This window comes from Equus caballus, chromosome 6 (genome assembly GCF_041296265.1).
Source record: "Equus caballus isolate H_3958 breed thoroughbred chromosome 6, TB-T2T, whole genome shotgun sequence".
In the NCBI taxonomy this organism is placed as follows: domain Eukaryota; kingdom Metazoa; phylum Chordata; class Mammalia; order Perissodactyla; family Equidae; genus Equus; species Equus caballus.
In genome coordinates, this window is record NC_091689.1 from 49,357,122 (window position 1) to 49,424,112 (window position 66,991).

General features: G+C 35.0%; 1 protein-coding gene across 2 annotated transcripts; it reads right to left on the bottom strand.

Moving 5' to 3' along the window:
• Window positions 1-18,849: 18,849 nt before the first annotated feature.
• LOC100061827 (ovostatin homolog 2) lies at window positions 18,850-60,073 on the bottom strand. Of its 2 annotated transcripts, none has more exons than XR_011439677.1 (36): window positions 59,843-60,073; window positions 59,334-59,517; window positions 58,651-58,807; window positions 57,295-57,347; window positions 56,828-56,848; window positions 54,893-55,061; window positions 54,302-54,386; window positions 50,180-50,297; window positions 47,387-47,498; window positions 45,962-46,071; window positions 45,480-45,638; window positions 44,577-44,804; window positions 43,545-43,599; window positions 42,952-43,097; window positions 42,433-42,582; window positions 40,013-40,183; window positions 39,052-39,196; window positions 35,678-35,783; window positions 35,015-35,243; window positions 34,507-34,636; window positions 32,846-32,964; window positions 31,823-31,874; window positions 30,942-31,025; window positions 30,043-30,219; window positions 29,213-29,294; window positions 28,425-28,581; window positions 26,296-26,370; window positions 25,293-25,458; window positions 24,282-24,493; window positions 23,099-23,308; window positions 22,537-22,661; window positions 21,351-21,441; window positions 20,926-21,143; window positions 20,210-20,312; window positions 19,425-19,500; window positions 18,850-19,010 (listed from the first exon to the last, which is right to left on the bottom strand). XR_011439677.1 is itself a non-coding variant. In XM_014740733.3 (36 exons), the coding sequence occupies exons 1-35, from the start codon at window positions 59,905-59,907 to the stop codon at window positions 19,451-19,453; spliced, it is 4,365 nt and encodes a 1,454-aa protein (XP_014596219.2). In that variant the 5' UTR covers window positions 59,908-60,073; the 3' UTR covers window positions 18,850-19,010; window positions 19,425-19,450. The 2 variants fall into 2 exon arrangements, 1 of the variants encoding a protein (XP_014596219.2); XM_014740733.3 differs by having other exon boundaries at window positions 20,926-20,994.
• Between the last annotated feature and the right edge of the window lie 6,918 nt (window positions 60,074-66,991).

Genomic DNA, 66,991 nt, shown 5'->3' on the forward strand with positions numbered 1-66,991 from the left:
GCAGTTAAGTATGCGCATTCCACTTCAGCAGCCCGGGGTTCACCAGTTCAGATCATCCCAGGTGCAGAACTATGCACTGCTGACCAAGCCATGCTGTGGCAGGCATCCCACATATAAAGTAGAGGAAGATGGGTATGGATGTTAGCTCAGGGCCTGTCTTCCTCAGCAAAAAGAGGAGGATTGGTGGCATATGTTAGCTCAGGGCTAATTTTCTTCTTCTTCTTCAAAAAACCTCACTTATTATGTAGTATTAAGAGCCTACTTTCTGCCAGGTTCCATTCTTCCAGATGTCAAGGATACAGTAATATATTTTGTTTATTGATACTTTTCTAATATTGCTTTGATTGTGGTTATTTATATTCTTCTCTGACCACTTCATTATAATGAAATCATGTTGGGGCAGAAAGAGTATCTTCTCTATCTTTGGGTTTCGCCTTACCTAGCACAGTGCTTTATGTGTAATAGGAGTTCAGTAAATTAGAGACTTACTTGTAATTGGGAAATACATTTAATTTCGTTGACCAAGGAGAGAGAAAAAGAGGAAGAAGAAAGCCAAGAGTTTTATCTTTATGTGAGGAGCACAATGAGTCATAAGTCTACTAAGAACACAGAATCAGTATGTAGACCAGCCTGCCTCATTTGGTTGGATTACTTTTAATACACGAGAAACAATATTGTGCATAAATACCTACGTATTTCCAATTACAACTTACTATTTCCTCAACAGGCTTCAAATGATCATCTAGAGACGCATCTCGAAACATCACTAAGAAGGAAATAAAGGTGATTTAAGGAAAATATTTGTTTTGCATCATAAGACCTTTTAGCTAAATTAACTTAATCAGAAAGCATTAGATTATTGCAATCTGTGACGTACAAATGATTTCTCCTTTATTCCAACACCATTTACTCATTGTCTTTGTTCAAGACATAATCTTCTTTTGTTTGGTCTCTTGCCATGGGCTCTAACTGGATCTCTGCCATTGGTGTTGCCCTAATCTAGCTAATCTTTCCATGGTTATCAGAGTTCCTTCCAGAAACTAAATCTGGTCTTACCTCTTCTCTGACGAAACCTCCAATTGCATAAATGTCAGTGTCTTAATATCTTAATGTGTAGCAGGTCACGCATTACTTTTTGTTAATGTCCTGACCTGGCCTTCCTCCACAGGTTCCTATCCAGTCATTCCCTACCATGCCTCCTAACCTGAAGTCACATGGCATGTCTTTCCTGCAGCTATTTGCTCATTAGCATTATCCTTCCTTTTTTTTTTTGTGAGAAAGATTAGCCTTGTGCTAACTTCTGCTGCCAATCTCCCTGTTTTGCTGAGGAAGAGTGGCCCTGAGCTAACATCCATGCCCATCTTCCTCTACTTCTTGTATGTGGGATGCCTACCACAGCATGGCTTGATAAGCGGTGCATAGGTCCACACCCGGGATCTCAACCGGCAAACCCCAGGCTGCTGACGAGGAATGTGCAGACTTAACGGCTGAGCCACAGAGCTGGCCCCCTCCTCCCTTTTTATTCTTTTGCTGAGGAAGATTCACCCTGAGCTAATATCTGTGCCACTCTTCCTCTATTTTGTATGTGGGTCACTGCCTCAGCATGGCTGCCAATGAGTGTTGTAGGTCAATGCCTGGGAACCAAATCAGGGCCACTAAAGTGGAGTGCTGAATTTAAGCACTAGTCCACAGGGCTGGACTCATATTACTTTTACTTTTTTTGTTGCTATTTATATGATATATTCAGCCCTTTTCCTCTCAAAGCAGAGTGGCTGCTTTCTCTTTTACCTCATCATTGGAAGCTTGGGGCAGCCCTTCTTCAATTCTCCCAAACAAAACTGCAATCTGCTTTGCTGAAGACTTTGTGTATTAGTTATCTTATTGTTTATTTCTCCAAGTGCATTCCTATATATCCCTATTGACGTGTATATTTCTTTTTTACTACTTGAAGAGTTAGTTATTTTCTTTTTTATTTTTCTGCTGTACTTTTTCCATCTCGCTTTGTCCATGCACCTATAGAAGTTACTACATTGCATTACAAATATTTTTATTTTTGTTTGTTTTTTGGGGAGGAAATTGGCCCTGAGCTAACAGCTGTTGCCAATCTTCCTCTTTTTGCTTGGGGAAGATTGTTGATGAGATAACATCTGTGTCAGTCTTCCTCTATTTTGTATGTGGGATGCTGCCACAGAAGGGCTTGATGAGTGGTGTGTAGGTCTATACCCAGGATCCGAACCCACAAACCCTGGGTAGCCGAAGCTGAAGTGCAAACTTAATTGCTACACCACCAGGCTGGCCCCTACATTATAAATATTTTTATATTGGGCTTCCTGATCAGTTCCCTCTTATGAATTTTGTATTGCTTATTAACCTTTGTATTGCTACAGTATATCAGATTACCCAACAAATAAGAACTGTTCAATAAGTTTGTTGATTACATCGATTTTTTCCAACCATATTACAATATGAAGATTCTACCAGGCATTTACTATTTCATTCGCTGTTGATTTTAAGGACAGATTTCCATAGAATTATGAATAAATATTTCTTATAATGCTAAATAGTTTACACAATATTTTAATTTCATTATAAATAGCTTAATGCAAAATAATACATGCTAATTAAAGAAAATTAAGAAAAAAGACTCCTTAGGTGGAAACAAGTTAATTATAAACCAGTTACAGAAACGGTGCATGGCTGGCGTGCATACGTCTGTGTGCATGTTTTCCATGTAGACTCTCCTTAACAATATTGCATTTTTCTTTCTTTTAAAACTTTATACAGGGCAAAATAGGTGTTTTAGAACTATGTCAACACCCTGGGAAATATTTGAAACAGCTATATAATACTAGATCACATACAGATAACTTTTATTACTATTTTTTTATGAGGGTACCCTTATTGTAAGAGAGATGTTCTTGAAAATCTCAATTTAAAACTGATTTGATTAATGATTTATCCTGCTAAAGATGACATATGTTTTTGTATCTTACCTAAAATATAGTCCTTATGTGGCCACAGCATGAATAATTTATAGTACACTCAGTTTGCCAGTTTTAAAACTATGAAAACTGAAAAATTCGCCAAAGAAACTGTCCTGGATTTTTGTTTACTGTTTCAACCTCTTTACTAGAGACCTGTCTATTCAGATCCCTATTCTTGATTCAGCTTTAGAAAGTTCTATGATTCTAAGAATTTATCCCTTTCTTTTAGGTTATTCAATTTGTTGATATATGGCTTTTCATGGTATTCTTTTATAATCCTTTGTATTTCTGTGGTATCTGTTACAATTTCTTCTCTTTCATTTCTGATTTTATTTTTTGAGGCTTCTCTCATTTTTTCTTAGTGAGTCTAGCTAAAGACTTGTCAATTTGTTTGTCTTTTCAAAGAATCAGCTCTTAGTCTCATTGATCTTTTCTACCGCCTTTTTAGTCTCTATTCCATTTATTTCCACTCTGTTTTTTATTATTTCCTTCTTTCTACTGACTTTGGGCTTTATTTGGTTCTTCTTTCCCTCATTCCTTTAAGTGTAGTGTTAGACTGTTTATTTGTTATTTTTCCTGTTTCTTGAGGTTGGCCTGTATTGGTATAAATTTCCCTCTTAGTACCGCTCTTGTTACATCCAATATATTTTGGTATGTTATAGTTTCAATTTCATTTATCTCCAGGTATTTTTTAATTTCTCCTTTGATTTCTTTGTTGGTCCAATAGTTGTTAAGAAGCAAATTGTTTAGTCTCCACATATTTATCATTTTTCTAGCTTTCTTCTTGTAATTGTTTTCTAGTTTCATACACTGTGATCAGAAAAAATACTTCAATTATTTCAATCTTCTTAAATTAGATTATTTCAATCTTCTTAAATTTATTAAGGCTTGTTTTGTTTCCCAACATATGGTCTATCTTTGTGAATGTTCTATGTGTACTTGAGAAGAACGTGTATTCTCTGCTTTTGTATGGAATGTTCTAAATATATCTAAGTCTATCTGGTCTAACGTTACATTTAAAACCAATATTTCCTTGTTGACTTTCTGTCTGAATGACCTATCCATTGATGTAAGTGGAGTATTAAAGTACCCTACTATTATTGTGTTATTGTCAATTTCTCCCTTTATGTCTGTTAATAATTGCTTTATAAACTTTGATGCTCCTATGTTAGGTGCATATATATTAATAAATGTTATGTCTTTTTGGTGGATTGTCCCCTTTATCATGACACTATGTCTGTCTTTGTCTCTTGTCATCTTTTTCGGTTTGAAGTCTATTTTGTCTGATAGAAGTATGACTACACCTGCTTCCTTTTGGTTGCCATTTGCTTGGAGTATCACCTTCCACCCCTTCACTTTGAGCTGTTTGTCTTTAGAACTGTGGTGATTCTTGCTTTTAATCCATCCAGCCACTCAGAGTCTTTTTTTTCTTTTAGAGGAAGATTGGCCCTAAGCTAACATCTGTGCCCATCTTCCTCTGTTTTATATGTGGGACACCTGCCACAACATGGCTTGATAAACAGTGTGTAGGTTCATGCCTGGGATCTGAACTCACAAACCCTAGGCCACTGAAGCAGAGTGCGTGACCATAAACTCTACATGACCGGGCAAGCCCCCGCTCAATGTCTTTTGATTGGTGAGTTTAATTCTCTTACATTTAGGGTGATTACTGATATATGAGGGCTTAATACTGCCACTTTATTTTTTGTTTTCTGGTTGCTCTCTATTTCCGTTGTTTCATTTTCTTTGTGTATCTGTCCGCTATTTCAGTTTGGTGTTTCTCTGTGATTTGGTTTTCAGTTTCCTCCTTTTTCACGTTTTGTGCCTCTGCTCTGTATTTTGTTTTGTGGTTACCATGACATGAGGTTTGGTAGAAGGTCTAATAGATAAGATAGTCCTTTTTCTGCTGATAGCATCTTATCTTCATTTGCCTAGGCAGGTTCCATCCTTTTCCTCTCCCCCTCCTATATTTTTGTTGTCACAAATTATCCCTTTATGCACTGTGAGTTCATTACAAATTGAAGTGGTTATAGTTGTTTTAATGCTTCCTTTCCTTTTAACATTTATGCTATAATTGTGTTTACTAACCTATTGTGATCCAGACTTACAACTTTCTGATTCTGTCTGTCTATTTATCACCTTTCTTAAATCTTTGTATACCTTTGCCTCTTCATTTCAGGTAGGAGAGCTCCTTTCAACATTTCTTATAGGTGGGTCTAGTAGCCATGGACTCCCTCAGCTTTTGTTTGTCTAAGAAAGCCTTTATTTCTCCTTTATATCTGAAAGATAACTTTGCTGGATAGAATATTGTTGGCTGACAGTTTTTATCTTTTAATATTTTGAATATATCATTACACTCTCTCCTGGCCCATGAGGTTTCTGCTGACAAATATGCTGATAGCCTAATGGAGGTTTTTTTGTAGGTCATTGTGTTTTTTCCCCCCTGGATGTTTTCAATATTCTTTCTCTGTCATTGATTTTTAACAGTTTTATTATCATATGTCTTGGAGAAGGTATTTTTGTGTTGCAATAGTTGGGTGTTCTACTAGCTTCACGGGTTTTTATATTCAGTCTCTTCCCCAGGTTTGGGAAGTTCTTAGCTATTATTTCTTTAAAAAAGCTCTCTACTCCTTTCTCTCTATCTTCTCCTCTGGCATACCCATTATCCTTTTGTTGTCCTTTCTATTGGAGTTAGATAATTCTTGTAGAATTTCTACATTGTTTTTAAGTCTTAGTTTTCTCTCCTCTTATACCTGCATTGTGTCTAGGTTTCTATCTTTGAGCTTACTAATTCTCTCTTCCATGTGATCTACTTTATTTCCAATACATTCTAACACATTCTTCATCTCTTTTATTGAGTTCTTCAGCTCCAGAATTTCTACTCAGTCCTTCTTTTAGAACTTCAATTTCTTTGATAAAGTATTCCTTCCATTCACTGATTTTATTCCTGATCTCATTGAACTATCTTTCTGAGTTTTCTTGTAATTTGTTGAGCTTCTTCATGACTGTTATTCTGAATTCTTTATCAGTTAGATCACAATCTTCCACAAATTCATGCTTGGTTTCTGGAGAACTGTTATTTTCTTTTTATGATGCTATGTTACTGTGGTTTTTAGTGGTGCTTGCTGAGTTATTCCTCTGCTGGTGCCTTAGTCATAGCAAACACATTTCTTATTTAGGTATATCTTTGTTTTGATTCAAACTTTTCAACTGGTTTGAGATTAGAAAGATTTCTTTTGTTTTTTAGTAGACGTCACTGTATTGCTAGTTTTTCGTTTCTATTACCTGAGCTGTCTCTGTCTATATTTGAGGATCTGCATGTTCCACCCTCCACTACCTCTATTCAGAGTTTTGCTTGTACCCTCATCATTGCTGCCTGCACCTCTGGGGGTCACTGATGTCTTGCTGTTGCTGAAACTGTTGGCTTCACCACCAGGGACACAGGAATGGCTGATGCCTCCACCATGTATGGGATCATCTGGGTTGGAAGCTCCATCACTGTGGCTGTGGAAGAGGAGGATGGGAAAGGAGTTGGATTCACAAGGCACTGCCTCAGCTGTTGCTTGTTACCTTGTGGTAACAGATGCTGCTGCAGATGGGAAGTTTGAGTCTTATGTGCACCTCCACCACTGCAGCCAGGCTCTGAGACACAGCTAGGGGCCTGGGATCATGGGCCTCCACCTTTGTTCCTGCTCTGTTTGCCATGGCCACAGGTGCTCTTGCAGCTGGCTGTCAGGAGTCACATGCATGATCCTCCTGCTGCCCAGAGAGTGCCCTGGATCTGGGGATGGGGGTCTGGCTCAGCCACTGCAGCCAGAGATCCAGGATCATGGGCCCTGCCTCTGCTGTTTTCCCTCTTTTAGCTTCCTCTCTGTGCTCCAATCCATCTACCTTTGTATGTATCAATGTATGGATCTCTCCATCATTCTGATGTGTTGGACAATGTAGCCTTTGTTGGATTATGGATGCTTTTTTCATTGTAGATTGAAGAGAGACAAAGCAATCCTCTTGTACCACCATGATGATGATGTCTTCTGCTTTTATCATTCTGAAAGTATAATGCTTAGTATCCTAATTAGATACCTTTTTTTTGAATTTTAGTCCCCTCCAGTACATGTGTATTTCATTTCATTAAATGTGAGATTTTAATATCACCAGCTCATTTGTGAAAAAATTTGCATCAGCAGTTCCTAAACTTAAAATATGATACCTGTGAGTGAATCATTCAAGCTCAAGTTAAACCTCATTTCAGTAGGTTCAATTATTGCAACTGAATTTCTATCTTACTACACTATTATTTCCTGATTGTGAGCTAAATCTCTGTTGAAAACTCAGTACCAATTTCTGGTTAGTAATAGTTTCATATAGTTATTACAATGGAAGCAATTTAAAAATAATGATAGAGAGTGACCTAGGGAAGCTCAGGTTGAAACACATTTGAAGTATTATCATGTATTTTTTATTGGTAATTATTGATGTTGCATTTTCTATACAGCATATTTTTACATGCCAAAGATATTCTGACAATATTCCAAATGAAGAGAAAATAATTAACCCCAGACTACAAATGTTTAATATAATGAAGGTAATAAAAATAAAAATAATAAGTAACAACATATTCCTATAAAAATTACCTTTTATTACTCCAAGCAGTTCACAAATGTATCAAGGTACATAGTAAACTGATAACTTTTATTAATTTATTTAGCGAGAGAAGTTACCATCTTAAAGATATACTTAGGTTGCTACCTTGAAATGGAGATAGAAAGTCACTTGTGTAAACATAAGGCAAGCTGGCACCCTCTGCTTCTTGGAAAGCATGCAACAGAATGTTCTTTAGTCATTTTTTTCTTACTTCCTGTCCTTCCCTCATTACTTTTCCAAGGTTGCACCTCTTTTTATTCCTTGATAAACAGAATTCAGGGAAGTAGTGAAGCAGTTTTCTTTAGAAACTTAAGAGGACTTCTGGGAGATAAAGAAATTGTCTAATGTTCACAGTAGACAATGTTTACAAGTTAGGAAATGTTTACAAGTTAGGAAAACTTGTAAAGATGAATCTGGGTGGAGTTAGGTAAGCCTTATCATGACCTTGTGGTTTACAAAATAGAGATATCCTGGCAGGACATTTAAGCATTACTTTGTTTTGCATTGCATTTTCTTCTTTTCCTCTCCAAGAATATTGACAAATATTTTGTGTTATTTTATCTCTACAGTTTTAGCTAAATAAAAAAACTCTTGGAAGACAATCTTGTGATTGCTGTGGAATCATCGCATATCACACAGAAGTCCTCTGCTGGGCTCTGCCTCTAACATTGCCCCTTTACTGAAAACAGCAGGAAATCCATCTTACACTGTCAGTAGACCAACTCTTTTTTTCCCCTAAAGTGTATATTAATTATATCATGTTCTCTTTAAAAACTCTTTAATGGTCTATAATTACCTACAGAATAAATCCCAAACTCTTTAGCAAGTTTCTTAAGAAGATTCTTGCCTACCCTTCCAACTTTAGCACCCACCACTTCCCTACAGGCACTCTGCTTTTTTCCATGGAAACACTAGCAATTTCTTACATGAGCCACACAACTGTATCTCTCCATGTTTATACATGTGCTAAATTCTCTGTCTAGAATGTCTCTCCCCATGACTTCCTTTCTGCCAGGTATATATTCTCCTCCTTATTCTTCATGATTCACTTCAAACTTTCATGAATCCCCAGATGAAATTAGTTGGTCCTGCTTTTAAACTCCCAGAACTCAGGTACATAACTCTATTACAGAATGTCATGTTACACTATAAATGTTTGTTTTTACATTATGTCTATATTTGGCTATAGGCCTCTTAAAGGTACTGCCTGTGTGTTTTATTCATGGTTAACTTTCCAATGGCTGGAATAGGTCCTTAATGAATGCTAATATTATTTTAAATATTTAATAAATGCAAGTACCTTTTGAATCACTTATAGCTTTAGTCAGTTTAGATTTCCATAGAATCTTGCCATTGTCTGCAACTAACCATATTCTCAGGGAGCAAAGTAGAAGAGTTTAATTCTTCCAGAAAGAAATAAGACTTCCTCCTAGTCTCTGAACCCACCCGATGATGTGTTTAAACTAAGCACTCTTGATCCCTAAACTTTTAAAGAAAAAAACATTTATCTGTCCAAGGATCAGACAGTTATTTTGACGCAGAAAGATGCATTTCCTACCAATAGTGTCTTTTGCTTGATTCCCACTATTGCACATTCCAGAGAATCAAAAGGATTAAAGCCAATCATTGTTTGGTATTGAGGATATGGTCAACTTAATGAAGTTCTAGGTTGCATTTTCTTCTTTTTTTATTTTCACCTACCCCTTTTAAAAAGACAGCCTTGTAAGATGTTCTTCTCTACCTTGAAGGTTTTGTCCAAATTGACTCTACTCACTCGACTAAGACAATAGACCTTATGCCTTTAACTTAATACTTCTTTACATCACAGAGGGGAAACAATTTCAGGTGGAGGAATCATTTATGTTATCCCTTATAAAAAGCAACAATAAAATCTGCTTCTCTTCCTGTTTGTCTATTACTGACTCCTTGGCATTTCTTTGCTTTTTGTCATAGCACTCACTCAAAGGTATGACTCTAACATAGTCACTTAATAGTTGAAGAACTTTCAAATATTCAGGCATATGCTTGCATTTAGAATATCTTTATTAATTAAAATGCAGAACATAAATCCTACCAGCAGTGGGGCATATCTGGAAGTCAACTGCTTTCTAAGACTTTGTTCATACGTTATAATTTGGAAGTACAAATCTAATATCAACAACAAGAAATTTAATGAGAAATTTTAAAAATGCAAATTAATTACTATGAATGTTTAAATTTGTTGGGTTGGAGGGAAAACTTGCATAACACTTCTCCCTTTATAAGGTGAATTGAGTTTATGTTTACAAACACGTTTGCAATCTGATCTGTCTGATTTGGTGGAGACAATCATAATTATTAAATATTTGAATACCTATCCCTCTGATAAACATATGTCACCTTTGAGCTCATGAAATTGACTCACTCATATGAGAATCATCTAGATTGCCAATTAGCAACTAAAATTTGTAATATCTACCCTTATAATTTTCTATTTAGGGCTCATGATTATAATAATGGTTTGTTTTCTCTTACAGAAGGATTTTCTTAATATTATTTACACTTGCCTCTGTAATTGAGTTACACCTAACTGAGAATATGATTGTTTATTTCTTTGAGATGGCCCCCAGGGCATTCAAAGTGAACTTTGCATAGTAGACATTGTGTGTGTGTGCATGTGTATCTAACACATCTTCTAAATTAGGTAAAATTTATCTAACTGTTTAAATGTGAAATAGTAATAACAACAGAAATATATATGTACACAAGAACACAGACATACACAAGCTTTTTAGGATAAATTCAATGAGTAAGAATAATATTTCCATAGAGAACGCAGAACAGTTGTTTTTGACTCTCATTCTATTGCATTGAAAATCTCCTTCTATGGTGGGAAATGATTTCACCATCTATTAGAAAGAAGGGATGTCATTGGTAAAATCAAGGGTGTGGAGAAAATGGAAAAAATGATGGGCTGTGTTTCCATCAGGTAAAATTGGTGTAATGTTTCCAGCATATGGGAAATTCCCCTTTTTCTATTGACATACTTCCCTATGAAACAGAGATGCATTTCATCAAGAACAATGGAAGCGTAATGTCGAGATAAGACCTCCTTACAGTTACGACTAAAAACAGGTCCAAACAAAATCTAAATCAATGCTCTTAATTTCAAAATCATTGGTCTAGTCAAGAATGAATTTTTGGATGCCTTTTATGGAAAAATTTTTCAAAAGAGCAACAATCTCCATTATGAAATAAAAAAAAATGAGTCCAGTAATTCTCAAGACAAAACACATATAAGACTTAAGTCCAAGTCTGTGTATCCTGTGCATATATTTCAATAACATTATTAATAGATGCTGTGTACTTTTATTTCCAATGAATAGTCATATATATAATATACAAAGACGTTTTATATCCACATACCGTTGTCTACAGTGAAAAATGATTGAAGAGTATATAGACAATATATACTCTTAAAAAGTAAGTAGGTAATACATGCTTGTGAAAAGTAGAAAGAAAAAAGAAAAAGAATAAACTATGTTTCCAGTCTTAGTGAAAAGATATTCTCAGTTTCAAAGTCAATTTTGAGTATAACTTCTGTTCCGTACTATGTCCTTCTCACCTTTCCTGCTTCATTTTCTTTAAAATATGTTTCCTTGGTTGGTATTTATAATTTTTTTTAAAATTTTTATTGAGATTATGATAGTTTACACCCTTGTGAAATTTCAGTTGTACATTATTATTTGTCAGTCATATTGTAGGTGCACCACTTCACCCTTTGTGCCCACCCCCCATCTTCCTTTCCTTTGGTAACCACTAATCTGTTCTCTTTGTCCACGTGTTTAACTTTCACATATGACTGGAGTCATACAGAGATTGTCTTTCTCTATCTGGCTTGTTTCACTTAACATAATTCCCTCAAGGTCCATCCATGTTGTTGTGAATGGGACTATTTTATCATTTTTCATGGCTGAGTAGTATTCCATCATTTATATGCACCATATCTTCTTTATCCAGTCATCAGTTGATGGGCACTTAGGTTGCTTCCACATCTTGTCTATTGTGAATAATGCTGCAACGAACATAGGGATTCATGGGTCTTCTTGAATTGCTGATTTCAAGTTCTTTGGATAGATACCTAGCAGTGGGATGGCTGGGTCATATAGTATTTCTATTTTTAATTTTTTGAGAACTCACAATACCGTTTTCCACAGTGTTTGCACCAGTTTGCATTCCCACCAGTAGCGTATGAGGGTTCCTTTTTCTCCACAACTTCTCCAACATTTGTTATTTTTCATTTTGGTTATTTTAGCCATTCCAACAGGTGTAAGTGGTATCTTAGTGTAGTTTTGATTTGGATTTCTCTGATGATCAGTGATGATGAGCATCTTGTCATATGCCTGTAGGCCATCCTTATATCTTCTTTGGAGAAATGTCTGTTCATGTCCCCTGCCCATTTTTTGATTGGGTTGTTTGACTTTTTGTTGTTGAGTTGTGTGAGTTCTTTATATATTATAGAGATTAACCTTTTGTTGGATATATGATTTGCAAATATTTTTCCCAATTGGTGGGTTGTTTTTTCCTTTCAATCCTGTTTTCCCTTGCCTTGTAGAAGCTTTTTAGTCTGATGAAGTCCCATTTGTTTATTCTTTCTATTGTTTCCCTTGTCTGAGAAGATGTGGTGTCCGAAAGGATCCTTTTAAGACTAATGTCAAAGAGTGTACTGCCTATATTTTCTTCTAGAAGTCTTATGTTTTCAGGTCTTACCTTTAAGTCTTTGATCCATTTTGAGTTTATTTTTGTGAATGGTGTAAAAGAATGGTTGATGTTCATTCTTTTACATGTGGCTGTCCAGTTTCCCCAACACCATTTGTTGAAGAGACTTTCCTGTCTCCATTGTATCTTCTCAGCTCCTTTGTCGAAGATTAGCTGTCCATAGATGTGTGGTTTTATTTCTGGGCTTTCAGTTCTGTTCCATTGATCTGCGCACCTGTTTTTGTACCAGTACCATGCTGTTTTGATTATTATGGCTTTGTAGTATGTTTTGAAGTCAGGGATTGTGATACCTCCAGCTTTATTCTTTTTTCCTCAGGATTGCTTTAGCAATTTGGGGTCCTTTGCTGCCCCATATGAATTCTTGGATTCTTTGTTCTATTTCTGGGAAGCATGTCACTGGGATTCTGATTGGGATAGCGTTGAATCTGTAGATTGCTTTAGGTTGTATGCACATTGTAGCTATGTTTATTCTTCCAGGTATTTATAATTAACATTAAGGAAACATAAAACTTCTGGAAAGAACCCTAACCATTTTGCAACCTTTGACTGTCATTACTTTGTATAACATTCAGTGTTAAGCAATGTTTCTTCTTAGATAGAAGCTAAAAGGCTTAGGGGAATCTACCAGGAACTTACAGTGAGTCAGGAAAAAAATTAGAACTTGTTCTTCCCTCTGCAGAACCTGTTCTTCTGGAGCATTCTACCTACCACCTCAGCAGGCGGATGTTTCATGCAGGAGATGGTAAGCCATGCTCATCTGTCTTCTCCCTTCAGACCTCTCTTTGTGTGAAGACCCACAGGAATCTGTACCTGTGGTGGGACTGTGTCACGGGTAGCAAGCTCGCAGTGTTCTCTCCTGAATTACCATTACTGAGAACAATAAGGTGTCTGTTTTGATTTTGGCATCAAAGTTGTCACAGCAAGTTATAAATATTTCCACAATCTCTTGCCAGCAGAGGCAGATTTAGTCTTTCAGGCAGAGTACAGTTAGGAATGAATGCACCCTGCTGGGAAACATTTGTGTTAAATGCAACCCCTTTGCATAAAATAAAGTTATACTTTTGTTGTAGCCCAAAGGAAACTACATTTACTCACTCTGTTTTTTAAATATTAGTATACTAAGAATTTTGTTTCTGAGTAGAATTTTTCTTCCTTTGCAAGGCAGTTATAGGAAAGCGCAAAGGTGCTGGATCCTCATAGCCAGTGTCTATATCCTGGTTCTCTGGTTTACCAGACGAGGGACCTTGGATGAGTTACTTAAATTCCCCATTCTTCTCTTTCTTTGTCTGTAAATGGGAATGATAATAACAATACTTTATAAGCTTGTTGTGAATATTAAATAAATTAATATATTTAAAGTGATTAGCACAATGCCTAACATATAGAAAATATTGGATAAGTCCCTATGGGACTAAATACACACACACGCATGCACACGCACACACTAAAGTTCTAGTCATGAAGAACGTTACTGTGAACAGTGGATGATGCGTGTCAGCCAGGCCCTTGTACTGGCCTCTCTCCCAAATGATTTCCATGGGATTAGTAAATTAGAAAGAACTTAAAAAAGGAGATATCACAAGCTCTATATAAAGATAAGATAGGGAAAAGGAAGCCAAGAATTGGGGAAAAAAAAGAATGACAAGAAAGTCTTTACCAGCTGCAAGTAACAGAATGCCTAACTGATAGAGACTTTAAAATGTCAAACATTTGTTATCTCATTTGGCACAAAATCTGAGGAAGGTGGTACCGGCATTGATTCAGAAGCTCACCAATACCATCAAAGAGTTTCTTCCATTCTTTCTGCTCTATTGCTTGGTGTATCAGCATTATTTGCCTTTTGGCCACAGTTTGGCCTCTGAAGTACCAAAGATTATTTCTTCGCAACAATATCTCAATCTGGGAGAAAGTAGTTAGCAGGAAAAGAATTTCTTCTCCTGAATTTCTCTCTCTTTCTCTTTTTACCAAGGAGCAAAATCACTCCAGATTCTATACCAGGAGACACCTATGGATAGGTCCTCATTCAGATTTGCTTTGTATTTCTCATTGCTAGACCTAAGTAGTGATCTGTGATGTGTCCTTTAGATACTCCCCTCTGTGGCAGAAGCACTCATAACCTACTGCTAGGAATGTTGGTGGCTGCTGGTTCTCACAAGAATTCAGCTCTGAGAATTCCCCTCAGATCAGAGAGACTTTTCACTCAAGTCCTTCCCTTCTCCTTAGGGGCAGCTCCATATCCAATAATGGGTGCTGTGGTGGTATAAAGAACTGGCTCCCTGCCTTAAAGTAGGAGAACTCTAGAAGATCATCCTAGGACCAAAGTTCCTATGGGCTGAAACTTTTATTGGGACTCATCGCAGTTCAATTCCTCTGTCTGTACAATCCTGATTCCTTTATCCTCCATTGGTGTTGATCTTTAAAGTCCTCCCAAATAAACCCTCTACACAGAAATCTCCATCTCAGAGTCTATGTTCCAGGGAACCTGACCTGTGGGAACCAATCACTATCAGAGGGGACTATGATAATGTGACCGGCTTAAAAAAATTATGATTCATCCAAAAGCACCCTGAGGCCAGAGAAAAAGACCAGTTCTCTAAATATAAGAAGAAATGAGAAGGCTCTTGGGTGAGCAGCCACAAACACAGAAAGGTGCATTTTTCAACATATTTTATTTTGAATATTGCATTGTATAAGAGGCTTGGGGAAGAAGAGAAGTGTAGTAAGTTGTGAGCAAGATAAAATGCTGAAATATTATTCTTTAGCATGGCAAAGAAAAAGTGAGAGCTCTCAAAGATCAGTGACCAGCAAGAATGGTTATTATACCAACACGTGTAGAGTTCTGTAACAGAAGAATTCAGAGATGGACTAAAGGGGCTTCTCAAACTTTGATATGTGGTGTCCTTTGAGGGTCTTGCTAACTGTGGATTCTGATTCAGTATGTTTGGGTAAGGGCTGACATTCTGCATTTCCAATAGGCTTCCAGCAATGCTGATGCTGTCACTCTTCTGACCACACTCAGAGTAGCAAGGTTCTGGAGCAGCAGTTTCAACTGTAGTTCCACATTAGAAATGCCCTGGGAGCTTTCAATAACCCTGGGTGCCCAAGCCACATCCTTAGAACAAGGGTTTTCAAGTGTGGTCCTGGGTCCAGGAGTACCAGCATCACCTGGGAATTTGTTAGAAATACGAATTCTTATGCTCCACCCAGATCTATTGAGTCAGAGCCCTGGGAGTACCCTTTAGTAATCTCATCAACTGGGTGGCCCTGATGCATGTTAAGTCGGAGAACCACTTCCTTAGAGGTTCTGATTAAACTGATGCAGGTATGAGATCAGCATCCATAATTTTACTAACACCTCAGGCACCTAGGAAGTTTGAGAAGCACCCCCACCCACCCCACCGCTGCCAAAAGATGACTCTTCTATAACAGTTGTCCTAAAAGTTCAAGAATGAATGCAATTTACTTTGGTATGTTATGTCCCTTTGTGGGGGACTTTTTCTAACTTTTTCCAAGTTAGTAAATGATCTATTTGCAGTTTTTATTTTACTTGAATATTCAGTAGCACTTGACACATTTTTTCTGTAGCTGCTTCCACTGCTTGGAATAGTGTTCCCTCAGATGCCTGTGTAGCTAACTCCCTCACCTCCTTCAAGCCTTTGCTCAAATCTCACTGCCTCAATGAGGTTGGCCTTAAATCTCCTATTTAGTATTTCAGTTTTTCCCCTCTTCCCATCTCCCTGGGAATTCTAAACCCTTCTACCCATGTCTGCAGTTCTATTTTCCATAACACTCATCACCTTCTAATTTTCCATATTTTGCTTGCCTACTATGTTGATTTTATGTCTGTATATATTGTTTGATTATAGTACATGTAGTGTTTATCTCCCCCATTAGAATGTAAACTCCACAAAGGTAGCAATCTTTATTATTTTCATTCATTGATAAAGCCCAACTATCCAGAAGAGTTTTGGGCACAAATAGGCACTCAAGACTGGTTGTTGGAAGTAAGGCAGTATGGCAGTAGTGGATAAAAACAACTGGATCTGTGAGTCATTCAGGAGGTAAGTCAACAATGGTCAATTATAAACAGTAATTAATAGAATGTGAGAGATGAAAGACGAATGGAGTTAAGTTGATACTTAGATGATTGTTTGGTGATGATATTATCACACAGTGAGAGAGGGATCTCAGTAGAAAAAGTTGGTTTGGGGGTAGACTATGGATCCTATTGAGGTACCTGTGGGACGTTTGGTTAAAGAAGTAGAGTGGGCAGTTGGATATGTGGATCTGAAGTGTAGATATAGAGGCATATATTTGGGAATCATAAAAAAAAAGATAGTAATTTTAGTCACAGGACTTTTAGTATGTCTAGTGAGAAGAGGGTTGCTAGAATCATGAAGTATTATTTAATGTTCAGAAAGAGACGGTGGAGACAAAAAGAAGATTAGCAAGTATCCAGAAAGTGAGAAGGAAAATGTGTACATTATGGGAGGAACAGCAAATCCTTAAGTGATGATGGAAGAAAAAAAAAAAACAAAAATAGAAAGAGGCTGAGACTAAAGAAAAGAGAAAGAACAAAATTGATGGAATGAAGAGGAGGCCAAAGAGGATGAGATTTCTAGAAGATACTAAAAAGGATGTTCATGTATTTTAGGTACATATAATTATTTCAAAATGCAAAAAAAATGTGTGAATACTATACAAGAACATGATAGGTGGAATAAATTATCCCCATTGTCCAAGTGCTTCTGTGTGGAGGGAATAGGGGCAGGTGTCATATGATGTTTTATCACACAAGCCTCATCGAATCAGAGCTGTGCATCCTTCATGACATATTTCATGATAGTCCAGTTTACTAAAGACCTCTTCTTAAACACACATATACAGACACACACACACATACACAATCACATCAAAGATCAGTATTTCCCATTCAACACACCTAAAGTGAAATGTCCCTTATGCCCCATTTTCTATTAAAATTTGGACGAGGAAAATAACTACAGCATTCTGTCCAAAATAAACTGGAAGAGATTTCAATGAATAGGGCAAGCCACAAAGCTGCATTGTTCATCTACAGTCTTTCATTCTTTAGAATATATTTTGATCTCAGTTCTCTGTTACCTCCCATGCTCATTGTGACACCAAGAAATTTTGCAAATGTAAACATTAAATCACAGGCTTTGTGCTTTGGAGTACAGCAAGTAGCTGACTTCATCACGCCCTCCTTGCTGGCTTATAATTTGAGGAACAATTTTATTATGTAAGCAGGCTATTGAATACATGTCAAATAAAATGAGGACTGAGAACTGATTATTTACTTAGAAAAAAAAAAAAAACGATGTTTCCCACAATGAGACATTATTTACCACAAAGCAAATTCCCTTCATTTTTCTTGAAACTTTAGCACAAAATGTACTAGAAGAGTCATATTTTCCATGAGAGGAATCCATGAATATCTATAGAGCCAGGGTGGTTTTAAAAAATATGAGAACTGATATCTTGTCTGCATATGACGTGCCATGTTTGGGTAAAATAGGAGAACTTAGAAAGTATAAAGTAATTCTTAATAAAGTGAAATAGACTTTTGTAGCACCAGACATGGACTGAAACCGGCAGTTTATCTATGATAAAACAATGAATAAACATTCATTAAGGGCCCAGTTGTAATTTAGGCACTATTAGCAGTACACATTGGGTAGGGAGATTACAAGAATACATAAGTCTAACCATCTTCTATTAAAACACTCTATTTTTAATTTGTTGAATACTGGTAAAGTTTAAGACATTGTTTCCAAATTTTTAACTCCACAGTTGGAGAATTTATCAATAGCTTTTTATTGTCTGTAGCAGTATCTCAGCAGTCAGAAGCCTGTATTAAAGTCAGCAGAAAAATTGTTTTCATTTCCATCCCTATTTTCTCCAGTTTCTTCCTGTCTTCATCTTTTGAATATTAATTCATTGCCATAATAGTATTGTTAAGTTAAGCAAAGGATAGACATTGAGTATTGCTTTTCAGTAGTAACTGATAAGCTCAGAACAAGAAAACAATTTTTAAAAACATAAAATATCCTTGGTTACCTTCTCTATCATGTACGTGAACTCAATAAATCCATCAGTTCATTTGTGACTTTCTAATTACTTTTCCCCCTTATTCTTTGATGACCTTTCACTGAGAAGAGTCTGTGTGTTTTGCGTTTTGTGTGTTTCTTTTATTTCCTTGAGCTCATATCAAAGTCCTCTTCAACTTTGTCTCTTTCTCTTGCTCCCACCGACTCTGCCTTTCTCTTTTTCTTTCTCTGGATGTTGGAGGATTTCATATTGTGTTCACCATACTATCTAAAAACTTGAATTCAGAATTGAAAGCAACAAAGCAAATGATTAGAGTTCCAATTAAAGAAATCCCTGAGTTTCCTAGGATGAAAATTATGAATGATATACTGAAAGAAAAGAAAGTCATAGATCCAGATGCAAAAATCACAATTTTTAATGGGATAATAAAGAAATAAAATCTGATAAGAAGTCACAGTAGATTGAAGACTATTCAGGATGTGAAGTGATTCATGGTTTTCTTCCAGGTTTGATACAGAAGAATGAGTTTGTTCAAAGTAAACAGCATTCCACCTGGGATTAAAAATATAGTTTAAACAATAAATAAATGTGTGTAAGTACATATAAATAAATGTATACATATAGATAATAAATGTATACATATAAACATACATTTACACACATAAACAAATAACATGCATGAATGTGTATAAATATATGTACACAGATATTTAATGACCTAACAACTTACGAAACAAAGATGAGTTTTTTAAAATGAGACATTTATAAAAGCTACATATAAGCTGTAAATTCTTCATCTTAATGACTCTCAGAATAGACATTTAGTGTACATAGCTAGTCAAACCTTGTGAAGTACCAGAGACTTCTCTTTGCTTCATCTATTGTTTTATCTTCTTTAGGTTTTCATTTTCTTACCAGCTGTGTTTTCAATGGTTTCAATGTTTTCAATGTGTGTAATTTCCTTACCTTTTCCTGTGCTTTGTTTTGTCTCACTAGGAAACGGAAACACTGTTGATATTGTAAGAAACGAAGGCATATTCATCTAGAAAATAAAATAAAAATTCATCCTTATTAAAAATCTCCAACTTTCTATTGCAAGATTAAGTCAGACAATATAGATGCAGAGGTCAAATCTTTCTAATATTTTTGCAAGAGAGTCAATCACTTCTCCATTTTCTAAATCCAGAAACAACCTATTAAAGTTTAAGGCCCTTGATGACATACATTCAATTAGTAAATGACAGAATCAGAATTCAAATACTTCTTGACAAACTTTGTATGACATTCAACAAGAAAATAATAGCACTAACCTTCAAGGGAAATTTTTTATGGTCTTTAAGTCTTAGTAATTGTTTTGGAACCTAATCTATCAAGATTTTCCTATAACATTTCAGAATATTGCCCAATCCCCATCTCAAATCAAAGTCCATAGAGGTAGCATGAAATGGTAAGTCTTGGCATTAACAACAACAACAAAATAATCTGAAGCTTAGCATGGTTTGTATTTCAAGTTAAAAGGAAGCTCTTTCACATTATAGACAAAGGATTCTAATTGTTGGAAAACTCTGATAACTGGAAAATGGCCCAGTCAGAAGATATATCATAGAGTAAAAAAATCAATATATAAAATAAAACAAGTCATTGTTCAGTCTTTGAAGACTGAAGATAATTTTGGAAAATTTAGTAGCTCAGGGAGTCTTAGATATAATAGCATGTTCAGCAGCTTTAGAGCATGGTTGTTGCTTGCCTACCTTTTTCATAATAATCGTAGACTAAAGCTAGGGCTGGCTGAATGTTCGACACAAGATTGCTTTGTTCAACAGAGAAGGTGAAACTGTTTGCTGTACCAAAAACCTATAAAGACACAAATCATAAATATATCATAGCAGGTCTGAAAAAAGAAAATCACTGTGCTAATTATCTCCAGAAGTTCACGCTTCACCCAGTTAAATAGAATCAGTGTATCACTATCTTACATAACGACAAAATAGTGAGTTAGGTAACATTAAATTGTATAAAATTTTAAGTCTCATTGTTTATATTAAGGTGCAAGGAATCTAATCGAAAGCATTAGAGTAATGTAGGCATTTATGTGAATGGTAATCATATACACATAGAAAGGATGACTCTCAAACTCGTGCCAGCCTTCGTTGGAGTTCAAGTCAAACTATAAAAGAATTATACATCTCTTCTGTGACCAGACTATGTTAGATGCTGTGAGAAAAAAAAAAACAACAGAGAAATGATGCTTCTAAACTTGAGAATCATCTAGTAAGGTAGCTAAGGCACATATGTAATAACGTCAGATGTAACGGGGAAAATAGATTATCAGTGGGACAGAAGAACACTGATCATCTTTAACGCCCCATATTTTTTTTACAAACCCTGTTAAATTTGAAATAGAAGCATCCAATTATCCTCAGAAGAGAGAAAGAAAGTCATGGAAGAAAATAATTTCTCAACTTACATTTTCCAAGTAGAACAGAACATGGTCATTCTTGACTTCTGTCTTCATCACTTGGCCATTGTTTTCAAGCTTGGAATAAATTGGCAGGAAGGATGGGGGACAGATATTAAAGAATTCCAGTATTGAATGCTTCATGCATTTTATTGAACCAATGGTCAGTAATCTCTTTCATAGAATGTTCCCTTGTACCATTATGTTTTCATAAACACAAGTAGAAACTAAACAAAGAAATAGATTATGAACTATGGGAAATAATGACTAATAATTGCTATAAATTAAGAACACCATCCCTCCAGTGTTACAACAAATAAAGATGTGAACTGTGAATAAATTAAAGGATTCTATGGCTTGATTTTGCTAACAAATTATTTCCTCTATATCCTATTGCGCTTTCTGTGCTGAAAGATTAGGCTTCTCTTATTTACCTCCTCAATGGATGCCATGACTGGAGTAAATCCTGAGAGCATTTTTACATCAACAAGGACCATATTTGAGTTATTGCGAATTCCAGTATATCTGAAATTTAAAAACAAAACACTAGTTTAGACATCAGTTTAGAAAAATGACTTATCTTATGGCAAGTGTGGAGGGTGTATAGCTGGCTATGAGTCCAGAGGAAAGGAAAAAGCTGAAGAGGAAACACCTGAAGAAAGTTAATTCTAAGACATCTAAGAATAGGGATAACTAGAGTGATAATGTATGAGATAATACAAAGCAACATAAGTTGGAGTAAAGAATAAATTATCTGGACCTAGAATCTCCCTAAACCTTGATTTTAAGATTACCTGTGCCCTCAAAGTCAGAACTTATAAATGAAGCTTATAAATTTATATTACATATACATATGTCAGCCTCAGATGTGCACAACTCTTAAAGGAGATCTTTGTTTAGAACGCAAGATGTTGGCAGAATCATAGAGTAGATATGTCCCCAAGAGATCTTCTAGGTTATGTCCCTGACTCTGTATAGGATTGCTGGGACATGAAGTTAAGAGTTACACAATGTATTTAGTTCTTATCTTAGCTCTAGTGTTCAAGAGATTTTCCTTTGGAAATCCTAAGAAAAATCCCTAAGTTAATTGTGTTCAGCGTTTCTCCACATATCAACCAAGGCTAAAATACTCTTTGACATCTATAAATTATATTTTAATTCAAGAGAATTATTTTGTTTTTCTACTCTGAAAAGCAAAAATCTAAAATTTGGTCTTTACAGTTATAAAATAAACATTTGTAGGTTTTTCTCCTATAGACCTACCTGTCTTTATCTTTAGGAGGAAAAATAGCAATTGCATTGTCCAAAACTGACAGTTTTTCCATGAAAAAAAATGAAAGCATTGCTGGAATATCAGTGTGGCAGAAGCCTTCCGATTACACGTGCATACAGTACAAATTATACTTGCACAATTCTAGCTGTGATTTAGTTTAAAATGTACTAATTGTGGTGTGGACACAGAGAACTATGACTATACTACAGAAATATCACCACAACATATGAACTCATCATGGTTACCATCCTTAATATTTTGTTACTTTGCTAATGTTTAAAATAATTCTTTTTTGATATCTTACCTTCTCTCTAACCTGGGATTTGATATCAAGATGGGACACTTACCTGAGGGTTACCGTCAGGTCAAAATTACTCTGGAACATATCTGAAGAGTTTTTCTTTACCATTTCCAAGGAAAGGAAAAATCCAGATGCCTCTTTAGGTAGTAGCACATTATACCTTAGGGTAGCCTAGAAAGTATAGCAAATTATAAAAAAAATCTATTCATTTATCCTGTAGTCAAAACTGAAGGACTTCTTGTTTCTCTATTTTCATTATTAATGCACTTTATTTTACGTCTTTACCATCAAAGAATAAGGTTAAATGTAATTGTTTAGTTTTCAGAATACGCAAGAATCTTTAACAATGTAATTCAATGAAAATATCAGAATGCTTTCTGACGGTGAAATTCCGTAAGAAACTTCTCAGTTACCCAGTTAAACTTAAAGGTAAGTATCTCTTCATAAAATAACTTTCATTTTCAGCTATCAATTGGAAAATATCAATGAAAGAGTAGACATGATATTGGGAATATGCAAAATGGTAAAATACCACTTCATCTATAACTGAACAGTCTGACTCTTTTACTGGCAATCATTCGTCTCCGTCTCAGGTAGATTTCTATTACCTGGATAAATGTACAACCCCGTCCTTCCACATCTACTGTGTATTGTCCACGTGCTTTTGTTAGTTCTGAATGTTGGACCAGTAAGCGGTTGTCACCGTTAACCTGGAAAATCTCATTGGATTCTTCACTGCTAATGGTGACAGTGTTTTGATCCTTAGAAAAGGTTAGCACCACGTAGCGGGTTATGGCAAGAAGACAGACAGCAGTGTCCTGCACAGAACAGCACAAGCAACAATCCAAGTTCAGTTATGATGCAGCATCTATCATCATTTGACCATGAACTTTAAATCAATCCATAGAAATATTCCTAAGACAGATCAATAGAATACCAAGAAGCAATATCCTAAACAATAGGAAAATATATTTGTTTGTGCTAGTTGTTGCCATTTAAATTAATTTTCTCCAACAAATCTTCATTGGATTTTAGTTTTCTAAAGAATTTTATAAAGTACAATCTCTGTTGTTGAAAATAATGCCAAATATTTTCTAAAAAATTAAGCTGTTGTATAAGTCCACTGCCTTGGGTAATGCTTATGCCCAACTATCTTCAAAGAAGGGAAGTCAGAATCAGGAAAGGATGTTGGGAGATTCACTGACATATGGTTTTACTCAGAGACTAAGACAAAAAAAAGGAAAGTAAAGAGGGAAGTGACTATTTTCCTTGTGGGAATAAAACTGCATATCTTTGCATTTAAAGTTTTTTTCCTGTTAAGAAAAGACATGAATCATTGTTTTTCATATCCATTTCTTGTGTTATTCATTCATTTCATTTGCTTTTCCCAGTGTGTAGACCACAAAAATAGACAGAAATATTTCTTCTTGGTCGATACATAGTTTGACCATGCCATCATCAGATATCTAACTTACCGTCAAGACACTGGGGCTTATGACAACAATCTCTTCTAGACTTACATTTTATTGTTACTGTGTAAATGGAGATATAAATCAGGCATAAATTCCTTGAAAAGGGACCTTATTTTATTCATTTGTGTATAGAGAATTTCTAGTAGAGTGCCAACTGCCCAATAAATAATTGTTGACTAAATAAAATAAGATTTATAATGACAAATAGTCTTCACCTCAGAAGGTATTTTCTATGATTATCTCTGTTATCTAGATCATTGTAGAATGGCATCTTTTGCATTAAACATATTGTTATTAATGTCAGACCCACACCAATCACCTGGGTGGAAGAGAAGCCTCCATGGGAATTCATCTGTTGGGCAAGCCACTGCACAATCTTGCTAGCATAGGTGAGGTCAGGAGTTTTCCGGGAAATGACAGCCAACAGCACATAGCAAGTCTTCTCAGTCTCAGCAGAAGGTGCTCGGGGAATAAAGGATGGGGATGCTTCTGTCTTGGGTTTCTTTGCTCTTTCCCAATATATCACATCATCTGAGAAAAAGGAAGAATTTTCACACAATTTCTACAAAGAGAGGTGAGTGGCCATAATAATAATGCAAATTCCACTCTTGACCTCTGTTATGGGCTGAATTGTGTCCCTTAAAATTCATATATTCAAGCCCTACTCCCCAGAACCTCAGAATGTGACTACATTTGGAGATGGACCTTTAAAAAGGTGATAAGTTAAGATGACGTCATTAGGGTGGACTTTAATCCAATACAACTGGTGTCCTTATAAGAAGAGCAAATTTGGACACATGAAAGGGACACTAAGGATGCACGCACAAAGGAAAAACCTATGTGAAGACAGAGGGGAAAGATGGCCATCTGAAAATCAAGGAGAGGGGCCTCAGAAGAAACCACCCCAGCCAATACCTTGATCTTGGAATTCTAGCCTCCAGAACCATAGAAAAATAAATCTCTATTGTTTAAACCACCCAGTCCATGGTATTTTGTTATGGCAGCCCTAGCAAATTAAAACCACTTCAAATAACAACTTCCTAAGGTCAAAAGTGGTATGTGATTAAGTTTCACACATAGTTTTTATAATCTATGGCATGCCCAACTTGCTTGATTTCCTTTACTTCACTTGTTTGAGAAGAAACTAGCAGGGAAAAAAGGGAAATAGAAAATATACAGTGCTCTTTAGAGATAAAGAGCCACTCAGAAGTTCCTTAATAGAAACAGAAATATGCTAGTGAAGATGGGGTTCCTACATGATTGCTAAGGAAGTTTCATCACTTTATTCTCAAGGTCATCTCCATTAGCAAAAGGGAATAATAATACTTACTTATTTTTGTAGAAGATTGATCCAGGATCTGCAGTAAGGATTCCACCTGCTCCTCTTTTCCAGCTAATGCAAAAGCATAAGCTAGAATTGCATGATTATAGCCATTAGTGACACCATTTTCCAATGCTTCCTCTAGGCAAAAGAGCCCATTTCGTAAAGCAGGAAACTAGTTATGAAGAAGAATAATATATTTTAAAATAATATCTGAATACTTTATAAGCTTTTTGAATATTTAAACTGATCATTCTTTACAATGCATATATCCTTGAAGTACATTTTACATGCAAACCTGTTCATATACATACATATGCATCATACTTTATAAATATTGTCAAAATTAATTTCTAATGAATGTTTAGTATTTGAGAAATAAAATTTAAGTAGTATGAAAATGGCAGTCTCTATATCTGATCAGTCATATTTTTAGCTACTAATATAAATTTCTTCCATGTGGCAAAGCATACAAATTTATTTTTAGGTCTACGATTTTACTCTGATGCCTAAAATAGAGACCTATATTTCTAAAGCAGATTTTTGAGATATATTAATGACTCTGAAAATTCCTAGTATCTTAGTTCAGGAATAGATTTTGCAATCAGTTAATCTGAACACTGGATTGGGAGGTAGCTGAAATGAATCACACAAGTTGAAAATGTTTACACACTGACTTGGTTAGACAAACAAAATACTACATTATAATTATACTTAGATCTCAATCTGAAATTCATGGCTGAACTTCAGGAGATATGTAAATACTTGAAATGGTATGAAAAACTTGTGTATGTGTATGTATGTATATTCTCCCTATGGAAAAACTCAATAGTGTTCATCAAAGGTTTCTATGAATCAAAAAAGTTTGAGTAGCCTAGATTTAAAGAGTGGTCATGAATGAAATATTCTCTTGATGCTTCATTCAGTCTAAGAATTTCAAATCACTCTGAATCCATAGTCCATTTAATGTGCATTCAGTTGACTGAAACTAAAAGCTGATGAGAATCCATACAGTGAAATTGAGCCCAGCTTCAAGGAATGCTCCAACAATGTATGCGGTGAGTAAAATGTCCTCTTCATCTCCACCCTAAACACAAAGGAACAATGAGTCATTTAGGGTAGTAGAGCACAGAAGAATAGCTATGCTTCTGAAGTGAAACTAGATATGAAAGAAACACTGGAACAAATGTCATTATTCATAAAACATCTAAAAACGTGTAATTTTTAAGTTAAGTGGTTAATAACCATGCTATCTGAGCAAGAATCCATCAAGATCCAATGTAGTAATGAAATAAAATGTACAACTAATCTCAAGTATACTTAACGACATATATAATCATATTTATGTGGCCTGGCATTAAGCATGAATTCTAAGCAATTCATATGACCCTATTTTACTCTATTTAGTAATAATTTGAAAAGCAAGCAAAGAATTTTTGATGGAGTAGAATAGAAAGTTTCTGTGAAGCTTCTTGAACATCCCTGGAAAAGTATCCTAAGAAGTAACAATAGTCGGGTCTCATAGATTCTTACAGTGTAAAACTAGAAAAGCATTTATAAATTTTGTGGTTTGCAAGCTGTGTTTAAAAATTCCATGGGGAACTTAAGCATTAAATAAACTAGTATTCACATAAGAGATTCTGATTTAAATAGTCAAGAATAAGATAGAAGGAAATTAATTTTAATGGCTGCTCTAGTGATACTGATGCACATAGTGGGTCTGAGATCCAGTGATCTAATATAAACCTTTCATTTTATCTATTTAAGCAAAAGATAATCTCTCTCTTCTTCAGAAAAATGAGTGTTTCCAAGGAGCTCAGTTTTTAAGGTGCAAATAACTGTAGATGGTGGACACTAAAATAAGATGTGGGGATCCAGAGCACATTTAAATTATAACAAGTTGTATTATCATTCCTCTGCAGTATAAGTTTTTGGTTTTTCCCTTGCTTCTTACTCCCTCTCAATTCAAAACGCACACACACACATACACACGTTTAATTACAGGAAAAAGATTAGATAAGATCAATTCAAAACGCACACACACACATACACACGTTTAATTACAGGAAAAAGATTAGATAAGATCAGACAAACCAAAGCAGTGATCAGTAATGATTCCAATAAGAATAAAGATGTGGAGAAGATGTTTTAGAAGAGGACATAAAAAATTCTCTTTTTTCTGTATAGGAACAAGAGCACTTCTCCGTTACAGTCCTCTCATTGTGAAGAATAGTTTTGGAATAATTTAAAGATATTTTATCCATGCTACATAATAGTAAAGCAATTTGAAAACAATTTACATGAAAATTAAATACCGTACAGCTATTCATATATATTTTGAAATAGACTAGCTTTATATTCCAAAATCCAAGAATAGGAGCAGTGATTAAGAACGATACAGAGGAACGGCCCAGAATATTTCAGGGGCTATCAAGTCATGCTAAAATATCACGATCTGGGATTGTGTTTCCAGTGGGAAGCACAAAGATGAGGGAAATAAAAGATACAGAGGGTGGTTTGGGGGTGAACATCTATCAGCAAAGAAAGGAAATTAAAAGGAAGGGTGAATGCTAGGTGATTTACCTATATATGGACAGGAAAAGGGAAGGAGTGAGTACTATCAAGAACATATTTCATTTCATTGTATTTTGACCCAGGGCCAGCTTGCCTTCATGCCTTGACTTGAAAGGGTATTGGAAGAATGCTTCATTGAAATGACATAAATTACTAGATACTCTCCCTGAAATTTCTGGCCATCCATAAATAGCAATCAATTACTTAATCAAGCCCACCCTCCCTTAAAATATTGTCTGGATCCAAATTTCTTAATTCTTCCTCTCTAGATTCCCTTTCTCTCCTCTCTCTCCTGTTTCTAGTTTATCTACTGAAGGATGCTGGTTCTATGGAAGGACTAAAGAGAGCAAGGCAAACAATAGATTCATGAGGAGTTATATGTAGGCTGTGGTTAACATGCATACAGCAGGAATTACCTGTTGACCACTACACCACAGGCCTATCATTACAGCAGACTCAGAAGAGGTAATATTCACATGAAAAATATTCATGTACCAGATAAGCCAGAGATAGGGAAGGTAGGCAATGAGAAGAGGCAAGGAAAGCCTAGTTCTGTTAGTCTCTCACCTCCCAGGCATTGTTGAAAAGTTTGCCATCACTTTTAAAGCACCCATTACTTCTCTGTTGGCTTGAAAGCCAGATCAAAGTCTGTTTTTGAACTTGTTCATCAATGAAAACATATTTCTTCATTCTCTCTAATGTCTTAAAAGTAAGGGCACTGAGCCTGTAATGCAAATCACCAGTTAGACAAAAGTCAGATAAGAAAGAAATGATGTCATCTACTCAACAGGTTCATCACCATTGTTCCCTTTGGATAACAGCTGCATCTAATTTGACTAATGTTGACTGCAATGAGTCTTTATTGATAGTGGCTCTTCCCTTTGGGTCAGTAAATGTTTTAAATAGCAGTATGTGAAAATAACTGTATGTAATTTTCAGCATGTTTATACACAAAGTTTTTGCTATATAGTTTATCAATTATCCATATGTGGAGACAGAATAAGTCTAATTAGATACTTTGGGGCCTTCTAGATTTACTCTCCTGAATCTATGTGGGACCTTGAGAAGTGTAGACCAAGATGTGCCATTTTCCATGGAGTTAACAATTTGTGGACGTACAGGAGGGTGTCATTAAACAATAAGACTCCTAAGCAAATTACCATAAGACTCTAGGTATATTGTTGCATTAGAATCGGAATAATCAAATATTTTAGTTTTATCTCATTCGCCTCTGTAAATTCGCTTTGAAATCCACTTTGCTTCCAACCTTCCACCAAACTCAACTCCCCTCACTCCTTCCCAAGACCTCCTCAAATCATTGCTATATTATTTAAAATAAAATTTTCATCTCTCACCATAAGCTTCCTTTCTGATTCCTCTGCCAAAACACACTATATGAACCATCAGAGTTTTTGAAAGACAACTGCTTTTGATAACCTAAAACACAACATTGTAGGAAATTATTTTTTTAATCTAAGAAAGTTAGAAGAAAAAGAATGGTATAGTGGCAAGCCCTGAGTTTTTCTGTTAGACACAAATTATGAGGATTATCATTTAAATTTTAATTTCTGAAACTCAGGTTCTCTATCCATAGTGAAAAACCAAAAATAACCCTCCTACCTTATGGGTTTTTAAAGACAAATAAGATACAGCATATGACTATGCCTAGTTCAATAACTGGCACTTACTAATTGTTTAATACCTTTTCTTTAAGGTTATTTTACTTCAGTGTTATCTTTCTGAAAATAAAACCCAAAGAAATTATACCCTCAGACTTTTCTTTAATATCATATTTTACAAGGATTATACACCCCTTTTTACATATAAATCCAATCACTTCATTGAGATGGAACGCAATTGAGCAAAAAAATACAGAAGTTGATAAACAAAATTTATAGCTATAACAACAACAAACAAGGTAGCTTGGCAAAATATTAGGCATTAAAAGAAAAACCGAGCTCATAATTTGAAACGTTACAGTTCTGAATTGTGAAACTTGAATGACCACACGGATACTGAAGGGCAAAAAACGAAAAACCAAAAACATAGCTAGGACCTAGAGTACCTCAGTTCAGATCCACTTTTTCCCCATGAGACTACCTGATAATAACAGCTTTATGACATCTTGGTATTAGTGACAACAGATTTCACCTATTATAGGCAGAAAGTATTTGAATCTTCTCACCTTTAGATAAGAAAAAGAAAGCCTTAGATTTAACTTCCTCTGTCAATTGTTTAGTAGCTTTCAGATAGTCAAGGACATAGGTATCAGATGCCACCAGGGCAATGTTCTGCTCTCCACATCCATAGGGCATTTGGAGAAGATTCTCTAGATTCTGCATTGTAAGCCCTAGAATATCCCCTAAAAATGGAAAAAACAGAAAGTTACTATGGCTTATAGTTGGCAGCTCAACATTAATAACCATAGATAAAAGAGGCATAGTGGAAGTAGGAAATATTTTAAATCGAATTTAAAAGGTGGAAACAAGGAAAAATTCTCATGAAGTAATTCTGAAGATGAGATATGGATAATGGGTGAAGTTAAAGGAGTTTCTGGTATGAAAAATATTTCTGAAAATCTCATGACCAGAAGGAGGGGAAAGTTAGGAAAGTGTGTCTGTTTGCTTGCCTGTTTGCTTTTAGAGAAACTGACCCGATGAACCATAAGCTGTAATCCATCCTCTCCCCCAAAGCGTTAATTTTAATGATAGACAAATAAGTTTATTGTAAAACAAATTTCTCCTATTACTGAGTAAATTTCCAGCATCTCTAACAAGCAAAGTTTATTCTGATTCTCCAAAGAGGAATTTAATATTTCAGATCAATGGGCTACAATAAACCCCTTTGTTTTCTAAACACCAGTTATCATCTACCAGAACAAATGTTTCCTAGGGTCATAGCTTTGAAAATGACACTTTAATCCTCTCAGATCCCATACGGAAATAAGCATAGAAAATCCTCAACAATTCCCTCCAATTGATAGCTTAAGAAAGTCTCTCCATCCCGTTATTTTAAGGATTTTTTTTGAGATTACTTCAATCAAGACTTTCAAGACAGTGTGAAACACAAGTTTGACCAACCTACCCACAACAGTGAAAAAGGCCCTTGCTGATTCTTCTACCACATTGTCTGGCAAATCCAAAACTACCTGCTTGGAGGCTTTGGCACCTGGAAAGAAAAAAACAATAAAATAAATAATGTAATGGTTTCCTTTTATAAACAATAGCAGCGAGATTTGTGAGACAAACGTATTAAGAAATATATTGCATTATTTATTTTTACTTTACACGTCGCTTGTTAGCAGAGACACAATTGAAGTTTTGATCCAGTTCAGAATAACAATACATTCAGAAAATGGTATATATATCTGTGTGTTAGAGAATGGCTCCAATTCTCCATTAGTTTAGTGCCTAAACTATTTACGTATGAAAAAAAATGTAAGAAACTACTAACTGACATATAAAACAGCACACACAAAAAGTAAATCTCGAAGACTGCTATTAGACATTAAAATCAAATTATCATCAACCAGATAAAACAATGCTCATAATGACCATAAAGCAGGTGATTGAGGGGCCGTGATTTATCTACGGGCTCTCTCATCCCAAGTGTACAAAAGCAAGGATTACATTGTGTGCTATTTGGGCATAATATTTCCCACTGTCCAATATTGTGCCACAATCATATGACAAGAGGAGCCCAAAATATACAAGATGAGAAAAATAGGCTGAGGCATATCGGTGTCTTAGGTAAACTAAAAGAAAATCTCATAAATATACTTTTTGTTTGCTAAAATTATACAATGAACATAGGGCAGGAAATAAAATCCTTCATTAGGTGTTTAGAATGAAACCACTGAGGCACTCAGTATGGCAAGTGGACTAGTGTAGAAGGAGATAGAATAAATTGATCCTTTGGATAAACTTACTTTATGACTAATTTGACCACCTAAAAGATCTTCTTACCTTTTGTACAGATAAGGAAACTTTGAGTCATTTCTTTTTCAATACCTTCAGGCTGTCAAAAAGTAAACAAAAACAAGCACAAAATAATGAGTCTGGGTCATCTTTCCATGAAGGAAAAGTAATCCAGCGTCAGCTCACATAGACATGGCTGGCACATGTTTGTCCCTGGGACAAGATCCATTTATTGTCCACTTCTTTTTACATTTGGAAGTCACTGTACGTTACTAATACTCATTTTAGGCCCTATGTTCCCTTAGTTCGGACAGAGATAACTTTAATGTCATCAAGCGACACTCTCAACTCCTCGGATCCTGTCTAACATCTCTAGTAGATAAACAAAGCATTTTGCAGAGTAGAAACATGCCAAGAGGTGAGGTGAGAATGCTCCACTGATAAGCATTGATTCTTTTTGATAGTGATGGGAACTATACAGGCATGTAGGACAAGTAGATTTGTCTCTTGGGTTTGAGACTCAGTCAGAAAAAGGTAAGGGAACAGGAATAGGTGTACAGGAAACATTACAAGTCAGTAGCAAACAAAAACTCATCAAGCCTGTTTCAAGTGTCAAGTTGTTCTATCCTGGGTCAAGTACTAGTTAAAGAAAGGATGAGTTTTATTGCTATTTTAATTCATTAAAAATGACATCTTGGGGGCCGACCAGTAGCGTAGCAATTAATTTTGTGCTCTCTGCTTTGGTGGCCCGGGGTTCAACAGTTCAGATCCAGGTATGGACCCACACACCACTTATCAAGTCACGCTGTGGCAGGCGTCACACATATAAAGTAGAGGAAGATGGGCAAAGATGTTAAGTCAGGGCCAATCCTCTTCAGCATAAAGAGGAGGATTTGTGGCGGATGTTAGCTCAGGGCTAATCTTCCTCAAAAAAAAAAAAAAAAAGACATATGTCAAAAGTAACTATGGTCAATTAACTGTCTCTTCAAGGAGAATGTATTTTAATATTTAACTTATTAGCCACTGTCTATTTCTTATCTGGAAGAGCTCTATAATTTTGCATGTACATACCTCTACCAATAAACTTTTGATCACAGTATCTTTCCAGTTCGGATTTTGCTGTGCAGACGCTTCATCTGGGCAAGCACTACTTTGTTTGGACTCAGCAACTACAGTGATGTTGACTTTCCCTGTAAAAAAAATTCCCAAGTATAAGTTAAATTGACCATTGGCCCCTTCTGTAATGGGAAATGGTAAGAGTCTGTGAACCATATCTTGAATTGGATGAACTAAATCCTGTTATCATATTTATGCCCAGACCAAAATAACTTGCTCTTTCTCCTGCCTGGAGATAATTTGGTATGTTCTCCTTTACCTGTTTTAAGATTCCTTATATTAAATAAGTGATTCATTTACTTAATTAGAACTGAAGAAATTTTGAGGAAAAATAATATTCTGTCAAGCCAACGGAGCCAATTCCTTGATAGCAATTGTTTATAAAGATTTCATATGACAACATGAAGATATAACATCAGATAACCAGGGCTCCTAACTTTCCCCAATATCAAACAAACAAAAATAGTAAAATATGACATAGTAGAAAGGGCACAAGATTTAAATCAAGTGATAGAAATGAATCCGTTGTTTTTAATTCCCTGTGACATCAGAGGTCACATAGTTACAACTTATTGCCAGTTTCCTTACTTGTAAAATTAGAGTATTGAAAAAGATAATTCTTTTGGTTTAATATTTCCTGTATGCCTATAAACCAACATGCATAATCAATATACTGTTCTGCTTTTTGTTTGTTGCTGTGTTTTGTTTTAGAAAGCCTTTGATAATCCACTCATAGAACTTTGTCCACCACTTAATGCCATAAAACCATACAAATTAGTACAGTGTTCTATCTCAGTTGACAGGGTAAGATTTTTGAAGACCTTGTGTAGTTAGAAAAAATGAGAGATTTAAAATCTAATAGGAAAACTAGTCTAAGGCAGACCGATGTCACAGGTGAAGTAAAATGATCTCATAAACGTACTATTTGCTGCTAAAATAATACTGGATATGAGACATGAAATAAAGGAAATTTTAAGGACAATTTTTAAATTTAGTGATAATGAGTGTCGTGCATCTACCACATCTAGCATTCTGTTTACTAGACTCTTTTTAGCTTTTCCTTTCCCTTATATTTTTAACAAGAAACTTTAAAATTTATTTTTCTATACTGCAGATAATATATGCACTGAGACAATAGTTTTCTCAGTGTTGATCTCCACCCAAGTTTTCGGTGTCTCATAATGTATTTAGTAAATTTGCAAATCCTGGCAATCATTCTAATTGAGAAGCAATTTTTGTATAGTTGACACAGGTTCTTGATGATAGGCGAAGCAGCAAGTGAGAAGTGAAGGAATTAGGCAGCATTAAAGAAAATAGGGCTCTCATTTGGGATAGGATGTACGGATTTGATAGGTTATGTAAATTAGCATTTATATTGTATTTCAATCACATTATGCTTCTAAACAAATGAAGGGTGATTTTGCTCTACGCAAGCATTAGCAACCAGAAATTAGATTACAAAGACAGAATTTTTAATTGAGAATTCATAAAAAAGAGAATTAAAAAGGTGAAAGGGAAAATTATGTTTTTATAGAGAATTTAAGGAAAATAAACAGAGTCAGTAAAAATAGGCTGGTTTTCCAGACGAGATTGGCATAGACGCATAGCTGCCTTACCCAGTTTCTTAGGTGTAAGAGTCCAGACATATGTTTTCCTCTCTCCAGCTTGGATAACTTCACTGCCATTGTTCTTAGGGGTGCTGATATTTGCCTCAAAAACTGGAGATGGTTCCAGTTGAACAGATATCTAAAAAAAAATAAGTTATGGCAATGAGCGTGGCACTCAATACTTTGCTGTTACTATTCCTCCTCTCATCTTGAGAAAATTTTGTTTTATTTATTTTGTTCTAAGTTAGAGAAAATAAAAGACACCAACTGACTCCTCTCACAAGAAGATAAATATGGTAGAACACACATCATTACGAAATGACATTCTCAAAAGAGTATTTGAATCATTGCCGTGAATTAAAGCAATTGTTTTTAAAGAGTATGGAAACAAATCTTACCACATTATAGTACCATTTTGCATTTGAGAATAAAAAGAATATGGCAATATTAAGGGAAAATATTAAAGAATCTTTTGACCTTGTTAGATTTTGTCTCCAGATCAAAGGGAACAACCTACCTCTACACATGTATTCAGGTAGCTGAAGATATTGACAATCAAATCAGATCGTTCATTTCGAACAACTGAAAAGGGCAAGGTCATTTCAACAAAGAAAGATTGGGAGACTTCCAGAGTAGTTGTTGATGAAATGCCAAATCCAGCATCACCATTCACACAGAAGCCATTTGCCTCCCATTGGGTTATAGTATCAGGGATGAGGAATGAAAGATTTGCTGAACCTGAGGAACTACAGGGAGATATTATTGGCAAAATGCATTCTTTGTCTAAATCAGGAACCTAAATTTAGTCAAGAGGAAGCAAAAAAAACCCATTAACTGAAAGTTAAAAATGAGTTATAGTGTTTGGACAGGGAATTAGATAAAAATCTTGAGAGGTGGATTTCTATAAAATTTAACCTTAAAAAGTCATGTTTCTTTAAACACCACATTATTTTCAAAAAAATTGAGGAAGCTTACATCTATCTGCATGAAGTTAATAGCTATGAAACAATGCTAGAGAAAAAAATAAAATAAATTATGTGCTCAGTACATACATATAAATAGTATTGTACATTTTACAAATATGGTACTGCTTTATATATCCAGAAATAAAGTTTAAGAAATAAAAACAAGAGGAAAATAGAAATAAAGTCACATAGGAGAGAAAACCATTAAACCTCACTCAACACTGACGAGGTCCCATATCCATGTCTCTGGAAAGTATGTTCTTACTGTTTCCATCATAGCCCGTTCTACATAGTTAACATTCTTCTCCGTGACTCCATCAACTAAAAGAAAAGGGAAATGTTTTATTTAGGGAGAATAAAAATATGCGTTTCAATGACACACACCTTTAAGCTATGTCTTCAACCACACGTGCTCAGTGTAAAACAATATAGGGATTTGCTCCTGGGCCTCATTGCCAGTAAATGGATATCTCAACCTAGGCATCAGCATTTTGATGCTCACATCTTTCCCAATGTTAAAAACAACAACAACAAAGAAACAAAAATAACAAACAATCAGCCTACATTGTTCCTCTACAGCCAAATTTAGAGAAAGTGATGTCTATTCACTGAGTCAAGTTTCTCATCAGACATTCAGGTGTCTGCCACAAAGCAATCTGCTGTCTGCCGATTCTACTATGCTAACATTACTTTTGCTGAAGTTTCCAATGACATTAATATTGCTAATTCTAAAGAACACTTTCTTTCACTTGCTGGCCTCTAGGCTATATTGGGCATTCTTAAACACTGCGTCCTCAAAACAGTCACTATTGTTAACCTCCATAACGCCACATCCTTCTAGTTTTCTTCTAATCTTTTTTTGTCGGTCTCATTCTGTCATTCTCGTTTGAGGATGTAATCTCCTCATTGTTGACTTGTTCCTAAGAGTTCTGCTCTAGGTCTTCTTTTTCTTACTATGCATTGTCTCTGCATCGACATCCTCACACATGGCTTCATGACAATATCTATGGTGATGTCTCCTAATCTATGTCTTCCATCTGGACCTCTCTTTTGAGCTTTAGACTTGTGCATGCAACACCTTCGTGCATATTCATTTTTGAATGCTTTATGTGCATTTCAGGTGAAACTTTTCTGAAAGGAAACTCATTACAATAGTCCCCCCTTACCTGCAGTTTCATTTTCCACAATTTCAGTTATCTATGATCAACTACTACCCAAAAATAGTAAATGGAAAATTCCAGAAATAAACAATTCATAGGTTTTAAATTGTGTGCCATTCTGAGTAGTGTAATGAAATCTCATGCTGTCCCTCTCCATCCCACCCAAGGTTTGAATCACCCCTTTGTCCAGTGCACCCCTGCTGTAAAGGTCTACCCACCCATTAGTCACTTAGTAGCCTTCTTGGTTATGAGATTGATTGTCAGGGTATCAGAGTGCTTGTGTTCAAGTAACCCTTATTTTACTGAATAATGATCCCAAAGCACAAGAATAGTGATGCTGGCAGCTCAGATATGCCAAAGAGAAGTCATAAAGTGCTCTTTTAAGTGAAAAGGTGAAAGTTCTCAACTTAATAAAGAAAGAAAAAAATCGTATGCTGAGGTTGCTAAGATCTATGGTAACTTTTATTAGAGCATATTGTTATAATTGTTCTATTTTATTATTAGCTGCTGTTGATCTCCTACTGCCTAATTTATAGGTTAAACTTTATTGTAGGTATGGATGTATAGGGAAAAACACACTAAATATAGGGTTCCGTACTAACTGCAATTTCAGGCGTCCACTGCGGGTCTTGGAACATATCCACTTGGATGGGGGGGACTACTGTATATCCCCCCTGCTCCTCTGAAGTATTTCCTATTTCCATGAAAATTCAAAAGCCCATCTACTTATCCAAATCGAAAGTTTAAGATTTGTCCTTGACTCCTCTCCCCAATCCTGCATTTCCCATAACCAACCAAATGAAAATAGCTTAAAAGCAACTCTCAAATCCATCCATATTTCTATATTTCCACTGTCTTTTCATAATTGTCCAAGCACCAGTGTCTCTCAACTTAATTACTAGTGTTTATAACATTGCATATAGAAAGTCTTAGCCCAAGGCCAAATCCCTTTTCCACAGAGCCGTCAGAAATATCTTTTAAAAACACCTATTAGGTTGTCTGCTTACAACTTGCCAATAGTGTATTATCGCATTAGAATGAGTACCAAACTCTTTAAACGCCCGACAAGGTCTTCATGATGTGTCTGTCTATCCCTCTCGCTTTAGTCATCTTCACTCTTGTCCTTGAACCATACCTTCTGCCATTCTGAAGTGCATTCAGTTTCTTACCTTACATTTCATAGTACTTTCTTCTCTGCTTGGAATGCCCTTCTAACTCTTTTTGTGATGTATTGTCATTCATCTTTCAGGTCTCAGCATAAACGCTACTTCTTCCAGGAAGGCATAACAGGCCCTTGAGAAATTTAGGTCTCTTCTATTCCTATTACTTCCATTTGTGCAGTCTTTTCAGGTTTTTGTAATTATCTGTTTTACTATAACACTTTCCTGTTAGACTAAAAGTTCTAGGAAGTAGAGAGTAAGCCACTGTATTTACAATATGTAACTCAGCTCCTGGCCTCAATAAATGTTTGTTGAGTGAATTAAAAAATTAATAACTGAAGAAAGAAGAGATTAAAATGGGTGACTTTCGGTTTCAGTACATTTTATTCAAAGATACTAAAAAGTTTAGATGTTTCTGATAAAGTTCACTAAATATGGTTTAATCTAGTAGCAGAAAAGTAGATAAGTTCAGCCTCTTGACTAGGACTTCAAAGTGGTTTCAACTTCTGGACTTTATAGGGCTTCTTGAATACTCACTGAGTCTACTCTCCTGTAAAGCTGTCAGGCCTTTAATTTTTCTCAAGCCGAGTTTCTGATACTCATATTCAGGATCAGCCCCACTGCAATTACTGCACCACTCTCAATGTTAGGCCAGAGGGATTTAAGAACAGTATTCAAGTATTTTCAGATCTGGAGTACAGCTTTGACTTTGGCTCTGTTTTGATGGCCTTGTTTCATTTTACTTCCCTGACTAAATTTCTGTATTGGAAATCTGCCTAATGACCTTACTTATCTAAGACTACTGCTGAGTTTTGCACTTATAGTCCCTCCAGTAGGAAATGGACTAGTATTTGAACATACTTCTGATACCAACTGTTTGGCTATTTCAAAATCAAAATCCTCTGCCTTGAACTCTGCATATAATAAGGCTACAAAGTCCCTACAGAGACATCTCATTCTCTTGTATCATGCTTTTAATAATTGTCCTCTTGCATCATCACACATTGCCTGCTCTTATACACTTCTGATACTGTGTGATACCAATAAAAATAGACTTCCTCTCATATCTGAAGCTAATTTTTCCTTTAAGCCAAAATCACTTCCAGCCTGCCTTATTCTGTTTTATTCAGCGGCAGGATGTCTCGTTGTAACCAAAACATGGCATAATTCACTTGTAAAATTCCAATTTTTCATAGTTTTATCCCAAATACACCTAATTCCATGAATGCTTTTGGCCATCTCCCAGATACAAAATTCTAGATTACCCACATTCAATTCTAGATGCGGCACTGTACATCGGTGCATAGTCTTTGATTCCAAGATACAGTGGCCTAGGGAATGGCATCATTCTCTCCGTTGAACATACTTCTGGTTTCCGGTAATGGAGATTAGTAAAGACTTTCAGACCCATAATCTTCAAAGAAACAAACAGCAAAAGAAAGGTTGTGCATTTCTTTCATGCAAGAGCTAAAAAAGGCCTATCAGCTACATTATAAGGATAAACAGATGATAAATGTACGTTTCCTCGGCTAGTAAGGGTTTGGAATTTTAGAAGTCACGTTACTTCTATGTGATATACAGAAAAATCTCTAATTTGGAGGCAAAATGATAATCACTATGATTTAGCTAGCCCTTATTACGTGCTAGAATTTTGCTAAAGCATTTTACATCATTCTCCATTTAATTCTAAGGGAAGAATACTTATGAGATAGGCACTATCATTACCCTAATTAACATCAAACATAAACACACATATACAAATGCAGTCAGTAATTTGGAGAGCTGAGACTAACACTACAGCATGTCTAATTCTATGCCCCTTTTCTTCCAAACCTGTGACTTCAATTATAATGATCCTTTTGTGGAGGCCTCAGCATATCCAGTTGATAGCCTAGATACTGATGGAGCTCAGACTGTATTTTAGTCTCTTGATTTGATGATTTCTATATAAGATTTATCACAATAAATTGGAGACTGTCTCATTACTTTGAACATGAGGTTTTATCATTTCAACTGCCACTTAACTTATTTTCAACAAAAGAAAGAAAATCAACAAAAATTAATATCTCCTTTTTATAAGACAATTTTTGGGTGCTCTTTAAGCAGATTACTGACATTCATCTCAAAGAATAAGAAGAAAACTACATAATTAATAAAATATAGGTATGCGTTATGAATACTTAAACTAAAATTGAGGCAAAATAATTTTTAAAATCTTAAGTTATCTTACCCTGATAATATCAGCGATGTCTCCATCCCCATTGTTGCTTACAGGTATATAATACAAACCATTGTAAAACATATCCTTCTGAGGAATGCAAGGGTCTAGCTTGCCATCATCAAGGTTGAGACCATGATAGAAATAACCATATAGTTCTATATTTGGAAGCAGGTTGTACACCTATGAGAAAAATCACATGGTTTCCAATGATTTTAAACACTTCATTTATTGTTACAATATTGGCAAATTCTGTGCCACAATCATTTATTCTTGCTCTGTTGTTTAAAAGCATAGCCATTATATTTAATCCAATACTTTGAGTCAACTTATCTTTCCAGTAGAGGAAACCTTCAATTTCTTTTAGATGGTCAATGTCATGTCGATAGAACATTTCAGCTTGGATGCAGGATTTAGGATAACATGTAAGAAAGAGAAGCCTAGAGATTTATACGTTAATCCAAGGTCTAATGCACAGATGATTCATTGCAATTATAACACTACAACTCCCAGGTCTGGAGGAAAGTGATAACTGCCTGATTCTAAATCTTCTTACGTATCCTTCCAAAGAAAAAATAAAATGAAAGAGAACAAGTAATAATATCCATGACTTGTGTCTTTAACATTACTAAGATATATATAATTTCATGAACTTCAAATTACTTGTTAGTAGAGAAATAACCACCAAATTCCAGCAGAGTTGGAATCTTACTGCTATTGGAAATATGAAGTATGGAAAGCTCAAGAGGGAAGGCTTAAAAGACTAGATGAAAATAGAGGAGATAGATGCGGAGGAATTAGAGGAAACACACACTAAATCTACTCCAGATAAAAGAAAGAAGGACATTAAGTGTCAAAATATGATCGTAGTCCATGGACTCGATAGTTCCCAGTGTAGGACACTGGGACCTATGGTGTAGGACACTGGAACCTGTGCGCTGCTCATCAAGCCATGCTGAGACAGCACCCCATATGGAAGAATTAGAAAGACCTGAAACTAGGCTACACAACTATGTGCCAGGGCTTTGGGGAGAAAAAGAAAAAAAGAAAAAAAAAGAGGAAGATTGGCAACAGATGTTAGCTCAGGGCCAATCTTCCTCATCAAAAAAAGCATACTTAAAAAAAAAAACTAAAAGTCAGGTGAATGAAAATAATAAGAAAGCAGAGGTTACATTTTTTTTCTATATCAGAAAAAGTAGAATTGAGGCTAAAAGGCACCGAATAAGATAGAGGACACTTTATACTGTTAAAACCCCCATTTCAGAATAAAGCCACAATAGTTATGAATATCTATGCACAAAATAACACAGCAGAAACAACAGAAAATGCAAGGAGAAGCAGATAGAAACAGTCTTAACAGGATGGTTTAACACACTACTCTCAGTACAAGACAGGTCAAGTGTATTTAAAAAAATAAGTGAGAATAGAAAATATCTAAATAATCAGATCTTATGGATACAGAACAGACATAAAGAGACTACATATTCCTCTGAACACGTGTGAAGTATTCTCAAAAGCTGTTGGTATATTTGAGCACAATAAAAGCATATCATTAGTCCCCATAAAATAGAAATATTACTGATCATGAGGCAATATAACTTGAAATTAAATATTCCAAAGTAGAAAGGCCAGTCTACATATAAATTAGGGGATGCTCCACTAAATAAATTTTCAGTAAAAACCTAAATGCAGATATTATAGAATTTCCAAAAACAACGATGCAATTGCTACATATAAGAATCTATGAGATACTTTAACAGCAGAAATTAGAGAAAAATTCATAGGCCTTAACATCTAAGCCAATAAAAATAAATGAATGAAAATTATATAAATTTCCAAATAAAAAAGCTAAAAACAAGATCAATAAAAGAAAGCAACAGTAATGAAGTAATAAAGATAAAAACAAAAATCAATGTGGTAGAGTACCAAAAAACCCCCACATTACATCAAATTAATAAATCAAAATCATAATTTTATTAAAAATTAACAAAATAGTGCTGGGTCAGCCAAGAAAAATAATTAAGTATATAACCCATGAAGGAACAAAGGAGGAAAATATTTGATATTTTCAACATGTTCCATCTCAAGCAAAAACATCATCTGGGGGCCGGCCCCATGGCCAAGTGGTTAAGTCTGTGAACTCCGCTCTGGCGGCCCAAGGTTTCACAGGTTTGGAACCTGGGCGCCAACATGGCACTGATCGTCAGGCCACGTTGAGGTGGTGTCCCATATGACACAAGTAGAAGGACGTGCAACTAAGATATACAACTATGTACCGGGGGGATTTGGGGAGATAAAGCAGGAAAAAAAAAGAGAGTGGCAACAGTTGTTAGCTCAGGTGCCCATCTTTAAGAAAAAAAAAATCATCTGAAGGGTAAGCCTTGTACGAAGCCAGATAAAAATGAAGAAAATGAGGACATCAGAGAGCTTACACTTTCAGCTGACAGCTGTTGTTCCGATTTCAGTAGAAGAACACTTTTGTCCACAGCCCGGAGTGCACAGAACGAGTCAGGGGCCGCTTGAAGATAGAGACTGGTATTGGAGCCAGGCAGCCCCTGCTCCTTAGAGAACTTGATGCTAACCTAAAGTAGAGAAAGAAAAGGAATGAGAGTAAGGTATTTTTATGTAAAAATAATTTGAATGTATTCAAACTTTTCCAAATTAATCTTTATAAATTTCTATACCTATATTTCCCCTGCCCACTTTCACCCTCAACTCTCCTTCCAGGAGCACCTCCTTCATCATCGTCTTATCATCTCAGGATTAGTATTGCTGCCAAAAGTTATTCATTCTGTTCAGTGATTCTTTCAACCCCTAATAATTTAATTATGCCAACATCTATTGTGAGATTACCATGTAAAGGTTACAGTAGTCACATAAGAAGGAGACCACAGCGAGAAAACTGCTCACCCTTCTTACTCAAGACAGGCAAGAAACAGAAGAAACATCACCTTGTTTTTAAAGCACTTGTCAACCTGGAATCTGACACTGTCAGCCACAATTTCCCCACTGGGGTGAAGGGTGTAGACAAGCACAAAGGCCACAGGAGCCAGATCAGTACTGATGTTGATCGGGAACGAGAAGTTTCCATTCCAGTCTGTGTAAATAGGAAATGTCATCAACAGATACAATGAGAAAACTTTCCTGGCTCAGTGGTTACACTTAGATAAAAGAGAATGACTTATGCATAGAAAGAGCAAATTGGGCTTTATTTTAAAGGCAAATAAATTAAATAATGAGAACTATATATACAAATAAAGAAGATAGCATAACTTAGGCAAAAACAATATTTTGGTTTTAGACATCACTTTTCTATAATGTACTTGATAATCTGGCAATGATAGATACAGGTTGAAAGCTCCTTCATCAAAATATTTAGTAGGTTATCCTGGGCCATGCTACTGCCTTCCAAAAATCGTATGATAAGTGCTCTTCCTAACCTCTTGCCTCTATCACTATAACAAAATATCGCTACAACATTTCCTTAAAAAGAAGGAAAAATGAAAGGAGAGAGTGTATTAAAAAATGAATTTATTATATACACCTTTATTTCTGATTTCTTTTTGTCCACTGAGGAAGATAGCTCCTTTTACCATTATCTGTGTAGAACAAAGAAAACACAATATGTGATACTATATTATGTAATATGATATCATATTATTATTAGATAATGAATGATCTAATGATAATTCTATTCCATAAGATAAGATAGCTTACACAAACAAATATTAAAAATGGACCTTGCACAAGTTAAAAAAGGACAAAGTGACTACAATTGATTGAGAGCATTATGTGCTAGAAACTTGGTGAATAATACATAATGCACTGTGCAAGGGGGTGCATAAAGCTCTAACATTGTTCAGACTGTCTGGCTTCCAATAAGCCAAGTGCTTTCACTTCTTTGCCTCTGTTCCCTTATTAGTAAATTGGAGATATCTATAGGGCTGATTAACAAGTTAACTCATATAACGCCCTCATAACACTGCCAGGAACATAATTCTTGCCCTTGGAGGTAAATATTATTATTTTCAATTACAAATATACAGCCAAGGAAGCTAAGACTTAGGGAGTTTAGCCAATCTGTCCAAGATCAACTAGCTTGAGTGATAAATAAGAGAGGGTGGAAGATTCCAATTAGGCGTCTTAATTTCCAAGTCTGTGGCTTTTCACCCTTCAATATGCCTAATAGAGGCAAAATGGATAAATATGGGGACAGAACCAAAAAGACTAAGTCCTTTTATTGTTTATCAAAATCAGCCTTTCACTTTACTCTCTGGCATCTGTAAAAATTTACTCTCACAAATAGTCATAAATATTTGACATGAGCTATAACTGGATGCTTAAAATCACAGACTCTGAGTAGTAAGTTTGTTAATTTTAGGGAAACTGAAAGCGCCTTGGATCTTTTTGTGTTTATTTGTTTCCGTGTTTGTTTTCAATGGATCCAATAACATTCACCAGCAAAGCGAGAAGGTTGGCTCACTCAGATTAACGTGGCATGACTGATGTGCACATTTTAAGCTATTCTGTGCTAAGCAGACAATTAGACAAGATCCAAGAATCCACCGAGAGTTACCAAATAAAAGAAGTTTATATTTGAATTGTCCCTATATGCTTCACTGTTCAGCGAGTAATGCACAGTAACAATCTTCCGTTCATTGCATCTAAGCTGCTTTGGTTCAGGAACAATCTTCAGGAAGCTGTTGGTTCGGGAGTAAAAGCGTGAAACGGAGAAATGAGCATCCATATACTCAGGTGTCAACCAGCTGGGAAGATAGCAGCTCTTAGGTCGAATATATGTGGCCTGATAAGATAAAAGAAAGCAAAGGATCTTAGAACTGTAAAGCTCTTCCAAGGACAGTAATTATTACAGAATGGAAGACTTCTTATCTCTTCAAAGTAGGGGGAATCTTAGCTTGCGGATGATGTTTCAACATTAAGCTATTGGAAGTAAAATAATATCACTCTCCTCTTTTTGTATACAAAGCATGACCATAACTGTATGTATATTTCAATAAGCCTACAATGAATTATTTATTTTTACTTTGTAATTGAACTCAGGGAATAGCTTTAGGCTCCGTGTGTTTGAGGTACGTTTGAACACTGACAAATTGTTTAACTGCAAAATTCAGTTTAAGACGAAGAAAAAGAGAAATCATAGTATCTCCCCTGTCTATGCATGAAATGGCCAAATGAAAAAAGCCAAATCATTTTCATGAGCTATTTCTAGTTTCTCAGAGGAAAATATCGTTTGTTACAGAATTTATAACAATTGTAATAGCTATTATCTCATCCTCTTGAATAAGTATTCTCATGTGCTTTTAAATGAACAAGCAAATATATAAAACATTCTAAATTTTAAAACTTTGTTAAAATATATTCTCCATACAAGTTCTCTTTTGAGAAATTGCTACTGTCCAAAATTCCTAACATTCAAATCACTCCTCTGTGGGATCTCAGCTACTCTTTGGCGTCTTACTTTCAAGTTGAACTCTGGATCGAATATATTTGAAGTGTCAATGGAAAATTGAGCTTCACCATTCTCATCTGTGGTGTAGTTTCCTATAAATTTGTCATTGAGCTCCAATTGCAATAACTTGTTCACCATGGGTATGTTATTAGGCCCGGAAAATTTAAGCTGTACAAAAAAAAGAAGCATTAATTCTTAAAATACATGTTACGTTTCTACAGAGAAATAATTTTCTATTCATAAATGTGGTTATTTGTAATTTTCTTAAATTCCAATGAGACAGAAAGATGTTCTATTAAATAAATATGTAATACAGAAAAAGCTATAACTTTATCACTTTCTTTCAACCTATGACTTTTTCCAGTATATCAGATGCAGTAAGGCTAGAAACGTGTTATGACAGTAGGAAGAATGCATCCAGAAATTTTCAAAGGGCAGTCTGTGATCCAAGAAAATGAAATGAAAACATAAATATTTTTAGTCAAACCTACAGTTCCAAAATAAGAAATTCCTCTTCTATAGAAAGGGTCCATGTTCTCAAAGTTCACGCTCCCGAGCAATTGAGTGATAGAAATAGAAGACTTTTCACTGATCTGCACACCTATAGGAAATGAGAAACAGTGTCAGGGAGGATAAAAATCACTTGATCAAGAATTTCAAAAGACAAACAGCTTAGGGGACTTGTACAAACTTCTATACACAGAATTATATTCTTGTTCTACAACGAAAGGGAGGTATGGGTGCTTTGGAGCATGTTCCAGAGTACTCTGTATGAATTTGATTATAGTACACATCAAACTGAATAATATAATGAATATGAAAATATTTGAATCAGATGCAAGAAAAACATCCTTAATTTCCTTCCTTCTACCATTCTTCTCAGTTCTGGCTTGTATCTCTCTTTATGATAGAGAATGTCATAAACATCTCAAGAGTAAGGTTTTCACTTCCTGAAATCTTTCTTTAACCTGAAAGATGACTATGTTTTTAGACTTTTACCAGATTCAAAAAGTATCTGATAGCAAAATAAATAGAAATGCATTGTGATATTGACAAATCATGTAATAAGCAGAGGCAAGCATACCTAGCTAAGTTACAATATAACTGTGAGAAACATCTATTGTGAATTTCATTACAACATTGATCAAGTATATTTATATAAAGCACTTTATAGAGAATATTATCCTAATCATTTTTAAGTAACAAGAAATAATTAGTAATTGAATCTGGTTTTCCCCATCCCAAATTAAATCTCACTTTCTTCTTTTTCATTCCTTTAACAGATAATTATTGAGTGATCATTATGTGTAATCTTGTAAATTTTTCACCAATAACTTTTGTACTTTAAATGTCCCATGTTGTATTAAATCAGAGGTCGACAACTTCTTCAGTAAAGGATCTGATAGTTGTTATTCTAAGCTTGTGGACCACATGGTCTCTCTCTCAACTACTCACCTTTGTTGTTGTAGCTCTTAAGCATGGTAAATGAATGTGGTTGCATTCCAATAAAACATTATTTACATAAACAGGCAGGGAGCTGAATTTGACTTTCTAGATATAGATTGTGACTCTTGTATTAAATCAAAGATTGGGCCCTGGTAATTGATTATCAAGTGATTAACACAAAGTTAAAAAGATATCTAATTTATCAGCTAAGCTCTACTAATTCAGAGGGAAGATCCTCTAACTGATGCAGACACAGAAGCAGATATAAACGTGTAGCATTTATATAATAATTTTATTTTAAATATTACTAGGAAAATCTTATTCAAAAGCAACCCCCAAGTTGATCTATTGGCAAATGTCTTCCACTTTACTATGTTGAACAATTATTGATCTGTATTTGGTGAGTATTCCTAACTTCTCCCCACTGAGCTGCATTTATCCCTGGGTTGCCCATAAAACACAGTCATTACCTGTCCCGATTTCCGTAACTGTTGCAGTGACATAAAAGGACATGAAAAATCCAGAACGGTAGAGTTGGAAGACTTTTGTATTTACAATTTGAGAAACACAACCATTTCTTAACTGAAAAATAAAGAGGAAGTATAATCAAAAAAAGTTAGGGGTTCAAAAGTCTCAAAAGAATATGGAGTTTTAGCACAGATACATGACTCCCTGAACCACCCACGGCTCCATCTCACAAATTTGTTGAAATGATAAAAAAATTACAGCAAAAAGGGGAGAAAGGAGTTTTCCTCAGCAATTAAAACAAGGCAAGGAGGTAATGTATATTTTTCAGATTTCAGGGATATTTTCTTGGAAACAATGTAGATGGGAACAAATTAAATGATGAAAATGGAACTGAATGATATTTTAAGAATAGGAAAATTAAAATTATCTTGAGAGGCACAAAGAAGAGATGGAACAGAAGCCCTTTTCAGATGTGTAACACCAACACTTTTCAAGGTAAATTGTTCATTTACAATAAGGAAAAATCGACAGATAATCTCTCATCGGTCACATCACTAATTAGAGAAATATAGATTTAGCTATGTTTTAAAGTAAAAACTGTTTATTAATTCAAAATTTAAAATGTTAGAAGCATATATCAATTTATTTGACTCTCAAAACTACCATATGAGCTAGACACTAGATTTATCATCTCCATTGTGTGGATGAATAAACTGAAGCACAGATAGGTTATATACTCTGCCCAAGGTCACACAGGTTGAAGGTAGTGCAGATAACTAGGCATTCTGATTCCAGAACATGTACCCCTCTGAATTATCAACAACAACAAAAAAGATCATTTTACTTTGTCTAATTATTATGCAATCAAATGAAAAAGAATTAATAAAAAGTAATCAGAAGAACCTTAATTGCTTAGAAATTAATTAAAAAAGTCATCTTTCAGGATTTCCTGAGTCAAAGAGAAAATATGAGGTAAATCAATAAGAATCTAAATATTAGTGTCAAGGAAAAAATGTTTTGCGTCAAAATCTATGGTGTTAAACTGTGGTTAAAGGGAAATGTAAAACACTGAATGAGTTTTTAACAAAAAGAAGCAACTAATATAATTTTTAAAATAAAAAAATAAACTAAAATTTTAGGGAAAAGAATTAATAAGATGAAAACTAAAATAAATTATTTAGTAACACAAAAATGATAATAAGAACAAAAATCAGAGTAAGACCAATAAAACAGATGAACCTTTCATGAGCATGATCTAGAATAAAGAGAGAGCAAAATTATAAAAGATTAGCCACTAACACAACTGAATATTCATCTGAAAGAACAAAATCTTATTTTAGAACATAATTGGAAAATGTTTTTAAATCTTAAAGAATATTTCAATAGCTACATGTACTACATAAAGGCAGGTAGGACATTAGTTAAGGCTGAGAACCCATTAACATTAGGAACTGTGATATTTCAAAAATACCAGACATGAAATCAATATTTAAGTAACAGATATGAAAAAAAATTTGCTTAGAGAATAGAAGGTAATATTTATAATAAAAGAAAGCTTCATTTTCACATGAACAAGAAAAACAGGGATAATTAAGAACTGTCAAAAGAAAAAAATCCAAATTGATAACAAAAATGTGAAAATATGCTCAAACTCACTAGCAATGGAAATTAAGACAAAATAAATTTGCGTCTATCAAAATGGCAAAAATTTCAAAACTCTTATGTATATTGCTGGCAGTAACTTGCGAAATACAGTATTCTCATATATTGTTGACAGAAATTTGAATGCTTAAAATTCTTTTGGACAACAATATACTAATATTTTAAAAATTAGAATTATGTATGATTCTATCTATCTATCTACCTACTTTGACTCAGGAGATCCACTCCAAGGAATCTATTCCATTTAAATAAAACCTGTCATATATAAAGATAGTTTTAGTAGATTGTTTATTGCCGTATTTTTTAAGCTGGGGAAAAAATAAAACATTAGCTGAGTGAACACCCATCACATGGTAAAACGGTTGATTAAATAACATTATAAGCACACCACAGGATAATGTGCTACTGATGTGGAAGAATTTCACTCAACCTTTCTTACCCTTCAGTTCCTATCTAAAAGATAGGTTCCTGCCCACCCTTACCAAATATTGATATTTACCTAAAGGATGTTCACTAAATTTGGTGAATAACTTCAGGACAGTCAGACTTATAATACAAACAGTGTGATGTATACAAATTTCACTTTTGAACTCTAAAGGTGATCCTCAAAGACGTGAACAGATTTGTCCACTTAAGGTTAAGATGCTACAGATCAGGAAAGCAAATGATGGCTTCTACAATAAACTTCAAATCTAAAGCAGCAAAAGCAGATACTCTAAACTGCAGATGTTTTCATGAAATTCTTTCATAAGGACAATGCTAGGTTGCATGGTGAGTACTATCAAGGATTCATTTATTTAAAGGATGATTAATGATTCTTCTCCAGAGAAAGATCAGGGAGGTCACCTAGACAATACACAAAACAAGGGAGTCAATAAGATCTTTCAAATTCTAAAAATTCTATGAATCTATAAGTGGATAACTATTTACATGGCCTAGAAAGTTAGCACACTTGTTAAACATTATATTTTCTCCTCATTCTTCACCTTATCTAGGTGTATTCTCTATTATCTACAAAATGAAAATAGTGTTAAATATAGTGTTTGGTCCTTTTTGTAAGTAGAATCAAAGAGAAAACAATAATGAAAATGAATAAGACTTTTTTTTTTTGGAGTAAAGATCCTGATCCATACCTGTACAATAAATTGTTCACATATTTCATTGTTGTCATTCTCACAATTTCTAGAGTAAGCAAATTCTCTGCACACCCAGATTTCAGCTTTCCCTTGCACAGGTTGACCATAGGTGTACCTAGGGTGAGAAGGTGTACAGATAACTACAGATGAACAATACTATGGTAATATTTTATGGTCTTCTTCAGAAATTATATATGAAATCTCTAAACTATGACTACTCCAATGACCAAATTTAATTAGGAATTCTCATCTATTTTGGTGCTATCTTCCCCATAGAATTTAGGTTAAATTAGGCATTAGATCTGTTAGAAAGATTCAGCTGCCTTTTTTTTTTTTTTTTGATGAGAAAGATTGGCCCTCAGCTAACATCTGTTGCCAATCTTCTTCTTTTTTGCTTGAGGAAGATTGTTGCCAAGGTGACATCTGTGGCAATCCTCCTGTACTTTTTGTATGTGGGATGCTGCCACAGCATGGTTCAATGAGAGGTGCTTTAGGTCCACACCCTGGATCCAGACCTGAGAGCCCAGGGCCACCAAAGCAGAGCGTGGGAACTTAAGCACTACGCCATCGAGCCAATCCCCAGTTCAGCTGCTTTTTTAGGAGTCAAATTCAAGGTAATATAGAATCTAAACTCTCAGTGAATAGGACTTAATGATTAAACTGAGCTTTTAGAATTATATTCAACCTGGGGCTCGCCCAGTGGTGTAGAGCTAAGTTTACATACTCCACTTGGGTGGCCCGGGGTTTGCGGGTTCAGCTCCTGGGCGTGGACCTCCACACCACTCATCAAGCCATGATGCGGAGGCATCTCACATACAAAACAGAGGAAGATTGGCACAGATGTTAGCTCAGGGACAATCTTCCTCATTAAAAAAAATTATATTTAATCTGATAGAAGTGTTAGAAAAATTATTTGCAGGACTTTTTTCCTTTAGCAGAAAATAATATTTTATTTATCAATATTCATCAATTTATCACTTTATCAATATCAATATTTTAAAAAATTCTCATTTTACCACTCAATAAATATAAAAGGTATGAATATCAGCATAAACTGGATATGCTTCGACAAAAAGTACAATCTCTTATGAAGTAGGGTTAAATAAATATCTCATTTTCTCCTAAAATACACAAAAAACTGCAACATTAAAGGTTCAATCAAAGGCAAATAAAGTTGATTTGAGTTTTTTTTTACTTGAGGACTCCTTCCACAAAGATTTAGAAAAATAGATAACAAATGTGAAATTAGTATACAGTAAAACCAAATATAATTAAATTTATTGATCACAATACTTTTTTTCTAATTGTTGGACACCAGTACATATCTGGTGTTTACATACATTATCTCATCTATTTTTCCCAATGACCTGGAGATGTATGTATTTTATTTCATTTTAGATATTAGTAAACAGATCAAGTAACTCACTTCACATTGTAATTGGTGGAATTAAAATTTAAACTCAGATCTTCCTCACTCCATAGTCCATGCTCTTTCTACTCCACTAATTTGTTTCTCTCTCTATTTAAAAATTCTTAACACTTCTGAGATTTTGATTCAACTCAAATCACTAAATCATCTGTAAAGTAGACGCAAGACTGAGCTCAGGCCTCAAGTGTTATACCTGAACATGTCTTATTTCTTCTTTTTACTGTCTTTTATTTATAAAATAAAACTCTTATAGTAGCATTATCTACTGGTTAACACATCTTCATGAAATATGTAGCTTAAATTTTCACACAGGTCAGAATCAACATTCTCCCTTTGTGATTTGAAAAGCTTTTGGTGGATACTAATGAAGTTTATTAAAATGTCTTTGCCTGTAGGCCAGTTTTCTTCCCTCTTAAAAGCTTGATTCATCTCTGAGGTTGTTTACTAACATAATCTAATTTGTTACTGTTTTCTCTAGGTGTTCCAAGCTAAATCTCAGGGAATACTAAAGAAACAATGCACAGACACAGTATTATACAACTTGAGATAGGCAACCCATTCACTGATGTTAACTTCTAGACATACTGATTTCATCATCTTGTTCTTGTGGTCTGCCCAGAAATAACCTTGTAGGAAGCATAGCTTCTGTCTCAACTGGCTGGTCCTGCTTCAGGGTCTTATTATTGCTGATACTGATGTACTCTTTAATGTCAAATCTAAGTAGGCTATAACGTTAAAGAAATTTCAAGAAGCCCCAATTTCATATCAGCATTTAGCTTAGCAAGTCTTTTATGAAGGTGATACTTGATAAATATTTTGGTTTTCCTCATATGTGTGTTGTACTCTTCTAGCATACCATTGGGCAGATCTTAATCCCACAGACCATTTTGGCTTTGTGTAGGGTTTTTCTAGTGAAGCCATTTTAGGATTCTGGATTTTTTCAAGCTTATATTCATTATTCCATTATTTTTAACACAGATAATTTATAATCTCTCATCTATTATATTTACGAAACCCTGGCAAACATTCAGCTACTCTTCATTGAAACTCATAAAAATATTATGATTATTTTCCTAGAGTCCAAAGAACATTTTAAATACTATTAAAAAAAAAAAAAAGAAGGGGCTGGCCCCGTGGCCGAGTGGTTAAGTTCGCGCGCTCTGCTGCAGGCGGCCCAGTGTTTCGTTGGTTCAAATCCTGGGCGCGGACATGGCACTGCTCATCAAACCACGCTGAGGCAGCGTCCCACATGCCACAACTAGAAGAACCCACAATGAGAAATATACAACTATGTACCGGGGGGCTTTGGGGAGAAAAAGGAAAAAATAAAATCTTTAAAAAAAAATAAAAAAGAAGACTAAAAACTGGTTTCCAATGTTGTTTGTGGCATCCTTGAGCACTCCCCATGTATGTTTATTAGACAGCGTTTTACCCAATGTATCTTTAACGTAGTTCTGAAAATATTCAAAGCAAGTAATTTTCATGTCATCAATTAAATAAACAGTGTTTAACAAATATGGCAATATTAATATTTTTAATCATTTATATAAAGTATAACAGCGGTCTTGGTTAAGACAGTAGCTCTGAAGCCAAATAGCCTAGGTCTAAAGCCTAGTTCTGCCATCAAAAAGCTCCATTAATGTTGATAAGTTATTTCCATTCTCTGTGTCTTACTATTTTTCTTTTTAAAGTAGAGATGATAATAGCTCCTATCTCACAGCATTGTGGTGAGAATACAATAAATGTAGCATTTAGCACAGTCATTGGCACTCAATAAATATCAGCTATTTTTTGCCATTATCAGAAATTTGAGAAAAGTTATCACACTTTCAAAAAAAAGAAAAAAGTATTAGAAATAATTTCACAAGAAGAAAATCAAAGTTTCTCAAATCATGTAGGAATCTTTTTACACTGAAGAGGATTCAAAGTAATTCAAATTAAATTATTAAAATTGAATTTTTCCCATTAAGATATTTTCAACAGTTTATTTTCTTTCTTTCTTTCTTTCTTTTTTTTTAATGAAAATACTAATCATGATGAAGATTCAATGAGGCAGGTGCTTTGGAACCGGCTGCTGGAATTGTACAATGACACAACATATTTAGTGAACAATATGGCGATCAAAAGACTAAAAGAATGTTACACATTTTGTCTAACTTGGAAATTTCATTTCTGGAAATCTTTCTTAAGTAAATAATTTTTAATTCAAAAGCTACTTCTTACACAGTTATATGCAAAAATATAGATTATAATATTATTTATTACTTGGAAAACAAAATGGACAGCCTACATGTTAAATAAAAGAATAGTTAAGTGGCTGTGGTATAGCCACATATAGATATGTTATGTTATGCAGCAAGGAATTGGAATTAGTGAAAAGATTGGCATAACATGGAGACATGTTTTCTTAATTCTAGTGGGTCGACAAGTTATGATTGCAGTTGTGGAAAGTATTCATAAAAGATTAGAGGAAAATAAATCATAATATTAATGGCAGTTGGTAGAATTACTTATAGGTCATTTCTTATGTTTTTATATTTTTCAAATATTCTACAATGAGAACTCATTAATTCTCTAATAGTTTTATGGTAAGCATATAAATAATTAAAGTTACATGGTTAATCTCATTTCTCATTCTCTCTGAGTCTTGTATTGATCTGTGGAGTCATATCTCCTGAATAAATACTTACTTAGCACATGCATCCACTTGAAATTCATCATCTGAAATAGTTACTGTTTGTGGCACACTGACCTTAACTTCAAACTTTGGCAACACTGGAAACAAAGAAATATAATTCAGGCCCCACAATCCCCAGTAAGCAAAACTTACTGTAATCACGTAACTAAGTGTGCTTCCATGCACAACATTTTCTTATGTGTGCTTCTGTATAGACCGCTTTTCAATTGTCCCCGATTCTGTGGGGCACCAGTTAGTGATGGTGTCTCATTAATGATTAATTATTCTCTTTCTTTTCTTTTCCCTATTCTCAGAACTTCATATTTTATTTATTGTAATCTTTTAGATCCTTCCTAGAAGACTGTCTGGATTCTAGAAAATAAGATATTTCCTAGGGAGAAAAGGCAGATGTGAGAATAAGGATATGGGGCAAGGAGTGAGGAGCAAGAAAGGAGAGGTGATAAAGAAGAAAAGGCCAAGAAAAGAAGAAGGCAGAAAACCAAATCAAGCTTCACCTACTTTTGCCTAACTCTAACATAAAAGTTTTGTTCAGTCCTTTGAACTATTCATTTATATAGGACAATCATAAGTAGCAGTTGGTTACCATATCTATCAACAGTAAACTGGTGTGTCAACATCTTTTCTGAGTTTCTTTTCACAACAAGAGAGTAATCTCCAAACATTGGTTCTGAAGTCAATTGGAATGAGAGTTGGGTAATGTTTTGAAAAGAAGTCACGTTTCGCCATTGAAAAATCCTATTGTTTTGAGGATCCTAAAAAATAAAGAAGAAATAAAAACATAGGTCATACGAGAGTATTATCCTTTCCTTCCTTATTTTGGGTGCTTTCTGTAATTATTGGAAGTAAAGCTCTACCATTTCATTGAACTAATATTTCAAATTGTAAAAACAACATAATTTCCTGAGGTATTCAAATTTAATCTTAAGGTATATCTCTCTTAAGACCAAAACAGATAAGAAAAAATAATCTATAACTAATGCTTTTGATTTTTCTGAACCAGAGTTGCATAAAGAATTTAAAACACAGTGTTCATGCTCCAGAGTAGTGCTCTCCAAAGTAGAGTGGACCCACAACAACAGGAGCACAAGGAGTTACTCTTCCTGACAAATACTTAGAAAGATTGTTGCTGGTGTTTATTTGATCTGTAAGTAAGTTGGTAATGAATTACACACTGCATGCAGGGGCTGTTAAGTGGAAGTTCTACAATAAGAAAGGATTGATAATGCCACCTATTCTCCTTTACTTGTTTTTAGCATATTGCAGCTTATGTGAGTGTGGATCAATAAATTTACTGATATCTTCAGGTTGTGATTGAAGAAATCTTTGCAAAAAGATTTCTACAAAGAACCAAAAACATTATTCACTACTCACTGTTTTTTCTTTCCTCTAGAATAAAATCTAGAAAACTAAATCATATTTCCAGATTTCCTTTAAGTAAGGATATCCCAAGTGATTGAGTGCTGATCAATTCAATTTAAGTAGAAGTCACTGGGTAGAAATTCTTTCTAAAAGAATCAGACTTAGATGGCATTGAAAACAAAACAACACACTGAGGATGGCAGGGAGGTGAAGAAGAAGAAGCCTGGGTCCTTGGTAACATTATGCTGTTACTGTCCTAACTCTGAAGTTCCTATACTCAAATGTAGGGTTTGTGAAAACAATAAAACTTTTACTCATTTAAACCAATGTTAGTTAAGATTTCTGTTGCTTTCTATGGAACACAACACTAGTTGAGTTATGATGTGATGATAATACTATTTATAGATTACTAACAATGCAGAAACCACGAAAATGGTTGACCTGCTATTTATCCCACTAGAAAGATGAACTATTTGTCATCCATATAACAAAGTAAAAAGCATTCAAATTATGAAGACAATTTGAAGTATGTATTTACACACATAATCATTAATGATGATTGACTAGATCTCAGTGTATTAACCTTCAGAATTAGTTAATAATAATGGTACACATTGTACGTAAGGATTAAAATACATATGTTGGAGTTGACTGATACAAATTACTGACAGGCATAAGATTTCAAATAAATCTGAAAGCCACTACACTACACTAGAGATGTGAACTGGTAGAAGGAGAATCCATTGACCGTCTTCTGAAAACAAAGAGTCTATTTTATAATAATATCACCATCTACTTCTTTCTAAATTTTCAGGTGTTGTATGTTTTCTATTTCCTTAAAACAACATGTGGCTAAAGTATGATTGAGAAGGACCAGCAGCCAAAATTATGCAATTTTAAACATAAACCTCCTTTAGAAAGAGGCCAATTTTTATTTCCCATGAAACCCTGTTACTGTATTTGCCACACAGTCCACACTTCAAGTGGCAGCCCCTTATCTAGATCTTTATTTGATGCCTTTCTTTGTGTTTGCATAGAAAGATTACTCTTCCCCTTGTTTCAGTTCTCTTAATTTCTAACTACTCATAGTGAAAACTAGACACACATCACTATTTATCTGAATATTTAAATAATGGGTGTGCAAAAGAAGATCTCTTACCTGAAGTGTGATTAAAGGAAACTGAAATAGGAAAAAAATGCAGGTTAATACTGTAATAGTGCATTCTTTGTTTGCCAGATATTTCATCACAAAATTATAGACTTAATTTAAGTGTTGAGACTTAGCCCTCAGTTCCCCTGAGGACAAAATTTCTATAGATAAAGATGCCAAGAAAATCCCAAATGTGAAAGGATCCCAAATCTCTTCTGGGAAGTGGAAAGCAGGTTCCATGCAACCCATTTTTTCTATATATGATGAAAAGATCTAAAGATGTATAAATCAACTCACTATAAAGGAAAGTTTTATGTTTAAATTTAATATTTAGCACTGAAATTATACCTATATAGTGTTCCATGTTAGAACCTATTTCCGTACTTACGGAAAGCTTCCTGATGACACTTTATATAGCAATGGATTTGTTTAATTTGTTTAAATTTCATTGTACCCTTAGGAATTATTGAACTCACCAAATCCTCAATAGGTATGAACTTGGTGTCCAGGGTCACAATACGAACTTGAACTAAAAGAAAAGAGGAAGAGGGGACAATATTTTTTCCTTCTTATTTCTCTTTCAGATATGATATCTTGTAAATAGACATAGAAATTAATTGCCTTGCTATTATAGAATACTGCACTCCTTTCTCCCCTCTCTGATTTGACCCTTTATGATTTGGGATTCATTTGGAAACATCTCTTACTGCATATTTGTAATTCCTCTGTCAATGATGCTCCATTGTCACCAAAGCTAACACTAGCTGCTGCCGCCACCAGAAGCTTTTACCCATAGATAGCCCGTAGAGCTATCTTAAAAATTGGTGAAAGAATTAGTCACAGAAGGACAAATGTGAAATATGTATGGCAGGAGTTAAACATAATTTTCCTGAAAAAATATATCCATGTTAGAAAACATTAAATTAATTTTGGCAGAATCCCAGAAAAACCATTTTAGCTACTTTTGTATACATACGTGTCATCACAGCATTTTAATGAGTCCAGAAAAGAGAATATAATGCAGCAAAAATCTCACTATATGAATTCTGTTTTAATTCTTTTCTTTTCAATAAATCATACAAATATATAATATTAGAACAAAACATGTAGATGCTGTCATCCAACCCTCTAATTTTACAAATGAGAAAACTAAAGATCTCAAAGATCAGAATTTACTTGCCAGAAGTCAATAATTTACTAACAGAGCCAAGACAAAAACCATACTCTTCTGAACCCTACTTGAGTGTTATTTCTGCTACCTTTTACTTGCAATAATAAAGAAAATAGAAGGGCTTTGCTTAGGTTATTAAATTTATGATTACTTCCACTGGTATGAATAATAGGAATAAATATCACTTATGGAGTCTGTGTGTGTTTGCTACCATTTCACATTGACTGTCTTACATTATTCTCACAATTTTTTTTACAAGTGGGACACTTATTATCGTCATTCTACAGATGAAAACACTGAGTCTAAATAGAGGTTTTATTAGCTTGCCCAATTGGTAAATTACAGAACAATAATTCAAAACAAGTAATTTTGCTCTATATCCCACGCTTTTAACCATGGTATTATGTAAGCCTGTCATTAGAATTGGTAAACAGTGAAAGAGGCATGCAAAATTTTAAGAAGCAAAACATTCAATTACTGGACTTAGAGGACATTATTTCATAATTGACCTGGACAGTCAGTAAAAATTCTAGAAATCCCTGATACCATAACAGTAAGAATATATTTAAGACTAAAGCTGATGTGTTTGGATTGCTTTAAATTTGAAGCATGTGTTCCCAGGTCAACAAATGATACAAAGAAACCATGAATATTGACTTACCATTCTCTCCAGGTTTGTAGATGGGTTTATCTGTCTGCACAAAGGTTACCGTCTCTTCAGAAGCGAGTGCTACAGATCTCCTCTCAAAGATTTTAAGAGTATCTCCCTTAGCCAACAATGTCACAAAAGCCAACTGTTCAGAAGACTTCTGAGAAACCTGTTTATGTTAAAGAGCAGAGAATGGGAAAATTATTTTTAGACATTTAGTAAATAATGTCTTACTTTGGCTTCTCAGGCTGAGAGAACCTTCTAATCCCATTATTGCTTAATAAGAGACTTAGTGATCACTTATTACGATTAATTTATTTAGTAGGACAGTTTCTGACAAACTGATTTTTATGTCTTCTTGCCTTCTATTTTCTTTTTTTGTTGCCCTGAGTCCAAATTCTGCATCCCTTTACCTAGATTCTCCTTCCTCATATTGTTAAACAGCTGTCCTATCTAAAAAACAGTACCTATGTCTTATCATCACTCCCTATAACAAAAAAATGGCAATATTTTACAAGTTTTGTTGCATATGTAAAGTTTCCTTTTATATGTTGCCCCTCAGGAGCTCTCCAATTTTCCTCCCTAGCTTTCACAATTCATCCAAAATCAAGATTTATTCTCTCTCTAAAACTAATTTTGAGTAATAATTGTATCTTCCCATCTGAAGTTCTGAAATGTCAAATCCAGTGCCTCACCTTGAAATTTGCACAAGCATAGAAGTTATCCTCTTCCACAGACTGGTCAAAAATAGTGGTATTGAAGCCATCATATTCTAAGACAACACTCAAGGATACAGATTCATTAAGGTTTAAAAGGTGGAGACAAGCCTTTTCTGTAGAATGACTCTGCATCACAGACGAGATCCATAGGATATATTGCCTACGCAAAGAAAGTAACCAATACTCTAGAAAAGTGTAGGAGAACTACAGAACATTCATAAAAGCAATTTTAGCTCATTGAGATATTCCTGAAACATACATATTTTTCACAGACAGTATTACAATAAACTTCAGTATGCAGAGAGAGAGAGCGCTTGAGAAAAAGATGTCAATTCCCTTCATACACTTGTCTAAAATGTATAGGGCGAACCAGCAGTCTCAGAAGTCAAAATGGCAAAGCATAATCAAATTTTAACATGGAATATATTTAATAGGGTCACTTTGCTAGTACCTTAATATTAATAGAGAGTATAATATTCTCTTACGGTTTTGAAGCCACAGCAACAGCAAAATGAAGCAAAAAGGTGCTCAGAAAAATGGAGGGCACCATTTTATCCCAATGCCTGAACAATAAAGACTTAAGATAAATATTCTTTCTCTCTCTGTCTCTGTCTCTTTTTCTCTCTTATTGGAAATCAGCTGCCTCAGCTCTCCATTTTCTTTGCTTCCTTTTACTCTGCCTCTCTCTGTATACTGTTGCTTTTATAGTCACACACAATGAAAGATCAGTTATTCTGTGGAGCAAGTATCATGGGACCCACCAATCATATTTAGATAACCTCTTCCATTACTTCTCCTGGGGTGTCATTTTATATACAACTTCCTTCTTAAGTTCACTGGATGCTACTGTTTTTGGAATCAGGAGCACAGTTTGGGCAGGAAGAAAGAGAAAAACAAAGAAAGCTGTTGTGTGACACTTAGGAGTTCATTAGTTTGATTTAGCAAAATTTTCCAGGCTTCTGAGAGAAGTAGCATATCTGCTGTTGCTAAAACCCAGATGCAAAAAAAGAAATCTCAACATGGGCTCATTTCACATATAATTGAAACTAAGTTATTCTTTTATAATTTCATAATACAGAATATGACATTTAAAATGTTGGGATGCATTCAACATTTATTATGATTTTCTTAGTGAGATTTTCTTCACAATGTTCAATGTCCTTTTTGGCAATAAATATAATTAGAAAAAAATGAAGGAAAAGGAGATAAATAAATGTGTGAGTGTACATACTCATACTAGTCACTTCTTGGCAAAGAAGAAATTTAAAAATGCTTTACCATCATTTTGATTGCAAAACATTTCTACAAGAAAAGTGATCCATACCTAAGAAACAGGTAACCTCTTGACAGTATCCAGTGTGTTAATTCTCCCATTCATCATGTGTTTTTTTAAACATCCTTCACATTTCAAGTATTGATGGAGTTAATGCATCTTGCTTGAAGAATGTTACATTGGATAATGAAAGACAGGAAGTGGTTTCAGTCTTTTAGAAATAGGCCTGCAACATTGCAACAGCAAACACGAAGGAAAGAACAACAAACCAATTATAGTAGACGAGGAGGTGGAATGAAGGTAGGCAAATACAGGCAGTTATGAGGCCTAGGGAATGTGAGAACAAGGATCCCTTGTTGACTGCATTTCGTATTCCAAGGTAGAATTGTGTTCATGAAAACCCTGACCATGTTGTTCTCTCAGTAGAATTGAGACATCGCTCCTTTCCCCTATTTAGGATTTTGTTTCCATCTCCCTTTCCTCTAAACCTGCATTGGAGACCAATTCTCCTAAAATCTCTGCTACAGAGCTAATCCTCAGTTGTTGACCTGCCTTGCCAGTTTTAAGACTGACTTTCTTTCCTTTGGACCCTCAAGCTGTTAGTCTGTTTTTGACCAATACCCTTTCCTCTGATAGCCCCTCAGCCTTATTATTGGAAACACTCTCTACACTCCACTTTCTATACTTATGAGATAAATGAAATCGCCAGCTTCCAAACCAATTGAAGCTCATCAGCTTTCACTCATCAGCATTCAAGACAAGCATCACCCACAGGCAGATTGTTTATAAAATCAAAGCAATCAATTCTTTATTCCCAAGGCTGATAAACCTAAAGTAATGAAACTTCTCTAAAATATTTGCATTTCCCAAATGTAAAATTTATGTGCTGAATAAATGACCCTATTTGTCTTAACTTTAATCAAGACAATTTACTGTTAACAAAAATATATATTTTGCACTATTCTTTTAAATCATCTTGAGAACCCGCATTTTTAATGATATCTCTCTTACCAAATATAATTTTAGTTGATTAACACAACCCAAAATAATTTTATCTGATTAACACGGTCTTGCTATGGAAATACCTCTACTTTAGATTAGTGGACTCTTATCCCAGAACATTCAGATATGAATCCAATGATATATATTGAGTACTTGCTATGTATCGGAAACAGTGCCATGTTCTAGAGACAAGAAGATGAAGAAGACGCAAGTTTCCAAAGAAGTTCACTTTTCATATAGAAGGGAAGAAAGGAGGCGAGGAAAAATAAAAGAAAGGAATAAAGAAAAGAATGAAGGAGGGAAGAGAGGGAAGGAAGAGAGGGAGGGAAGAGAGGTGAGGAGGGATAGAAGATGGGAGAGTGGAGGAAGAAGGAGAGTGAAGATGAAGGAAAAGAGGAACTATGGAAGAGGGAGTATATTTACTGAGTACTTAATACACGGCAGACAGTGTGCTAGGTGCTCATATTGACAATATCTCATTTAGTCCTCAGAAAACACAATTTTAAATTTATTATTTATTCTCATCTTATGGATAAGAAAAATACAGCATGAGAAAAAGTCATTAATTTTTATGGGATTACTCAAGCAGTAAGTGGTTAGAAAGAATTTCTTTTAACAGTCATAAATTAAATAAGATCAAAGTATATTTTCCTATGTAAGAATACAAAAGGATATGGATTCATGTACTATGTTCTAGACTCTCAGAGGTTTATGCTGAGCAAAGGGATATATAATAGAAAATAGATATTACATAATCATCACTTGACAGATTCAATACTACTTAGGTTATTGAGGTTCACTGCTATGGAAACACCTCTACTCACCCATTCAGTCAGTATGTATTTACTAAGCACCCACTAACTGCTAGAATTATAGTAAATGGTAGGGATGAAGAGATAAATATAAGTTGGTGGAGTTATCATTCTTTCAGAAAAGGCAGAGTCTAAATAATTTCCCAATTAATTGCTTCATTAATTTCATGATAAGTCTTACAGAGGAGAAAGAACTATAGGGAAGCATGAAAATGTGTGTTGAGGGGGAGTTAGTTTAAACCAGTTCCTGGTGATAAACAGAAGAGTAAGCCCACTTCTTTCCCTAGAAGAGTTCGCTGTCCACTCAGAAGGATATGTAAATATAAATTGCAATGCAATGTGATATGAAGACTCTCCTATACTGAAACTATGAGCAATGCTCAATGGAATCGTATTAAAGTGACAAATGGAAAAGTTGGAAAAGAATTTAATAAGGACATTTTGAGTTGTAAATATTAATATAATTATGGAATTTCCAGGCAGGGTAGAAATTGTTTCCAAAGTAACAGCTTTTTGAAGAAAATTGTAATCAAATATTGTGTGTTTTGAAAATAAGAGCAGGTTCAGTTTTGGCGAAGAAACAAGTGTGGTAAGAAATGACATTCAATAAGCCTATTGAAAAAAGTTGTGGTTGGCTTTTGAAAAGTCTTTTCCTTGTGCTAAGGAATTTGAAAGTTATTTTGAAGGGTAATGAATATAATAACTCTGCACTCCACGGAAAACAGAAAAGAGTGGGTAAAATAGTGGTAAGAGAACCATACATGAGTCTGCTCAAAGACTATCCTAGGTTACAGAGGTAAGGGCCTGAACAATGGCAATATCTCTTCAAGAAAGATTCTTTTACTCCAATTGTTGGAACTTGAGGCAGTTTTCTTATGATGATGAAGAAGAGGGAGAATGTGAGCTTGACACTGATGGTGAATGCTGTTGCAATTAGGCAAGACAGGAAAGACAAAATGAATATGTAGATGAAGTGATTATTTAAGTTTGGTATGTATTAAGCATGAAGTGACTGCAGTACAACAAAGAGGTGATACCCAGTAGACAGTTTAAATAATAAATCTGTTGCTCTGAAAAAAGTTAAAGATGTAGATATAGATTTGGAAATCATTACACCATGTTGATGATGTTTAACATCATGGAAACTGCTAAAATTGTACAGGAAAACCATTTGCAAAGGGAAAGAAGAGAGACAATGGTTAGAGAGACTGGTGATGACTGGCTCCTCCACTGCTCCAGCTGGGTAGTATTCACCAGGCATGGGGCCATATTGGTTTACTTCCCTAGCACCACTGAGTTGAATCTGAGGCAATGCTTTGAAATGTGGTTTTGATAATTAAGCAAGAAGAAAAAATTTTCCTGATTTTCCCAGCTGCATAATTAATGATAGTCCATTTTAAGTGTCAGAAGTCTAAAATCTATTTCAGAGTTCCTGAGAAATCTTGAACTTCTAGTTCACCTTTATGAAATGTTCACGACAACATTACAAATAAGAGTATTGCCCAAGATCAGTATTGTATAAGCAGTTAATTATGTTTTAAAATGAACAAAACTATTCAGTTCCTGATGTTGTAATCATTGAGAGGGAAATCACCTTTTCCTCATAAAACAATAACCAGCTTAACAAGTGAAATTGACCTTCTTGTTTGCAGTTGTTTATCTCCTGCATCACTGATTGATTGTTAGAGTTGCCAAGAAATTTCTAATCATATTATGCCTACCTGGATGAGTAATTTAACAACAAATAATGGGAGAGGAACAGGCGGATAATGAAGGGCCAAGTGGATACTTAAGACATAAGTGGATTTACAGAACCACATTTTTTCAATTCTGCAAACAAAGCTCAAAGATAGGATTTTATTCAAGGTCGTTTAGGATCGGTTTTTATCCTTCCATGTGCCTAAGGGTCCACCTCCAATCCTAAATAATATCACTCCACCCAAAAAGACAGACAGACAAATAAACAAACAGGCAAATGTCAAACGGAATCTTATCAAATGCTACCATCCATGTGGTAGTTCAGACATCTTTAGTTCTATGACTCTTTTCTTTTCTCTTGGTGAGGAAGATTGGCCCTGAGCTAACATTCATTGCCAATTTTCCTCTTTTTGCTTGAGGAAGATTGTCCCTGAGCTAACATCTGTGCCAATCTTCCTCCACTTTGTACGTGGAATGCCCCCACAGTATGGCCCGACAAGTGGTGTGCAGGTCCTTGCCAAGGATTCCAGCCTGCCAACCCTGGGCCACGCAAGAGGAGCAAGCAAACCCACCCACTATACCACTAGGCCAGCCCCAATACAATGCTTTTCTTTACTAGAAAAAACATTAAAAGCTTAAAGTGCGAGGTGGGTAAGGATATGTAATAATGATAAAAATATAATGTAGTTTCGTAATTATGTAATTAATCACTGAAACCACCATCTCCCTGAAACTTCTCTTACTATCCATGAAGAATCATGGCCTTAGCAAAATATTTAGACTCCAACTAATGTTATCCACTCAACACAGAGATTTATTCATTGGTTCAAAATTTTGTTTTTTAAAGATTGGCCCTGAGCTAATATCTATTGCCAATCCTTTTTTCTTCTTTTCCCCAAAGCCCCCCAGTACATGGTTGTGTATTCTAGTTGTAGGTTCTTCTAGTTCTGCTAAGTGGGATACTGCCTCAGCATGGCTTGATGAGCAGTGCTAGGTCTGTGCCAGGGTCTGAACTGGTGAAAATGCAGGCAGCTGAAGGGAAGCACGGGAACTTAACCACTCGGCGATGGGGCCAGCCCCTCAAAAAATGTTTGTTGATATGTGTTTTAGGTCTTGTGATTGGGTAGAAGCAAAGAAAAATAATATATGGTTTATTTTCTTCAAGAATATGATGATACAATTAGTGAGATAAATACAAAATCAACTTCAACCCATGTAAACACAATAATAGAGAAACAAACATTTTAGGAAATTTTCTATCTGGAGGATGGCAGGATCAAAGAGGATTCTCATGTGAGAATCTTCGGGTTCTTATTTTTATTATTATCTAAAAATCAGAAGCCTTCATCAGGTGTTGTACTCCACACCCAGGGCCACTGTTATGCTTTAGCTCAAACAGGCTGGATGGCGTAGCAAAAAATGAAACCTGGAAGGATTTAGGTTATAAAACTGTGGGGCCAAAAAAAATTTTGAATTTGGAACCTAGACAGTAAGCCTGAGTGATGAGGTATGATTTTCTCTTTTCTCCCTAGAATACAAGGGGATAAAAGTTAGCTAATCCAAGGTTCTGGATTCCTCTGAACCAGTGGAACTCCCTTTCCTTCTGTCATCAGCTCCAAGATTGATAAAACCAATAAAGACGGCACTTATTTGAAGAACAAAGGAGGCATCTGGAGGTTGTATCCTTATTTTCTCTTTTCCTCTGCTTGCTAAATGAAGAGTAGCAACAAAGTGAAGTAACTTGAGCTGAGTGGGTCTGATCTCCTTCCCTGTGACCATCTGAACAATCCTCAAACTACCTTGAGTAACCCTGCTGGTCTAGACACCTAGCTCACTGTGATTACCATGGTGATATTTACGTTTATCTATGACTCTTGCCACACTGTTTCATATAATTTTACACATCAGTCTTTCTACCAGTTTCTAATATTGTGGTCATACAGCAATGATACATTTAATGGAAATATATTGTGTTGCTATGGGCTAAGTTATATTTTTCTCATAGCCTATTTTGCCCTAGGCCTGTCCAAATTTCCTTCTAACTCTGGCTTTCTGCCTCTGATGGTAAATATCAAGCATATTAAGCTGAATTGTTATTATGCACACTTACTCGACAAATATGATATAATTCAATAATTTGGCTCAATTGCCATTTTACAATCGATCCATTCATAGTTGATCACGAGCTTTCAGGGATCTCTTCAGGGTATGATTATCAAATTACTAACCATGTATAACACATAGGAATTCATTATTTCCCTCTTGTCTTTGGTCTCCTGTCAATGCCTACAACCTAAAGAAGTAGTTGAAAGGTCCTCCAAATAGCTAATCGGATAAGGATATAAAAAGCAGGATAATTTGTTGAAAAGAATTTGTCATTAATTTAACAAGTAATTACTGGACATCTACTATCTGCCAAACCTTAAAAAAAGTACTGGGAATTCAGTAATTAATTAACAAGAAAAATGTGAGTCCTACTCTAAGAGATTTTACAACTTAATGGAAGAAACATTTTAAAAACCAGTCATAATACAGTGTGATAAAAGTGCCTCGATAGGGCAATGCAAACTCCAAGAGGCGCTCATAAGAGAGGTGCACAGATCGAAGCAGCAGGGAAGGCTTCCTCCTTCAACGTATGACACCACATGAAAGACAGGTATGTGTTTGTAATGAAAATCTGTGTCTGTTGTTGCGATAAGTTGTAGGTCTCAAATAAAGGTAAAAAGTGTTCCACAACTTAGAAGTAAGAAAGTCTGTCATGCACAGGGATTCAGAGTGCAGAGAAGCTGGGATGCAGAAGGAGAGAGTAGGATATAGTGAAACTTAGGCAGCAATCAAACCAAGGTGCC

Coding starts and splice junctions, on each gene's coding strand:
- LOC100061827 (XM_014740733.3), bottom strand. CDS start 59,907: ATGGTGCCCTCCATTTTTCTGAGCACCTTTTTGCTTCATTTTGCTGTT. Junction 43,600..44,576: donor ATATAAACTTCTTTTATTTG/GTAACTCTCGGT, acceptor TGTTCTACACAG/ATAATGGTAAAAGGAGCTAT. Junction 32,965..34,506: donor TCTTACACCTAAGAAACTGG/GTAAGGCAGCTA, acceptor TTTTTTTTACAG/GGAAAGTCAACATCACTGTA.